The sequence below is a fragment of the Astyanax mexicanus genome, chromosome 13 (genome assembly GCF_023375975.1).
Source record: "Astyanax mexicanus isolate ESR-SI-001 chromosome 13, AstMex3_surface, whole genome shotgun sequence".
Classification (NCBI taxonomy): Eukaryota; Metazoa; Chordata; class Actinopteri; order Characiformes; family Acestrorhamphidae; genus Astyanax; species Astyanax mexicanus.
In genome coordinates, this window is record NC_064420.1 from 23687823 (window position 1) to 23740000 (window position 52178).

The 52178-nt window shown below is 38.1% G+C and overlaps 2 protein-coding genes across 2 annotated transcripts; one reads left to right on the forward strand and one right to left on the reverse strand.

Annotated features, from left to right (window-relative positions):
• Positions 1-2813: 2813 nt before the first annotated feature.
• Positions 2814-19545, forward strand: sh3gl2b (SH3 domain containing GRB2 like 2b, endophilin A1). Its single transcript, XM_007237490.4, has 9 exons — positions 2814-3007; positions 11824-11892; positions 12195-12267; positions 12513-12656; positions 12886-13019; positions 13613-13771; positions 14164-14267; positions 16331-16455; positions 18086-19545. The coding sequence occupies exons 1-9, from the start codon at positions 2963-2965 to the stop codon at positions 18280-18282; spliced, it is 1050 nt and encodes a 349-aa protein (XP_007237552.3). The 5' UTR covers positions 2814-2962; the 3' UTR covers positions 18283-19545.
• A 12175-nt stretch (positions 19546-31720) lies between these two features.
• On the reverse strand, positions 31721-49122 carry LOC125780667 (butyrophilin subfamily 1 member A1-like). The gene is made up of 4 exons (XM_049463225.1): positions 48723-49122; positions 47793-48056; positions 39107-39205; positions 31721-34330 (listed from the first exon to the last, which is right to left on the reverse strand). The coding sequence occupies exons 1-4, from the start codon at positions 48763-48765 to the stop codon at positions 34218-34220; spliced, it is 519 nt and encodes a 172-aa protein (XP_049319182.1). The 5' UTR covers positions 48766-49122; the 3' UTR covers positions 31721-34217.
• Positions 49123-52178: the final 3056 nt, after the last annotated feature.

The following is a 52178-nucleotide window of genomic DNA, read 5'->3' on the forward strand; positions in this document are numbered from 1 at the left end:
GGCGTTTTTTGGGCCTTTTGGCGTTCCATAGTTTTCCCCGCGGTGAAAAACGGGTCCGTCTAAGACGTGCACCAGAGGCAAACGACTCTTAACCTCCATTCTGAGGTAGTTTAAGACACCAGTGCAGGATTGGAGAAGGAGACTGTTGCACAGGCGTCCACACGGAGGAGAGAGGAGAAGCTGAGTTGTGCAGAGAGGTGTTTCAGCTCGTGTTTGACTGCAGAGAGGCACTGGTAGGATCTAACGTGCCACCTAGCACATGTAGAAGTTTAAGTATTGATATAATTTGCAATTGTTAGTGAAATAGTAAATTTATTGTGTGTATTTTGTGTGTATGTTAGGTTATCAACCTGTTAACTAAATCCTGGAAATAATAAAAATCCCTAAGAGGAGGCAAAGTTTCATCTGTTGTGGGGAAATTTACTAAAATATCCAGAGTTTGGGAGTGGATACAAGCGCCCTAATTGTAGTCACAACACAGGCTTTTTCAAGTTAAGCCAAGAACTGAAACGAACCTGAGATAACTTGACACTTAATGTACTAAAACAGACAGAAACACCAAACATCTTATTTTTTCACTGCATAATAAACTTAATCAGAATCAGAATCTACAAACAAATCACTATAACTTACATTACTAACCTGCTGTAAAATCCAGAGAGGTTGGGGAGTAAACAGGGTGGATAAAGAGCTCCAGTAACAGTAAATTATGTATTTTGAGTTTGCTGGTGTAGCTGGTCTGTCAGTATATCCAGGGTGGTATTGGACAAGGATAATTAAAACATACAAGTTTGCTGGTGTTGCGCCGAAAACAGTCCCCTCCGGATCTCTGAACTAATGCGAAACAAAAAGCAGACATGTGCAGACTCACTGTGTGATGTCAGCGTTTTCAGAAAGCTCAGTTTTTCCTGTCCAGGGTCTGAACATTGTGGAAGTTACAGTGGACCACGCAGAGAGATGGTGAGGCTGCTTTCGTCCTATATCCTGATTGGTTCAGTCCTCTGTCTATATTGAAAAATGGCCAATGGGCCACCCTGTCTAAATTGTGGGCTGGTCTCTTAGGAAAAAAAGTGAAGAAGAAAAAATCCAACAGCATCGGCCCCTGAGGACTATTGGCCCACCGGGCAAACTCTCGGTACGCCAGATTACCAGTCCAGCCCTGGGTGCAACTGTGAAGCTCAGACAAAATAGAAAATTACTCAACCATTGCACAAATATATCCAGTACACAAGAAAGTCGTCACTGGTGTACTAAATAACAGATGACGAACAGGTAGACTTGGGAAAACCTTAGCAGCTGATGATGGAAAAGACCCTAAAATAACTGTGAGTGACCTCCAGACGGCAGGATAAAAAAATAGAAAAGCCAGGCGGGAATTATCCATGAAGTAAAAGCCTTTGGACTGATTATGGATTGATGAGACAAAGATGAATGTTCACCAATGTGATGGAATAGCTAATGTATTCAGAAAGAAAGGATCTGCTCATGATCCCAAACATACCAACTCATCTGTGAAACAGTGGCTTGGGCCTGCATGGCTTCTTCTGGGATGAACTCATTAATCTCACTGATGTATAATGAGATGTCTACAGAAACACTGTCAAATTAAAAGAAAGAGAGTTCAAACCAAACTCAAAACACACTGCAAGGAAAAATAACACAAAAGAAGAATACAGAAGCTTATTGATGTCAGTGGGCCAATCCAATCCAATCCAACTGTTTTCAGTCTACTACAAATAAGAAAAAACAGTGCTATCATAAATAGTAGTAATAATAATAATAATCATAATGCCTAAATGATTGCTACTACTTTTCACACCTACTATGGACCCTGGCCTTTGGACAAATCCTCAGCATGCCTCCACCAGTGTCACGTCTCCAGTCTCAACCAATCCTGTCTCATTTTCATGTTCGTCATCATCGGACTTTTACACTGTTTTTAGGTGTTTATATACTCATGTATATAATCCCGTCCGTTTTTTATGTGTGTTTTTAAGTATTTTCCCTGTTAACCAGTAATATACTGAGCATGTACTTGTACATGTACATATATTGTCTGTATTTTTCGTGTATGATCCGTTTTTTTTTTTTTTGCCTGGCCCTTCTGTTCTGTTTGTATTTGTGATTTTCTGGTTTGTTGAGTGCTGCTTCTGGCTTATGGTTTGTGATTCGGCTCTGATGTTTTGGCTCATTCTCTCTCTGGTTTTGACCCAGGCTTGTTATATGATTATGCTCTTTGTTCACGTGCTCTGTGATTAAAGCCTTGTTTTGTTTTTACCGCAAGCGTCTGGCGTCTGTAGCGTTACACTACTATTATTATTTCTTTTACTAAAGTAATACAAAAAATGCACATTTTAATTAATTATTAATTGCATTACTTTTGTAATTATTAGAGCGTGGTACTTATACAACCATCCCTACTACCAATAATAATAATAATAATAATAATAATAATAATAATAATGATAATAATAATAATAATGATATAAAAATAATAATAAAGCATATGTATAGTAAAGTAACAGAATATTAGCAGTAGTAGTAGTATTGCTATTAGAGTTGTATTGTTTTTAACACAGCCACCCATATTACTACTAATAATGAATCATTAAAATGAGTACTGTTCATTCAGATATTTTAGGATAATAAATGTTCTTTATTTTGGGGAATTACATTAATATTCACACATTTTCTCTCATTTAGAGTGGAGTTTGAGAATTATTTTAATCAGATTAATTAAAATAGACGATAGATTGTGGGGGGTCACTGTTACTGGGGGTGATGTGACGTCACGCAGGAGCTGGATGTGCTCGGTGTCCCGGATGGAGCAGAGAGTCTCTCCAGCAGCAGCAGCAGTAGCTCCGCGGCTCCGGATTCAGCGCGAGTCTCTCCGTCCTCTCCGCCTCCCAGCAGCTCCGGCCGATTCTTCCAGCCGCTCCGCAGCGCAGCAGCAGAGCTCAGCATGTCTGTGGCGGGGCTGAAGAAGCAGTTTCACAAAGCCACGCAGGTAAGATCTGCTCTCCGCTCTGCTGAACAGACGGGCTGATCATCACCCCGCAGCCCGGACTCAGGGGCCTCTCCTCCGGCTGCTGATCCGCTTCCGTCCCCCGGGCTGAAGCCCGCTTCTCTCAGACCTCCAGCTCTCTGTCTCTGTGTTCAGTATTATCAGTGTGTTCAGTGAGATATAGAGGGTCAGAGAGCACTTCTTCATCCTTCACCCTGCCTTCATCTTCCTCTATTCTCACACAGCCGCTCCTGCTGTGGCCATACAGCCCTGTTACTGAGTGCAGAGACACACAGAGCCCACAGGGGGCGCTCTGCCTTAAAGAGTCAACGGGGCTTCATTACTCAATAATAAAACAGCCTCCTGATCAAATAACAGGCTTTTATTAACAGAGAACACAGTCCTGCACATCTTTATATTAATCACACCTACTGTTTATTTACTGAGTTTAACACAATAGATAAATAATTAATTTAATATGATTTGATTTAATGTAATAAATTAATACATCAAAAACCTCCTATATATATATATATATATATATATATATATATATATATATATATATATATAAAATCCACCAACCTGTTAAAATCAGTTCCTCAATAGTAATTGTGTTTAAAATGTGCAAAAGAATATTTTTAAATGTGTTTCCTTTAAAGGATTTCTTCACATATTTGCAGTTCAGAATACATGTATATGATACAGATTGTGACACAAAAAAACAGCAGTAATGCTAGTTGAAATGTTCATTACAATAGTTATAACTAGGGGTGTGGCATATCCTATCGTACGCAATAATATTGCCCAAAATTTTGAATATCGTGAACGATATTATTCCCTGAAATATTATGCCATATCTCTCACCCCTAATTATCACATCAGGGTACTACTTTTTACTGTTTTTAACAAAACAAATTTCCCATTATATATCTACTAGAGACATATTATATTTGTCCAGTATCATTTATTTTACTTTAATCCTGGATATATTGAGATATTTGGAGTGCATTATTAGTATCATGACATTCTGGATCATTGACTTCTGTTACAAATCTGATACAATTCTTGTATTTTTTAATATCTAAGTAAGAAGTGTGCCATATCATATCAGATGCAATAATAAAATAAATTTTCATTTTGTTGCAATAGTGTGTTCTTAAAATATTTTTTCTAATTCAGTGTTTTGTCATATTGCCAAGAGTATTGTTATCGCAAAAATACCACTAAATATAGTGCTATTATTTTAGGGCCATATCGCCCACCCCTAGTTATAACTTTATTATACCACTACTGATAGTAAAATAACTGATAGTATAACTGACAATTTTACTATTGCAACTACTAACAAGTATAATAATTACTAGTGTAACATTCCTTTTTTGATGATATATTGTCTTTAAATAAATGAGATAAAATAATATATTTGTGTCATTTTAAGGCCCATTTTATGTTACAGAGAGAATGATAATGCAATTCCACTCTTTTAAGTGCAATGAACATTTAATTATTAAGACACTATATAATAATTGGAATATAAATGAACATAATAATAATAATAAACTAAACAGAACTTAAATAACAAAAATGATTGATGCCTGTATATTGTACAACAAGTTGATAATGTAATTATTGAGACAGGTGTTAGATGAAAGTAAAAACAATAACACTGCTTATAACAATAATACTCCCTGGGTAATACTACTCTAAGAATTATAATATAACCAATACAAATACAACTTTCTTCTACTACTACTACTAATAATAATAATAGAAACAAAAAAATATTTTTTTCTTTATTTGAAGCAGTTTAAATTGACCTTTGGTCTAATAAGACAGACTGAACTACAGGTGTATAACAGTCACAGATAAGGGCTGTGTTTCTTTGTGTCTCTTTGATTGACTGACGTTGGAGCTGGGTTTTTAATAGCTCTGTTCTGTGAACAGTGGTCTGAATAAAACAGCCTGTCTGTCCGTCGTTCCTCTGAAAATAGAAATCTAATCAATAGGAATTCACTCAGTGTGTAGAGTGAACTGCCAAGAAACGATCCATCATCCAGAGGACTGAGGGAACGGTCAGTGTGTGGACAGAAACATCATTACAGACAGAATATATATATATATGTGATATTTGTGACTCTAAAACATGAGACAGGTGGGGTGTTTGGAGTCTGCAGTGGTCAGTAGTCAGTACCTATTAAAAATCTTGCAGAAAAGATAACCGCATCAGCCACAGTGTGATGGGCACCCAAGGATCAATGATGCACATGGATGCCCTCACATGATGCACCTCACAGCTTACAGTACAGTACTTACAGTAAAGTACAACTTACAGAATCTGTTAATAATCTTCGTCTTTGTGCCAGATACCACAGAAAACCACAGGTCTTGTGTAGTCCATGCCTCAATGGGTCAAAGCTGTTTTATGACACAAGTAAAAGACCTAAGTGGTTTTATTTCAATGGCTGCTGTTTATTTTTGAAGTTTAGAGAAGTGTTATTTAGTAGTTGTACTATGTGCTATGTAACTACAGAACTATAAAAAAGAATTAATTACTCTACTCAAAGCCTGAGTAAAATCTGACCTACTCCCAGGTCACAGTGTGTGTGTGTGTGTGTATGTGTGTGTGTGAATTTTTTCTAATATAGACCCTTTTTTTTTTTTACAATACGGGTAGTTTTAGCCAAACAAAGGGTTATCCCACATTACCTGTAACATTTATTTATTCGTTTAGCCTTTTTATTTTATGATACTGAAACAGATTGAGTTGCACTGCAAAAAAGAGGAGATAAAGAGAGGGAGACAGGGATGAGATCCAAATGAATGAATAAATAATACCCAGCAGCAACAAACATATTTAATTTATACTTTCTCCCCTTTTTCTCTTTGTTTTCTTCTTTTCTCAGCCTTTTTATGGTCTCTCTCAGTATTTTTCTGTCTACCTCTTTTTATATATTTTATTCTGTCTTAATTAAAATACTCAGCATTTTATAGCGCTCACCGTTCAGTATTCCAGGCTCTACTGAAACAGTCTAGATTATTCCAGTCTCTGTTGAATCAGTCCAGATTATGCCAGGCTCTGTTGAATCAGTCCAGATTATTCCAGGCTCTAATGAAACAGTCAATCTTATTCCAGGCTCTACTAATTTGTTATACTCCTGTCTCTACTAAAACAGTCTGGAGCATTTCGGCTTTTGCTGAAAGATTTAAGAATATTTCTGTCTGATTTTTTGCCAGAACCAGTTGTTGAACTTGGTGGTGTGAGCCATGGGTTTACGTAACAGGCACCTCTGTAAACCAATCATAGGGCCCGACCTTAGAAATAAGAGATGTGGAGGGACAGGACATCAGAGTGGGGGAGGGTGTGTGTGTGTGTGTGTGTGTGTGTGTGTGTGTGTGAGAGAGAGAGAGAGAGAGAGAGAACAGTAATCCAGAAGTACATAGCTATTGCAGTAGTACAGTAGTAGTGTGTAGTATAATATATAAAGTTATATTATAAATAGTCATCCTGTGTGTGTGTTTCTTTCCTGTCTGTCCTTGTGTCTGTTTACATAGGAACATATTGATCACTCTGCAATGCTGTCAGAACTCTCCCTCTCTCTTTCTCTCTCTCCTCCATCTGTACCTGTTCCAGTGGTCTCTGTAGGGTTAGTAGGGTGGAGGAGGCGTGATGAAGTTATTGATGGGCACAAGGGTGTGATTTGGGGTTGTTTTTTTCAGGATTTAGTTTTGCTAATAGGTTGATTTGGGTTTGTTTTGAGTTCAGATTGTTTTTGCGTTTATTGTGGAGTCAAGAATAAATTTGGGCCTGGGGTTTAGTTAAGGATTTTGTTTGCCCCAGTGTTTATTTAATTTTCGTTTACTGATTTGCTGTGTAGTTGGAATTGTTCAGGGTTAAATTTAGTTTGGTTTAGCGTTTAGTTTTAGTTTGGTTTAGTTTAGGCTGTTTGGGTTAGGGGTTTAGTTTTGGTTTGTTCAGAGTTTATTTAGTTAAGTTTAGGTATTTGGCGGGTTTGGGGGTTAGTTTAAACATGGGGTTTAATTTTGTGTGGGGTTTTTGTTGTTTGTTCAGGGTTTAACTTGCCTTAGGTTGAGGTTTAGCTTGGGTTTGTTTAGTGTTCGATTTAGTCTGGTTTATGATTTAGTTTGGGTTTGCGGCTCTGTTTCGGGTTGGATTTTGTTTGTTCGTTTTTTAAATTTAGTTTGGTTTGAGGTTTGGGGGTTAGTGTTTGTTTGATTAGGGTATAATGTATGTTGATTTGGGGTTAGTTATGTTTTGTATGTAATGTTATATTAGGCTTTGGGGTTTCATTTAATATGGTTTAGGGTTTCGTTTGAGTTTTGTATTTAGGTTTGGTTTCTTTTGGGTTTAATTTATATTGTTTTTGGGTATGATTTTTTTGGTTTTGGTGTTTAGTGTTAGTTCAGATTTGCGGGGTGGTTTGGTTTATGTTGGGGAAGCTGGAGAAAGGCTACTGGAAAGAACATCCAACTCTCTCTTGTGGAAACATGAGGCATGAAGAATCTGATTTAGGGTTTAATGGGCAAAAATATATCATAAAAAATAATCTTCATGCTCCTCCTCATCCTCTTTTTATATTTCAGTGTTTCTATCCTGTGTGTTTGAGTGCTGCACAAAGACAGAGAGCAGATGTAGAGTGTATGCATGGCTGCTTGTGTGTCTAATTGTTATTGGTCGGCTGCAATATATGTGTTATAAAAGTCATGACCCATAATTACAGCAATTACAGCCGTAATTATTGTGTTTTCCTGTGTGTTTGTGTGTGTGTGTGTGTGAATAGACCTTTGTCCAACTGTAAATATGAAGAGCCTGAGTTATAAAGCTTGTGGTCAGTATCTCTCTCTCTCTCTCTCTCTCTCTCTCTCTTTTTCTCTCTTTTTCTGTATGATGTAACAACATATAAAGTGCAGAGGCTGCTCACACACACAGTGATGAGGAATATACATGCTAGAGGAGCAGTGTAGTGTGTGAATGTGTGAAGCCATGTAGAAAAGTCATGTTCTGACAGATCTTTATAACTGGACTATTATGGTATATTATGGCCTCAGTCAGGCCCTGCATATTGGTTCATATCTGTTTAGACTTTCTGTTCTTAAACTCTTTAATGTACTCTAAATTGACTTACAGTTAAATTCCCCTATAATAGTTTGGCATGTCTGCATAATTTAGTCCAAACACACTTGGAGTTGGGTTTAGTGTGAATTATGGTATATTAACCCTTTTACTTCTAGTAAACCTCTTCGTAAAGCACATTTAAGTCTATGTCACTAACTATATCTTATTAAAGGAGCTGTTTATCATACTCAACATACATAACTCAATAACTAGTAAAATTTACTATTTTTTATATTCTGCCTTTTTAGTTCCAGTTCATGCAGATTGATTTTAGTGTTTTTTACATATGTAGACATATAATTTTCCACAAATTAATTAGAGATTTTGATTATTGGAGTTATGTGACTTAATGCAACATACAGCATATTATTATTACTGTGTGTTCATGGTTAGTGTTATAATTTTACCACAATATCTATCTATGTACCAAAATATTTGTTAAAGGTGTACATTAAAAAAATAGCATGTTTAATGCTTTTTACATTGAAGAGGACATTAAAGGGTTAAAACAACCCTGAAAGGTGAATGGAAGCAGGCTTCAGTGGAGATGGCTAAAACATAAATATAGCCATTTTATCTGTTTTGAAAACTAGGGTTAGAGCAGTAACCAGTTCCATGGTATAATATTATATGAAAAAGTAAGATTTTCATACTGTGTGCTTTTGCTTTTTACTAGTAAAAATGACCAGTGAAAAAAAGACAAGCCAACGGAGAACTTCATTCACACATGCATTCCTTATCAGTGAGTAATCCAGCTTTTGAATACAGTTAGCATGGTGGCTAACACGCATCAGGCCAGGCACCTCAAGCTCAAACTGCACCAAAACCTTAGTGGCTTGCTGTTGTGTCTGTTAGTATCATGGCTGTAACTTGGCTAAACGCAGCTGTTAGCATTGTGGCTAACCCACAATTCTAAGCTTCATATAGCACATTCAGGATAAACTCAGGTGTGGGGGATTCTTCAACAGGCTATAATTCTTAAAAAAAATATATTTGAGCACTGGATATTAATCTACACAGATTTCTCTCCTGAAAACTGTATTTTTTGAGTAAAGCAGGTGAGTAAGGCCTAGATTTACAATATTTAAGTGCAATTAGCAGTATCGCTAGCCGCAAATAGCAGCACTTAGCGATAGTAAAAGCTGCCCCAACAGCACTACATTGAGAAACCCTGAGTGTTCCAGTAAGCCAAGGCGCTATCTGTTGCGGTTCGTCCCATTTAGCTTGTTTTAACACTGTAAATGCGCAGGTTACAGTCTGATATGGGCAGCAAAAGAGCTAGCACTGCGGTTAGCGGCTAATACTAATACTGTTCCAGGTTTTTTCTCCACCCTGTATCCCTCCACTATTTAAATTAACACTTTACCAGCCTTAAAGCGTTTTTTTCTATATTTGCAATATTGTTATATAGGTTTTGTTTATACCTATACTTGTAATGTCATTTACTCTTTCCCCCCATCATTATTGCACTTGTCTTGTGTCTTTTGTCTCACGTATGTCTGTCTGTGACCTTATTGTATTGTACATTTAGTGTCTCTCATTCTGTTATATTTTTATAATCTTATTTTGCTGTACTTGCTTTATCTTTTGGAAAAGAGAGTAAAGTAATTTTAATCTTCTGTATTAGGGGTGGGCGATATAGCCCTAAAATATTATCACAATATTTCATGGTATTTTCGCGATAACAATACTCTTGGCAATATGAAAAAAAACACTGAATTTTTACTGAAATTATTTCAAGAATACACTACTGCAACAAAATTACATTTACATTTTATTATTGCATATGATATGATATAGCACACCACTAACTCAGATATTACAAAATACAAAAATTTGATTAGATTTGTAGCAGAGGTCAATGATCCAGAATGTCATGATACTAATAATGCACTCCAAATATTTCCATATATCCAGGATTAAAGTAAAAATAAATGATACTGAACATATATAATCTGTCTGTAGTAGATATATAATGGGAATGAGAACAGGGTGAATTTTTATTTTGCTAAAAATAGCAGAAAAGTAGTACCCTGATGTGATAATTAGGGGTGGGTGATATGGCACAATATCTTAGGGTATAATATCGTTCACGATATTTAAAAATGTTGCCGATATTATTGCGCACGATATATGACACATCCCTATGATGATTTCCTGTGATTTCAAAAAACATGTTTTAGACCTAAAATCTTTTAAGAATCTTATTAGTGTATTTATAGTTATTATGTGTGTTTGAAAGTGTGTAGAGAGAGAGTAGCACCATGTTCACCCCCTGTCGTGAGTGCAGATGGTCTAAACTTCATCAAATAAATATACAGTCATAGGCGAATTAGCTGCTTAGTGTGTGTGTGTGTGTGTGTGTGTGTGTCTGTGTCTGTGTCTGTGTGTGCATATGCATGTCAGCTGCTGCTCGCTAATGGATATAATGACCCATTTATATCTGTAGGAACATCAGAGCAACATAGTGAGGATCAGCTAACAGTGACAGTAAGACAGATATCTGATAGATGGACAGACACACAGACAGAGAGATGAAAGATAGAGACAGGCGAATACATCTCTATTTTCTCACTGATGCTATTGCCAGGTTGCTGTTGCTATGGAAACTAGCCCCACTCTTCTCCTCTATGTTTGTCACATGTAGGCCGCACACACACAGGGATAGCGTGAGGCAGTTCAGAATGCTTCACGTGACATGTCATCTAATAGATGCATGCATGTGTGTTCAATGTGAGAATTTCAAACCTAAACTCTAAATTAAATATATACAATCATTTTAAACATACACTAGGTGACTTTGAAAAAACTCTAAAAAAAAGATTTTGATGAACTAAGATGTCTGACACCCTCTTAATTTTAAAAAGAAGTTACAGACTTTTTTAGTCACAGGCTAAACACCTTATACTGAACGATCGAGATGATGCGACCGCAACTCGATTCTAACAAGACTCGCTTGGTGTAAGGTCGGTATAAGTGTGTATTAAAATGTGTTAAATTATGCCTGTAGAGGATGTGACTTATTTACACCCACACCATAAACTATCCAAGTAATTTTTTATCTGAAGTGCTCCTTATTCCAGTTGGGACCAGCTGTTCTAATGATATCGTTTGTTGTGGCGCCCCCTGTCGGTTGCAAAAAGCTAAGCAGCTGTTTATTACACTTAAAGTACCATTATATATTATTTTATTTTAAAATGTCAGCATTACAAGTATGTTGATGGTACACTGACTGTAATAGGAAGAATAGAATATCTCTTATATCATAGTTCACGTGATTCTTTCACTTTCAGTGACAGAGGTTCTGTGTCTAATCAGTGTTATCTTGCCTGTGATGATTGCTTCCATTACTGTTGTTGCAACCTCCTAACAACCACTTAGCAACACCATAGCAACCGCCATAGGTACCATAGCAACACCTTAGCAACCACCTAGCAACCGCTCAGCAACACCTTAGCAACCACCATGGACACAATAGCAACTACCTAGCAACCGCTTAGCAACACAGTAGCAACCACTGTAGATACCATAGTAACACCACTAATTCAATAATAAGATACAATGTTCTCTTAATCATGATATCGATTTGAGGTCATATTGGGCAGCACTTATGTTGCTTTAAATTTAGTGGGACCATATTATTATTGTTGTCAAACAAATGCATGTGTGTGCTCTCTTGCAGAAAGTAAGTGAGAAAGTAGGAGGAGCGGAAGGCACCAAACTTGACGATGACTTCAAAGAAATGGAAAAGGTAATAATAATAATAATAATAATAATAATAATAATGAGGGTTCTGCAGTGAGGGTTAAGGGCCTTGCCAAAATATTGTGATGTTGCTGTGATGTGGTACCAGAAGCAGCAGAACTACTGTCAGAAATACTATAATTGTAAAAACCCTGTATCTCTGTTGTTGCTGCTTTTCACTTTTTGAAATAATCTCTGGTAGAATTGTGTGCTGAATGGAACAATAGAAATTCCCAAACAATGCTTTCATTGAAATCTTTAAGTGCAAACGTATATCATCCTTGTCTGTGTGTGTTTGTGTGAGTGTAGAAAGTGGACACCACAAGCAGAGCAGTGCTGGACATCATGGCCAGAACTACAGAGTATCTACAACCAAACCCAGGTTAGTTTTGTGTGTGTGTGTGTATGTGTGTGTGTGTGTGAGACTGTGCTGGTTTCTAATACCAAGTTTACAATGGAAATATTGAAAGCTATTAGTACACCCACCTGATTTGAGGAAATCATTGATTTTAAGTTTAAAATGACTTTCTTTATTGTTATTTGTTGTGTCTGTTTTGTTTTTATAAATATATTTCTGAAAATAAAGTGTGTTTTTTATATATATGTGTGTGTGTGTGTGGGGTACAGCATCCAGGGCGAAGCTGACTATGATAAACACGATGTCTAAGATCCGTGGTCAGGAGAAAGGGCCGGGATACCCACAGGCCGAGAGCGTGCTCGGAGAAGCCATGCAGAAATTCGGCCGGGAGCTTGGAGAGGAATCTAGCTTTGGTAACACACATACACATAAACACACACACATAAACACACACACACACACACACACACACGCCTGACCATGAGTGTGGGAACTGTGCAGTGTTGTCTGCACTATATATATATATATATATATATATATATATATATATATATATATATATATATATATTATTATGGTTGTTATGTCCTATTTTCACTTTTGTAACAAGCTGCTATTGGTCTGTCTCTCACTCTCTCTCAGGGCTGGCTCTCATAGATGCGAGCGAGGCGATGAGGGAGCTGGGGGAGGTGAAGGATGCGTTAGATATGGAGGTCAAACAGAACTTCATTGACCCACTTCAGAATCTGCACGACAAAGATATCAAAGAAATCCAGGTAAGTCATCCCACCCATCCACACTCACACACACACACACACACACAATCATAAAGATTTTTATTTAGTTCACACCTACACATCAGTGGTCCTAAAGAAAGTGATCCTGTGGAAAATCTGATTGGCTGTTGGAAAGAGTTCTCTTTCTAGTGATCCTGAGCTCCTTTTTGGGTTTGGATTGGTTCTCCTTGGACTGAAAAAAGGTCACACTTTTGAAATATGGACATTTTTAATTGTAAAGATTTATTTGACCCCTAAACAAAAACTCTAATTTTAATGTACAAATATAAAAAGTTGTCTTGACCAGGGGACCCAAATTTGCTCTGTTCAAAAGAATGCTCTTACTTCACATCAGTTACGTCATTGGTCGGTTTGTTTGCAATGTGAAGAACTGTAAGTTTAACACAGTCAGATTCAGTTTCAAATTAACACCTCCAAAGGCAACTCACAGTATTGACAACATTCTGCAAACCAATCATGGTCAAGTTTGAGGTTCACCCTTAGGTTCTGTTTAGGTCTAATGGGTTTTGACTGAATCTGTGTGTGTGTGTGTGTGTGTGTGTGTGTGTGTGCATTTGTTTTTGTATCTTCAGCACCACCTGAAAAAGATGGAGGGTCGGCGTCTGGATTTTGACTATAAGAAGAAACGTCAGGGCAAAGTGACAGATGACGAGATCAAGCAGGCGTTGGAGAAGTTTGACGAGTCCAAAGAAATTGCAGAGCAGAGCATGTTCAACCTGCTGGAGAGTGATGTAGGACATCCTTATGTTCTCTTTTGTTTATTTTTTTTTCTTACATCTCATTATTTATCATGCAGTTTATCATGCTTTTAATGAAGCAACAGTCCATACTGTCCAGAAAAAGGCTTTCTACTAGATTTTGGTGCATTACTGTGAGTGACAAGAGCTTCCTCAACTCCACAGCTCACCCAAATTGTGTTGGATTGCAGAGAACACAGGTCCACTGCTCCACAGCTCAGTTCTAGAGCTACATGTGCGTGTGAATTTGCACATGCTGAATGCATCCATTAGAAGAGGTCTCCACAAACATTTGGACATATAGTGCATTTACTCCTGTTTTCAGTACCTTTACTCTAAACTACATATATGTGTGTGTGTGTGTGTGTGTGTTTGTGCGTGCGCAGATAGAGCAGGTGAGTCAGCTAGCGGCGTTGGTGAAAGCTCAGCTGGAGTATCACAGGCAGGCCACTGATGTTCTCCAGCAGCTCTCAAGCAAGATGGAGGAGAGGTAAGTGTATGTTCTAACAGGTGGCGCTTCCTTCAGCCCCTGCTGTATCTGCAGTCAGTAAAGTTCTACCATAAAGGTTTAAATAGGGATGTCCTGATTCAGTTCTGTATCTTGGGATCAGGGCCAATCCAGACATAGTTCAATGGATCAGGTATCTGTTATTTGAATCCAAATCCAGTTCTGAGTCTTTGTTTAATCCACAGTGTTCAATGCTTCATATAATGGCGTCAAGGTTTTGTTACCAGAAAATATTAGAATTTCAAACAGTCAGTATGTTTGAAAGAGTTATTGTGGGTGCTTAGTAATGTTCAATAGATGAGCAGAGAAAATATTTTGTAGCCGTCTCTGTTCTCCTGATAGGTGAGCAGGCTCCACACACACAGACACTACAGTTTTACTGCTGCTGTAGTCTTTCACACAGTTTAATCAAGTTGTACACAGACATCTGTAATTCCTGGAAACAGAAACCATTTTCTCTTTAAAGATATTTTCCAAAGGCAGCATTCTAAAATAATAATAAATTAAAAGAATATATTTTATTTTTAAGGCATGTCATCAACATTGTTAGAGTATGAAGACTATGATATAATGTAAGCTCTCCATCTCATCATATCAGTTAGTAGGAAGCAAAAAGATCTAATAAGCCCACAAATAAAGATGGGAAGCAGTGTGTATATAATGTATATTGTATATCCTGTATAATAGTATACAGTGATACACAATGAATAATTCACATGTTCATGGGAGGGCTGTTCACACTCTGTGTACACTCTTTTATTGCTGGCAGGCAGTTAGACACTATAGCCCATCACTAGATGCACAGTGTGTGTTAACAGTCCTCTAGCTCCTTAGATCAAATAGATCCATTCCTGACCTCAGAGCTGCTCTAGTGAAGATATGTTTACTTTGGGGACTCAAATCCAGCGTGTGTCAGAAGTGTGTTTGCCAGCTCTACTAGCACTACACACACACATACACACACTACCACCATGTCAGGGCCACTGCTGTGCTGAGAATGGTCCTCTTCTCAGCGGTGGTCCAGTGTTAGTCCTTCTTCACTGGTGGGAGGAGCAGAGGAGGGTATAAGGGGGTTGCTAAATTATGCAGCAGAGGAGAGGCAGCTGTATGTTCACTGTAAACACGGAAGAAACTATATAGTAGGTGTTTTTGTTAAACTGGCAAATGCATATATGGTCCACAGTAGAGCTGGGCGATTAATTGATTTTATCGATTAATTCGAATTTACAGTTAAGGACGATGTGTTTTTATGAAAGTCTATTTTCTCTGAGTTTTAATTTTCACCACCGACGCTCCCCTGAGCTTAGCCCCGCCCCTCTCCCTCTCTCCCTCTCTCTCTCCCACTCAGCACACACACACACACACACACATCGCTCCACGAACACACTGCGTGCTGACTGACCCCGCCCCGTATTTACAGAGCAGAAATATAAATATAAAAGTGTCTTCAGTGCGACACAAAAAAAACTCACTGAATTGAACTCACACAGTCTCAGTCAGTCACTCGCCTCATTCACCACGTAGCCTGTCACTCACCTCGTCCACAGTGTCTCCCTCTTTGTAAAAAGCTATTCAACAATTTGTATATAATAGGTTTGAAAATAAAGAAAACTTAAGAAAGCTAAAAACAAATTAATAAAATAAAAAAACTGCTCTTATAATAACATTTATCAACACGGTAAAATATGGTTTATGTAATTTACGTAAAAATTAAGTTATTTTGAGACGTGACTGCCTATTTAAAAAGCAACAGAAGTTGTTCATTTGTTGGAGTACATTTGTATCATTTCTAACATATTTATAGTGTTTTTTACTCACTTTTTTCTCTCTTACAATGTTAATCCTTTACAGCTTCAAAAACATGTATTATGCAAATTTGGCGATGACGTCATTTAGCGACTCTTGCGACTTTTAGGAGATTTTAGTAGGGGGGAAAATCGATTTAAAATCTAAAAATCTGATTTTTTTTTTTTGGGCCATATCGCCCACCTCTTGTCCACACTGTGTGTACCTGTTAACACTATGTTTATGTGTTTTTCATGCAGGATAAAGGAGGCCTCCAATAAGCCAAGGAAAGAATACATTCCCAAACCACGCATGGAGCTACAGTTACCCAGCGAGAACCTTAACGGAGGAATACACACTGCTAAATCACCTGCGCGATCTCCAGGTACACACCCATATACATTGCCTTCCATAATGATTGGCACCCCAGGCTAAGAAGTGTTCTTTGGCTTCTAATAAATTATTTTTTTTTAATAATATAATGCAAAAAGAGAAAAATCTAAGCTTTAATGCAAGTCCCTTTATTTGGTGGGAGGAAAATCGCACATTAAGAAGTAATTATTTTATATGAAATCAGTTATTGCCCCCCTGGTGTTAGCACTTTGTACAAACTCCTTTGGCCAACAAGACAGCACTTAATCTTCTCTTTTAACTCTTCACAAGATGGGATGGAATACAGAAGGGGGATCCTTCACCATTCCTCTTTGAACAACCTCTCTAAATCCTGGGTCTTCTCATATGCTCTCTCCTCTTCAGCTCACCCTACAGCTTTTCTAATGGGTTGAGGTCATGTTTAGGGTCATTATCTTGCTGAAAGACTCAGTGACGACCCATCTTCAGCTTTCAGGCAGAAACCAACTGATTCTGATTCAAAATGTCCTGATATTTCAAAGAGTTCATGATCCATGTATCCTTACAAAATTCCCAGGTACTTTGGAAGAGAAACAGGCCCACAGCATCACCGAACCTCCTCCATACTTAACAGTGGACATGAGGTGTTTTTCTGCGTACTCCTGCTTAGTGTTACACCAGACCATCTTATAGTGTTTGTTACCAAAAAGCTTTATCTTGATCTCATTTGACCAAAGAACAAGTTCCCAGACAAAATCCCAGTACCGCTTAGTAAACTCCACCAGTTTATGCGTATAATTATCTTCATTGTATGCCTCCCAAACAGCTTGTTGGCATGTAGATAGCACCTGATGATTGTTTGAGAGACCTCTTAACCCCAAGATGCTTTCATTTGATTTAATTCTCTTACAGTGAGCTTTGGAGAACTTTTTACTTTTCTTCCCTTCCTTCTCACTGTGTGTGGTGGCAAGATACACTTGTGTCCTCTTCCAGGCTTGTTTGTCACTGTTTCAGATGTGTTAAAGTGTTTGTGATAATTGTAGATAAGGGCATCTGCAGATGAGTGGCTATTTTCTTGTAACTGTTGACTGATTTATGAGGGTTATCAAGTGTTACTTAAATAGTGTGTTCTCTTGAGTAGAGAGTAGAGAGTAGAGAAGAGAAATAGGCCTCTGTGTAACGCCATATTTATACCTCTGGGAAACAGGTGATGAATTACTAATTATAGGTTCCTAGATACCTTGTTCCACTTCATAAACTACAGTAGAATTGATATAAAAGTTTCAAATACATTTATTTCCAAGAAATTGTCAAGGGTGCCAAAATTGAGAAACAGGTAATTTTACGAAAATATTATTTTTTGAGTTGAGTTAAAGTTTGTTTAAAAAAAAAAAAGAAAAATCAGAGTGAGATTATGCTTCTGCAATAAAAATAACATTTATTTTTAAACCTTTTAACACATTTTAAGGGGGGGGGGGGGGCAATAATTATGAAGGGCGCTGTACATGCAGGCTCAGGCACTCAATATTGCTAAAAGATAAATCTTGTACTAACAGACTACATTTCTCACTATCTGCCTCTCTCTTTTTTTTTCTATCCCTCACTTTCACTATCTGTCTCTCTCCCTATATCTCTCTCTATCTTTCTCCCTCTCTCTCACGCAGCTCCTCTTGATCAGCCGTCCTGTCGTGCTCTGTATGACTTTGAGCCAGAGAACGAGGGTGAGCTGGGCTTTAAGGAGGGTGACATCATCACCCTGACCAATCAGATCGACGACAACTGGTACGAGGGGATGATCCACGGCCAGTCGGGTTTCTTCCCCATCAACTACGTGGACATCCTAGTGCCTCTGCCCCACTAGGCCCATTTCCCTGCGTCCCGCCCTCCCCTGCTGTTGCCTAGCGACCTGGTTCGCCTTCGCTGTGCATCTGTGCTACTCTTTCACTACCGTTTCTGTTGATCTGTAACTGCGGAGACCGGGCCGGGAGGAGGAGGAAGAAGATTACGACGAAGATGAAGACGATGACAGTGGACGTAGCGTCACACTCTGGAGTGTCTGTGTGCCTGTGCAGTGTTGCGTTTAGAGCAGCTCAGGTGGTCAGTGTGTGTGTCTGCAGTTTCTGGAACTCTGGGTTTTGCTGTAATGCAGAAGTTGTTGCTCCTGTGCTTCTGTCTACATGTCGGCCTGATTACTGGTCTGATTTCTGGTTTTGTGTTTGAAGAGGGGTTCTCTTGGAAAGCTGCATTCAGCTCCAAGACTGCCGGTCAGATTTCCCAGTTAATAGCTTTGACTGCAGTGTGGAAACTGGTCTGTGGAGGGTGTTTCCTCTCAGTTCATGGCTTTGGCTGATCGTCTTCCTGCTTTATTTTATTATGTAAGACTGGACCTGGATGTGCACACACTGTGAACTTGTCTCGTGATGTTTTTGTTTGCGTCCTGCATGTGTCGCTGTGGCAGTTTGTAAATGGGACCATTTGGGACTGTTGTTATGGTGTTTCTGGCTGTTTTTAGCAATCTACATCATGGTAGAAGGGGCTGATGGTCTTAAAGACTGCTTTTAAACAACTTGCAGCTCAAATCTTGTTGATCCGTTACATCTCAGTAATTGCTTATAATTTTGTTGCTAGATAACACTTATGCAGTGTATATACAGTACTGTAGACAATCTGAATTAAATGGTCCTTATTTGGGCAGTAAGTGTATATTTGTTTAGTAAAACACATATATTAGATGAAATATACGAAAAAAAATCATACAAGTAGTAGTAGGTTAATGTCTCCCTAATGGGTTGTTTACAGAACTGCCTGGTGAACTGCCTTGGTGGAAAATTTCAGGGTGGCATGAAGATTTCAGCCCTCATTAGGTGAGCCACTGCTAGTCCTGAATGGCAAACAGCCATTAAAACGCTACAAAGGCTTGTGAGGACAATTCTACTGAAAGCAAAGGGAGAGTTTAGCATCTACATTTAGCTTGTTTTAATGCAGATCCTAATCATAATAACATATGCCATAATTTTTTTTTCAACATCTGTTAATTATTTTAGAGTAACTGAGAGAAATGTTTTTAAACACTCTGCACCGTATTGTATTACCCATTAAGGACTAGAGGCCGACCGATCGATCGGCCAGCCGATTTAATCGGCCGATTTTTGTTATTTTTTTATCAATCGGCATCGGCCGATTTTCTTATTTGGCCGCGCCGATTTTAATCCGGCACATCTGCGGGCAGCTACTTGGAACGCAGCGCAAGGTTTCAAGAGTGAGCAAGACTTTCAACGGGTAAGGCATCCATTTTTACAATCCAGTCTCCCAAAGTCTATATTTTCTCTCATGATTAGTAATCTGTGATGTTGCTTCATTTACTGAAAAAGAATAGAATTTCAACTGCATCGGTGTTGGTAGCATTTCTCTCCAAACGAAACTATGCTTAGCGTTGATGGCAGGAGTGCATTTGGAATGCGCCCTGACTATGCAAGGCAAGCCCTATCTATAAGCTCTAGTATAAAATAACTGACGTCTCTTCTTCAGAAACGAAAATCTAAGTAAATAAAATCAAATTAACACTTGATATTTTCAGTATTTAAATTATTTTTAGACGAAATGAAAAAGGGCAGGACTAAAACTGTTTAAGGATATTCGCAGCATCAGCTGCGCTGAAATAATAATTACTGGTTAGTCAGGATTATTAGAGGACTGTACTTCTCCTTATATATAAATAAGCTTTATTGTAAACGAATTAATAAAACAAATAGTTTCTAAAATAATGGAGTTAAAATAAAACATCTCTTTTTCCTTCACTACAAACAGACATTAAATCATGCCGCCTCCTGCTGTTCTGCTGTAAAACTCACCCGTTTAAAGCGGTTTGCGCTGTTAGATATTAAATGAAACGATGAGCAGAATTTTCTGTTTTGTCGGGTTCTACTTTAGAACCCCCTCCAGACTTTTCTGATAAAAGCTCATTTTATCCTGAACCTATAAAGTCCGCGCTCTTCAGCTTTCTCAACTCATTTTCCGCTCAAGCACCGAACCTCCAGTACAGCTGATGAGACGCGTTTCTCTGGCTAAGGAGCTCATTTGAAGAAGAAAAAAAAAACAGATAAAACTATATTTAAATTACAGCACCTGTCTGTTTTTGCATTATTTACAGTGTTGGGCACGTTACTTTGAAAAAGTAATTAGTTATAGTTACTCGTTACTTCTCCAAAAAAGTAACTGAGTTACTAACGGAGTTACTCCACTATAAAAGTAATTAGTTACCAGTAAAAGTAACTTTTGCGTTACTTTTTATTATTCGCCCGTCAAAAAAAGGAAATCAATTATGCATTTACTATTATTATTAGAAAAATAACAAACGAAAATAAACCCAAAATGTTGACAAAAATATAATCTAACGAATTTCAAAAAAATAAAACGAAATTCTGCACACAACCAAAGAAAATTACTAAAACTTGTAATACTGAAAAAAGCGGAAAAACGCGTCTGGGGATGAAATTAAACAAACCAAGCCACACTCAAAAGAAATATGTATATATAAAACAAAATAATAGACAAAAACAACAATTTAATGCCCGTTAAAATGGTATTAATATAACAGCTTCACCAAAAGGGAATAGAGGTTAGATCGGGCCCAAAAAAACGACCGGACCCAGCCGGAGCCCGTGCACGTTCTGCCCAAGCCCTACCAAACCCGAACCATAAACTGTCATTATGAGCCCGACCCGATCCACCCCATAAACTGTCTGTTTTCGGGCTGATTGAATGAGCGAAATATAATCAGAATTATGTTAATTAACACTGTAACATAGAAGCATACTATTATTTAATTTAAATGATTTTTAAGAACAGCTACACACAATGCTGCAACGCGGAGGCGTTCATGTGCGCCCAGAGCTACGTGATTACATTTTTCATTTTTATTATAGTTTAATTTTATTTTGTTTTTATTTTTTCTGTTCAGTAAGTTTTTGGGTGGGCGCGAGCGCTTTACAGAAGAACTAAAGGACCACGAGGTGCCGCACTCTCGGCACAGCTCCCGCTGTACAACTGCGCTGTACAACAGCGCTTATAAATAAATTAAACACAAAAATGAGGATATTCTATCAGTAATTTCAGTTCGTTTTAGTTGGTTTTATAAACACAAAATACAGTTTGAGATAGTTATGTTTTTTCCTTTTAATTACCGTTTTTATTAGATTCAGTTAACACAAATGTTTTTTCACTTTCAGTTTTCGCTATTTCGTTTGCTTTAGTGAACAATAATAATTGGTTACTTATCACACCAGAGCTTTATATAAAATAAAAATAGGAGCCCGATTTCGGGTTGGTCCTCGGGTCAGGTCGGGTTCAGGTCTAAGCTCTAAAAGAGAAAGCAGCAGCACCACAAAAACCGGAGCAGCTAAAAAGAGTTTAACGTCCTTAATTCGGAACTTGGGCTGTCCACGGCAATCACTGAATTAATTAGAGCACGCAAATCGTCACAATTGTGCCTCATTTCACCACGCCAACCCACAGGCACAGCAGCCAGTAGCTCAAGTTCACCGGACAGAGGAGGGGTTAACCAGGGCAAAGCCAGTAAAAAAAAAAAGCGGCTAAAGTAACGTGCAGTAACGGGTGTCGGAAATGGTAACGCCTTTATAGTTACAGTCAGAGTAATTAGTTAGATTACTCGTTACTGAAAAAAGTAACGGCGTTAGTAACGCCGTTAGTTTTAACGCCGTTACTCCCAACACTGATTATTTATAATTTTATTCTTAATTTAAACGTCACCCATTTTTGTAAAATAATAGCTGCAGCCCTAATGTGAACATTTTATAACATTGTCCTCCCATGTCCATTCGTTTTCAACTGCATGGAGTTGAAGAAGAAATGAGCTTTGCCGTTTTGGAGTAACTATCTAAAGTTGTCACATTATGGAAGTCTTCTTGCACTCTGTTAAACATATTAAAATGAATAATTAATAGACTAACAGACTGCAACAAGTCATACATTTGTTAATTAGTAGGCCCCTACAGTAAATTTTATATAATAGCCAACATAATATTTCTACTATAAACATGAATATATAGTGTATATAGAACATATGTTATATAATGAATAAAATAAAATGTTATGGATAATACAATCTAAATAAAATTAATATTTTTTTATTAACATATAGTGATATAGTAACATTAAAGTCACTATAAAATGCTAACCTTTAATGTTTGTTCTATATTGAATATTTAAGACAGTTGGTTATTTATTTATTTTATATTTAATTCATGTTAAATTTTTTTATTGTTCAATTTTCAATAACTTGTGTGAAGTTTACAACTGTTGTGCCTCCTCTTACTAGTATGATTTTAAGCATGCCAAATAAGTATAATACGATAGCATATCGGCCCTAAAAATCGGCAGGTCACATCGGCCATCGGCTGACTCTGACCACTAATGATCGGTATCGGCATCGGCCTTAGAAAAACCCATATCGGTCGGTCTCTATTAAGGACTACCTAACTCTACAGTGATGTTACATTCTTAAAAAGAGCCAGAAACACTGTGACAAAGTTCTAGTTTCTTATTGTGGCACAAAATGTAAACTCACTAAGATGCCTGCCATTCTTTACCTTACTCTGGTCTGAGATGTGTCTCTGTGTTGATCCTGGTGTGTTTTACTGGTTATGGATCAGTTTAAAATGTGAACGTGGGAAGTATAACTCCAGTTTAGCACCTCAATGTGGTTTATTTGACCACTGTTTGACCAGTAGATGGCAGTGTTCAGTGTACTTGTACATCTTTACTGGTTGGACCTGTTTTACAGCTAATAGGACAAGAAGCACATTATGTTTTTAATGCTGTAGGGGATCAATAATCAATAATGTATTACAGGAAGGTGAGCAGTCACAGTGCAATAATGAGCTGCAGGGTGTGTGTGTATGTATATGTATATATGTGTATGTGTGTGTGGTGAAGGGAGTCAGTATTGAATTGTTATCCAGCTTAGCTTTGACTGACTTGTGTACTTAGGTATGTCATTCGAGAGAACGCTGTGTTTAACCGGCTTCAGATATTCACTTAATGACTTAATACTGCAGAAAATGTATTTGACCAAATATTGAGGGACTCAAGTTGTCTGTTGCAAGTTGCAACAGTGGTTTAACATACATAAACATGAACTGCCATCAGCAAATATGTCACTAAATGCATAATCTATAATTTAAATTAGTAATCCATTTAAAAAAATCAAGCCAAATATTCAGTCATATATAAACAAGCAAAATATTTCACTAGAAAAACATAATCAGAGAATTGGCACAACTCCCAATGCTTCCAAAATTGGCATATATATATATATATATATATATATATATATATATATATATATATATATATATATATATATATATATATATATATATATCCCTTCTAAACCACACCTGGCATTAAACATGTTGCCAATAGGATCATCTGTTCCAGAATAGAGTCCAAGCAGTGTGTGTGCATTTGTACATCTGTGTCAGCAGTAAGTGCAACTTATAGTAGCTGATTATAATGTATTCCTTAGAAGGGTAGTCTCCAAACATTTGGACATATAGTGTATGTATATGTGTGTTTAGCAGGCATTGCTTTATTTTGTTGAAAAAGGGACCAGTAGAAGAATTTTAATAGAATTTTAACGGAGTAATCGTGACGTGAACACTCGCTCTGTCACAGTTGGCTGCTGTAATTTGCCAAATACTGCTAAAGCAAACCGTTGTGCTTCTGCAATGTTAAACCTCAGGTTCCAGCTTTCTGCGTTTTTACCCCGAGTGACCAAAACCAGCTAAACACAGCCCGTAAAATTCCCTCATCCACCCAAACGCCCCAGTTATTTATGCAGCGTGCAGTTCTCACTAATCACACTGGGCTGTAGTGTTTAGGAGGCCCAAGGTTCTACTGTTCTTCTCATACTCTTATCCCAGTTTCCTTTCCTTCTTACACAGCAGCTGTAGCCCAGAAATCTTCTTATTTTTCCAATGAAATGTTTCTATTCTACTGAAGTACCAGATTATGTGAAGAGTACATTCCAATGTATGCACAGTACATGTGTGTGTGTATATATATATATAAAATACATATATATATATATATATATGTGTGTGTGTGTGTATCTATGTGTGTGTGTGTGTGTACAGTATATACAGAGCTAGGTATTTATAGTAAGTGTTAATGAGCCCTCATCTAGATCATATATTCATGATTTATGTGTGTGTTTTGATTATGGGCTGTTAATGACTGTCCGCTATCTGGTACCACAGGGATGTTCTCCCTGTATGTTTTAAGGCATTTTTAGGGTTATGAGCTTGTGAAGTTCTTACAGTCAAGTAAAACGAATTTTCTGAACTTGAAAATGTTTATTTTTGTTTAAGCCTGAAGTCGAGGTCATAGGTTATTTGTGTATTTATTTATTTATGGATTCATTTACTTGTATACTTATTTATTTATTTATTTAGCCTTAATATGCACCTGTGTGTTACGACAGACCAGCAAGTGTTGAATATTTTATGGTTTTACACTGGTAACATTGACTGGCTTGTTGGTTGTGGTGGGATTTTCCCCCAATATGAGATCTTATCTGCCTTTCTGTAGAACACTCACTGTATTTTTACATGATTTCTGTGTTGTTTTGTGCTGTGATGAATATCCACAGTCGCATGTAGTAAGTAAGTAGCCGTTGCCTCTAATAATTATGCTTTAGCAATAGTGATATTGCTAGAACAGCCATTGTAGGATTTGTTGCACTATTAGTTAGAGTGGTTTGGTAAAAAATCAATAACATGATTGATCACCGACCCCCAGATTTAGTTGTTCAGCTTAGACATGTTTGGTATCTGCAGGAGATGCTAAGCTAATGTTGCTAACAAACGCTTGACCTCACTATGTCATCATACTATGTACATTTTACTCTTTATTTGTTTCAAAATATCTAAAGCAGAGCTAAAATTCAGTACTTCATCATGGATAGACCGTATTTACACAGTCAACTTAACATTGGAACTGCATTATCATCCTGAGAGCATCTCATGTTGTAGTGCTATTCCTCTTTTAAACTGGAGTAGGGGAGAGGTGGGTGAGTTGTGCTAGTTTTTACTTAAAGTGGCTTTTTAAATCAAGGCCATGACAGTAATGCTTCCAACTAAAATATGTATGTATATATATATCTCTCAGAATGTGGTGCATTCTTGGGAACAATCACTTTGGAACTGAAATATGATATTTAAGAAATAAAACTAAAGTTGTGCATTTGGAGAGTATACATTAAGGTAAATTTCGGCATTGATTATTGAAGTAAAACAGCTTGTTATGATCTCAGAAACTGTAATGATACATAAAAGCTAGACATTCAGAAATTCAGTACAAAATGACTAAGGTTTATTTCAAGTTTTTTTACAACATCAAAAGCCACTTTTCTGAAAGCCTATTGTGCCACATGAGCTCATCTCAGCCTTTTCTCCATATGCTTGTCAAATACCTGATAGCAAATCCATTTTTTTTTATATCCAGGCTTTTTTTCCTCCTATCTTGTTCATCTCCATATATTGTTTTTATTGACATCCTGCATATGTTCATATGCCTCACCACCTGACAAATTGACTTCCCTTTCTCCACCTCTTCATTCCTTAGATTGCTCTGTCCATGTCCTCTAGAGGAGTGGAAGCACAGCTCGTCTTCCTTTTATAACTCCGTGGCACGATGGTTTATCACTATTTTTGGTCTAAAAATTACATTTATTAATAAAATGTAGGAAAAGAAATGTACCATTACAATAAAATAGCATGTTTAAAATATTCATAAGTGACACTGGCACATATCACCCCAACCCAACTATTTTGAAAAAAATGCACATCTTACCAAAGCATTAAAACGTGTAAAATGTTTTTACAAAATGTTTTAAGTTAAATGTGCTTACTTCTTATGCAAGAAGGCTCTCTTCTTTTCAGGTAAAATGGCTGACTCTTTAAAAAAAGTATGTTCACACAACAAATGTATTAATATTCACCCAACATTTCCCTACAGTGTGTAGTGGGATACTGACAGTGTGCTGAAGTAAAAGTGTGTCTGGTTACTCCAGCATAGAGCTCTGTAGAGATGTTTACGTTAGTGTTAATATATTACAGAAAGAAAGTGTCCTAAACCACAATACAGGCATGTGATTATTGTGTAGTGTAGTGTTAAGCAGAGTTAGCAATGTTAGGCTATTATCCCCTGCTGTAAACTAGCTAGCTAGCTAACAATGGACAGTTAGTTACCAAACATATCTAGTCTCAGTGATTGATCATAAGAGTTTGATTTTTCACCGAATTTCTCCTTTAAGTGACATGAAATGTGTTTATTACTGATGTTCAGAAATAAAATCTGAGCTTTAAGATAATATTAGGAGAACTGGTGTTGTCTCTGTGTGCATGTCATTTCTTCATTTTTTGCTTGTTTGTGTGACAGTGAGTACAATTTTAATGTTTGGGCCAATGGCTGAATGCCATGCTTGTTGTAACTCTTCTAAATTATTAGATTCAACTCTGAATATAATAACATATATTTCACTATTCTAAACATGTACTGATCAAACTCAGGCAGGTTTACTACCTTTTTTTTACAAGGTTTCTAAGCTGAAGATGGTTACATTTTTCTCAGTCCTGTTATCAAAACTCATGTGACATTTTAAAAGGATTTTCTCTCAAGAACGTGTTTATTTGAAAGGAATGATTGACTGCATGTTCAAATAATTTATATTACTGACAAAAAAAAACACTATATGCATGCACGTTTTATTTTTCTAAAAAATGAAAAGGCATTTGATTAAATTTATTATCATGCAATTTATTAAACAAATGGATAAATGATGAACCAAACAGAACAGGAAAAAAAAGATTTATAATAATTAATATGTACATTAAAAAATCAATAAACCAGGGGACAATACTCACTCCTGTTTCTGGAACTCCTGTTCAGAGATATATAGTAACGAAGTAGCACTAATTCACTACTGTACTTCAGTAGTAAAATGCTGTATCTGTACTTAATTGAAACATTTTTTCCTACTTCCTCTTTTACTTGGCTACATATTTTCACTGCTGCATCGTTACTTGTTACCAGGGGCGTCGCCATTCCTTTTTAGGGGCTCAGGAACTGCCAATGATAACCTACGTTCTCGCCGCTAAACCGCACACGCGCGCATAACATTAAACAGCACTCTTTATTGTGTTCCGTCCCACTCCTGATATGTTTTGTGTGTGAGTGCGAGCGCATGTATGACCACAAAAATGTTCTGGCCCGGTGTCCTTTTGCACGGTGAGCCAATACAGGTACAGATTTGGTTTGCAGACATGGGCCCAATCCGGCCCAGCACCGGGCCAGATCTCAACGATTTTTTGCTCATATGGCCCAAATCCGGCCCACATCCGCAGCCTCATTTCACATCTAGATCAGTTCAAACCGGACCTGGACTGTAGCCAGGCCACACCCACTAAACGGATGCGACTGTTATACGGATCTGCCAGAGGAAAAACGGATCCGGATCGGAGTCGCCTGCTGTCTGGGCAGCCATTCAGTCAGTCCTGTATATTGGGTGGATTTTCCAAAATAAAAGGCCATATTGAGGTTCATGTATAAGAATAAGATTAAAAAAAGGTTAAGAATAAACAACATTTCATTGTTCAGTGTGAGCAGATGCCCTGAAAAATCCATACTGACTTTTGAGTAGCTCGACACGTTTTATTATTAACTATTTAAATTAGACCAGATAACGAAACTTCAGGAATATATATTTTTTGATAGAAATACTAAAAAATGTTTTCTCTCTTTATCTTCTAAAAAAAGATGTTTAAGTAAAGTAACTACATTGTATGTCTTCAGATGTGACAAACTTACCCCTCCTGGAAACTCTTCTCAAATTGATTTACAGTCCATATTTTTTTAAAGAAGGGGGTGTGGCTGGGTTTGACCTGTGCTCAACACCCCTAAACCTCTGATTCTAGAATCCCCCCTGCTCATTAAAGTGATAAAAATGTACAAACCCACATCATCACTGAAGCCAGAGCGGCAGATGCTCTTCACTGTTACCAGGTTTAATAAAGATGCTCCTCGTTAAGTGAATCAAGCGATCAAGCTGATCTTATAAGAAGAACACACTGCTCCTGTTCTGCCTTTTGCTCTGCTGCCTGCACTAAGAACACTCAAGCTATGTTAGTTTGTTTTGAGATGGAATAACCAGAAACACTACCTTCATCTTGAAGTGATGGTGGTGGTAAAGGTGAGGAAGAAGATCCCTGGTCCTACATAAGAGTTTGTAGAGGGAAATTATGAATTTCTCAAACAGGTATTTGGATGCCTAATAGATAATATAAACAGATTTAAACTGCACCTAAACCTTATTTCACATCAGTTGCCATTTTGAAAAAATTCCTGCACGAAAAGGAGGCTGTAGTGGGAAGAACTCCGGAAGTTTCATGCGGAGCTGCAGGAGCCAAACAGCGAGTTCAGTCAGGGATGATGGTATGGTTTAATGTTATATGTATTTAAGCTTTAGAAAAATGTTTAAAGAACTAATGTAAAGGTTTCAAGGATATACAGGGCCATCTCAAAAAATTAGAATATCTTTGAGAAGTTATTTTATTTCAGTAATTCAGTTCAAAATGTGAAATATATTATATAGATGTATTACACACAGAGTGATCTATTTTAAGCGTCTATTTCTTTTATTGTTGATGATTTTGGCTTACAGCCAATGAAAACCCAAAAATCAGTGTCTCAGAAAATTAGAATATTATATAAGACCAATTGGTACTTTTGGCAGTGTGGGCAGTTTGCTAAGTCCTGCTGGAAAATGAAATCCGCATCTCCATAAAAGCTGTCAACAGAGGGAAGCATGAAGTGCTGTAAGATTTTGTGGGAAAACAAAACTGCTCTGACTTTAGACTTAATAATAAAACACAGTGGATCAACACCAGCAGATGACATGTCTCTCCAAACCATCACTGATTGTGGAAACTTCACACTAGACCTCAGCAGTTTGGGCTGTGTTTCTCCACTCTTCCTCCAGACTCTGCTTCCTTAATTTACAAATGCAATATGAAATTTACTGATGATCAGTTAGTTGGTCCACTGTGTTTTATCAAGTCTAAAGTCAGTGCAGTTTTGTTTTCCCACAAAATCTTACAGCACTTCATGCTTCCCTCTGCTGACAACTTTTATGGAGATGTGGATTTCATTTTCCAGCAGGACTTGGCACACTGCCCAAACTGCAGAAAGTATCAATTGGTCTCATATAATATTCAAATTTTCTGAGACACTGATTTTTGGGTTTTATTGGCTGTAAGCCAAAATCATCAATAATAAATACAAGTTATACAAGTTAATTATGACTCAACTATCCTTCCACAATCAAAATACTCTTGACAGAACACAAACCAGAATATATCTTTATTAAATAAAGAAAGATTAACATCATGGAAGTGTTCTCTTTACAACTAGGCTAATAGTTCTGTCAATTAAAGATTTTGCCAATCTGCATTAGCGACAAACTAGCTAGCATCAGGCTATTGACATTAACAACAGTGTTGATTGGGTTTGGAGAGTCGGGCTAGGTTCAGGTTCTGGTGACAGTGATTTATCAGTCCACCCAGGATGTAGTCTATGTAAAACTTATATTTTAGTCATTTTTAAAATGCTGAACATCGCTCCTAGTGCTGGGCGGTATACCGGTTCATACAGTGTACCAGAGGGTGATTCTGGTACCGTTAGAGGTGCTGCAGAGCGCGATGTAGGAGTGCAGAAGAAGCACATAGAGCAAAGGGTACAGCTTTACATGATGTTTGTGTTTGAGTACATATGGGACTTATTTAATGGTTTAATTGAAGTAAATAACCCTGCAAAAAAACATTTTATTATTTACTACAATTACATTCATAAAATATATATTGGAACAATATATAAATGTGATTTATGTCATTTCATGTCTGGATGTGATGTGTTTAAATGTACATTTTTAATTATCCATTTGATTACTGGAACCATGGTTAATTGAAATTTTAGAAAATGAATTTGATAAGTACATACATGACATGACAACAACATATTTTAAACTGCTTTCGTTTTGGGACACAGTTTTTTCTCTTTAATGGGTGGCAATTAATATGGTTAAACTGTCCTATTTTTAATGTTTTCTCTGTGCTTTTTAAGCAGATACAACTAAACTAGCTCTCTCACTTAGAGACACAAAAAATCACAACAGCTATTCGGAACTGACAGTAGAATGAACCAATCACTCTTCGATTTCCATTGCGTGGGGCTAGTTTGTGCAGAAAAACTGTTGCTCTACTTCTGAAGGTCCTATATATTTCAATGTAAGTAAAAGTCAGTGGTTATCTTACTACAGGTAAGATGATTAGTTTTTTTAATTACTGCTGTAGTTTATACTTTTGGTCACTAGTTGTCGCTTAGAGCTAACACAGAAATGTCTAATATAACCCCTGGCAAAAATAAAGGAATCACCAGCCTCAAAGGATGTTGATTCAGTTGTTTAATTTTGTAGAAAAAATACAGATCACAGACATGACACAAAACTAAAGTCATTTCAAATAGCAACTTTCTGGCCTTAAGAAACACTATAAGAAATTAAGAAAACAATTGTGGCAGTCAGTAACGGTTAATTATATAGACCAAGAATAGGGGGAAAAAATATGGAATCACTCAATTCTGAGGAAAAAAATATGGAATCATAAAAAACAAACAAACAAAAGAACACATCACTAGTTTTTGTTGCACCACCTCTGGCTTTTATAACAGCTTGCAGTCTCTGAGGCATGAACGTAATGATTGACAAACACTCTTCATCAATCTGCCTCCAACTTCCTCTGAATGATGTTGCCAGATCAGCTTTGAAGGTTGGAGCCTTGTCATGGACCATTTTCTACAACTTCCACCAAAGATTTTTTTTAATTGGATTGAGATCCGGACTATTTGCAGGCCATGACATTGACCTCATGTGTCTTTTTTCAAGGAATGTTTTAACAGTTTTTGCTCTATGGCAAGATGCATTATCAACTAGAAAAATGATTTCATCATCCCCAAACATTTGAAATGACTTTAGTCATTGTTTCATGTCTGTGATCTGCTTTTTTTCTACAAAATTAAACAACTGAATGAACATCCTCCAATGCCGGTAATTCCATAATTTTTGCCAGGGGTTGTATTAGACAATAAAAACACATTTCATTTTTATTTAATAATATTTTCATACCATATTATTGTAGGTCAAAAGAAGCCTCCACATACACAAACACATGCAAAAATTACTTTAATCTGCAGGATTTCAATCAGATGCATTTTTCAAGGCATAGAGAAGTAACAACTGTATACAACAATGCTTGAATCTTAAGAACAACACCTCCTCTGGCTAGAGCTGCACTTATAGCCAGAGATCATAGGAATCATAGGAACAAGTTAAAATCTCATTTCACAATATAACAATATAGACACATTGTATGTAAACATCAGGCATCGTCCATCATAAAACATATACCGTATCTAATCTATTGTGATTTATACAGCTCTGGATAAAAATTAAGAGACCACTGCAAAGTTTTCTAAAAATCAGCATCTCTACAAAAGATTCCATTCCAGTGTTAGTTAAATTCCAACCCAAGTGCACCTCATTCTACTTAATGTGCTTCAGATTAGATAATCACCTGAACCAAATCTTATTTAACGAGGAGAGTATAAAAACATTGCTGTGGTCATCACAATCCTCTTGCAATAGGACAAGCTGGATGACAGAACAAGTGCTGGGAATATCTCTAAAGGAACTGGAATCAGAAAAGGAGTTGAAAAGAAAAGTCTTGAGTGAGGAAAAGAAGGGCTCAATTCTAGCTTTACTGGCAGAGGGATACAGTGAGCAAAATTTCGAAGAGCGAAATCGACTCTCTGCTGACCAGGATGACTGTCATCTTATTTGAATGTCAGTCAGCAACCGCAGAATGACATCCATTGACCTACAAAAGGAATGGCAAATGGCAGCTGGGGTGAAGTGCACAGCAGGAACATTTGGTAACAAGCTCTTAGAGGCAGAGCTCAAGTCATATAAAGGTATATAAAAAGCCTTGAGAAGCAAAGGAGAGCCAGGCTGAAGTTTTCAAAAGACCATAGAGGACTGGAGTAAGGTCATCTTCTCTGATGAGTCCAATTTTCAGCTTTGTCCAACACCAGGGGCTTCATGTACTAAGACTTGCGTGAACTTCCTACTAAAATGTTCCGTACGCTCAGACCTGAAAAGTTCCGTACGCACAAAAACATCTGGATTTATCAAACCGTGCGTAGGCAGAATCCCAAGTACTTTCTCTTAGTACATCGCAATCAACTTGAAATCAAGCGCAAGTGCACGAAAACATCACACCTGCCACGACTCCACCCTCAATTACGCAGAGTATAATGTTATAATAATAATAATTATTATTAATTTTATATACGTGTAGCGTAATAACTAATAATTACCCATGTTTAAATGTATTATTCTAAGATGGATAATAAATGCTTTCATTTAAATGCTTTAAATGAGTTGCTTACCAAGAAGCTACATGTCACGCACTCATCTTGTTTTCTAATCCTCAATGCTCTTGGAAATCTAAAACGGTTTATAATCCAGTCATCATCATCATGGGCCAAAAAAACATAATGGTCACGGAAAATGCGCTCTCAGTGAATTTGGCCATTAGCAATATTTTCTAGTAATGCCAACGCTTTCATCTTCAACAACTCCAGCGCAAACTTTATGCATGTTTATATAATCTAGGCTAAGTGGAAACACGTTGAACGATTATTTCTGTAAGCCAATAAAATTGTCTGATTAATTTACTTTATTTTACCCAATAATGGCTTACTACAATGTGTGCATAAAGGATATCTTAATAGTTGTAATTTCAACGCATCGCCTCTAAGTGTCGCCAAATGACAAAAAACACAATACATATGCACAAAAAAAGGCGTACGGCAGAAATGAAAGTGCCGTGGGGGGACGCACTCTCTCACGTTCAAGTCAAATTTAGTACATCTGACCGTGAGCGTGAAATATGGCGTACGCAATGTCTTTGTGCGTACGCACCTTTAGTACATGAGGCCCCTGGTCATCTAATAGATGAACAGATACCTGGAGAGGCGTACAAGCTACAGTGTTTTGCACCCACTGTGAAATCTGGTGGAGGATCGGTGATGATCTGGGGATGCTTCAGCAAGGCTGAAATTGGGCAGCTTCATCTTAGCAAAGGACGTATGAATCAAGCCACATACAAGGTTATTCTGAGTTTCCAGCAGAAAATGCTGCATGCCACACAGCTAGATCAATTAAGGTGTGGATGAAGGACCAGCAGATCAAGACCCTGTCATGGCCAGCCCTCCATCCCCAGCCCTGAACCCCATTGAAAACCCCTGGAAAATAATCAAGAGGAAGATGGATAGTCACAAGCCACCAAACAAAGCTGAACTGCTTGAATTTTTGCACCTGGAGTGGAATAAGGTCATCCAAAAGCAGTGTGAAAGATTAGTGGAAAGCAAGCCAAGACACATGAAAGCTGTGATTAAAAATCAGGGTTTTTCCACCAAATACTGATTTCTGAACTCTTCCTCAGGTAAAACATTAGTATTGTTGTTTCTACTCAAACATGTACCTATAAAAAAAGTAAAATCCGAAAAATTGATACATTTGCAGTGGTCTCTTGGATGTGTATAATATATTACTTCCTGAAAATACTCAATTAACATTTCTGAAATGTACTGCTTACAAAATTATTCCTTTAACAGTTCGTATGTTCTTAGGTCCAGCTCTTCTTCTGGCAGAGGTGTAAACTCCACCTTTGTCCACTGAGCAGGAGAGAAGACGGATTCTTGGTGACCTTTTTCTGTTTAAAGTTTAAAGACAAGAAAATAACAATTTCAATACTTTACTGGAATTTTTCAAACTTTGCAATGAAAAACTCTGATCACTTACATGTATGTTAAAGTTTAATATAATATACACTTATGAAATATTTCCCACCATATTTGATTATATTAATGGTAAAAAACTATAAAGCACTGCAAGACGTTATTTGAACAATTAACAATTTCAGATCTTAATTATGTTCCAGTAATTAAGAGATATATAAGAATGCTGTTTTCCTTTTATAATGCACTTAAAAACAAGATTACTGCATTACATGTTTAACTGGCTAATAAATGTCTATTCTGCTGGACAATAGGTCTTAATCTGTGACATAAAAAAGAAGAAAACACATGATGTCTATTACAATGTCGTAAACCGTCTCAGGCCATGAACTTAGCAATATATATTTTTTTATTAATCAAGTATTGCAAGCACCAGATATGAACTTATCCCCACAGTGATGTGTAATTATTATACTTTGGGCTAAATAACATGTTTTCTCCAATTTGAATGGCAATAATGTACATATAAATATGCAATATATGCCTTATATGTAAAAAAAAAAACAAATGCCAAACAAATATAAAATATCGGGTTCATAATGGCAATGGGGCGGGTCCAGTCAGGCAGAACGTGAACAAGGTCAGCCGGGTCGGGCTGAATTTTTTGGGCCCAATCTAAGCTCTATTGTAGATTGCATAGACCGTTACATACTGGAGGTTTTTAACCTAATTAACCAGCAGACAAAATCCAAGTCATTGAATACACATATGATTCGACAATGATTCAGAAACTCCTACCCATGTGCACACTGAAGAAGCAGCATACCTCCACATATTTTTTTTTTTTTTTAAGATTATTAAATATGTAGTGTCAAACAATTAGAAGCAGTCCTTTAGAGTTACACAGGAATCCACCCTGGTTTCCTGTGCCTTAATTGAGCAGTTATTTTTAATCAAGTGAGTTTCCTGCCAGTAAGTGGTACAAAACATTTAACCACATAGATCATCAACTACATTAGAAGCCTGCAAAGCATTAAAACCATGTATGGAACTGTTATTTTAACTATTTGAGGAAGTATGACCAGTTTGCATCAATTTTATTGTGTGAGTGTTTTAACAGCATGTACACAGAATGTAATTTTTTTTTCTTATATGGTGAGATAAACCAACTGGGATCACAGACCAGACCAAGGCTTATAAGCGTGGAATTTTGTTCTAAAGAGGCAGAGCATCCTTGGCTGCCTTACTGATTGTATTCTGTCAATTGCCCCAATAAATGTTACTCAAGCAACCTGGGTTGATTCAGTGATTTCTGCAAAATCCCACCATAATAATAAAAACATACTGGGTAGGTAAGACCATATTGTGCTCAACCCAGCTGGCCACCAACTTCAACAGACATGAATTTCAGGATGAATGTTTGGTTGGTTTTACATCTAAAACTGTTACAAGCCTGCAGAGAAGTGTTTCTGGGTGTATTTCAGAGTTCCACTGTGTCACGTCTGGTGCTGTTAGCTCCTCTGTCCCTTCCACACCCAGCTCTAATGGAGGTTCTCAGGTCAACAACTACATTACCCAGATTGCACCACCCGCTGACATCACGCACTCACCTGATCACGTGACACCTCACCTGCTTCCTCCAGGAAGTCCCGAATACTGATTACTGGCACTATAAAATAGCACTCCACACACACCCCCAGGCCGCGTATTGTAGGTTCTCCTCATTACAAAGCGTTCTATTTCTCTTGTCTCAGTTTATCTTGTGTATGACCTTGCTTTTGTTTTCTCGACGCCGATTATTGCCTTTGCCTCTGATACTGGATTGCTTGTGTATTACCTGGACTGTGTTTTCACTACTGCCTCTTGGATTACCTCTGATACTGGATCTCTCGTGTATGAACTCTGGACTGTCTCTCGTTTATGGTATGGTTTTGACTTCATTGCTCTGGTTATTGGTGATTACCCATTTTTCTGTATCGACTATGTCTTACATCTGTTTATTTTATAATAAACACATTTTATCAGTACCATGACACACTGGAGTTAGCAGGGTTTCAACGGTTTCTTCATCTGGCAGCATGACTTACACTGCGTGTTTGTGGGTTGCACATTATTAACCACTGTTTTATTTCTAATGATTCTGATCTTCTCTTTTAGCACTGTCTTATTAGCATGCAAGCCCTTGTAAAAAAGTTGTGTATTTAAATATAATAATAGTGTACTTAAACTATATGTGCAATAATACAAGTATATATTTTTTTACTTATACTTACTTATACATTTTTACCTACTTAATCTGTATTTCAGTATACTTTATTTGGCTGAGCTGATTTTATACTGGTTATATATATATATATATATATATATATATATATATATATATATATATATATATATATATATGCTTATTAAATATATAAGATATATATATAAATATATATAAATATATATATATATATATATATATATATATATATATATATATATATATATATATATATATAAGATATAAATATATGCTTAGTATTATTTTATAAAATATAATAAAATGATAAAATTACACTTTAACTAAATGAGTCTAAAGGAGTCGACGTTTCTGCAATGAAACTCTACTTCAGTTTTACTTCACTTTAATAATTTTGTGTTGACAAATTAAAACTGTGATTAAGAATCTTTTCATGTGTTAAATTTATACCTAAAAGATTTACTTTAGTTTAGTGTCGGTAAAAGAACTTAAAAAAAATTTGTAGCAATGAGATGTATTGCTTTTGTTTTCCCCAGTTTTTTTACACTCCTCAAAATGAATGTGATGTTAAATCTATATTTTAATCACATTTTTAATAGATTTTTAATGTTCAGTCGTACAGCTCACACAAATATACATAAATTATATTAAATAGTGTCGAAAATAACATACGAGTGGCATACTCAATATGAATTTAGTGCATTTATATCATTTTAATTACAAATTAGTAGTAATCAAGTACAAAGTATTGGTTCCAAAATAACTTAACTTAAGTACAGACCTATTTCAGCATAATATAAGTATACTTCTTTTTCACAAGGGAGTGTCCACGTTCCTTTTTTCTAGTGGAACCACAAATAACCACTGAATTCTACTGAAGCTACTTTCACAGCTTTCCTTCTATGCACATTGTGCAACTACTTACCACCCAGATGAGACAAAAGAGCATTTTAGTAATTTTAGCACCAACTTCTTTCTATCAACAATCACTGCAACTACATTCCATTGCCCTGTACTTGTGGCAAGCATTGATGATAAAAAACATGCTCATTCTACCGGAACTCCTTTGACACAGTCAACCATAACTTTCTCCTATCTATACTCTTAAACATGGGTATCTTAGACAATTCACTGTCATGGTTCAAATCATTCTTCACTGGGTGCCCATTCAGGGGGTCATGGCTAGGACAGCTGTCCTCTGCCCACTCATTACTCCTCACCCTTCTCTTTTCCATTTACACCACCCCTCTAGGTCAGGTTATCCGCTCACACGGCTTTTCCTACCTGTCATTTTCACCTGAAGATCCTCCGATCTTTGCATGGATATCACAGTGCCTCTCTGCATGGATGAAGGAGCATCGCCTCCAGCTAAACCTTTCCAAGACTGAACTTGGAAATATACACCAACACTTCACCATAACCATCGACCCTCCCTCACTCTCCCCAACAAAGGCTGCTAGGCACCTTGGTGTTATGGTTGACGCACAATGTAGCTGCTCGATCCTGCTGCTTTGGGTTGTATAACATAAAAAAAAATCTACTATTTCTAACACAACAGGCCAGCCTCACGACTCGACTATTGCAAATCCATACTAACGGGCCTCCCGGCCTGTGTGGTAAAAAAACTACAGATGATCCGGAATGCAGCAGCACGTCTGGTCTTCAACCATACAAAACCAGCATGTGACCCCACTGCTCATTGAGCTCCATTGGCTACCAGTTGATGCTCGTATTAAATTCAAAGCCCTTACAATCGCCTACAAGGTGATGACAGAACAGCTCCTTCCTACCTGTACTCGCTCCTGAAGGCTTACACTACCTCCCGCCCGCTGCGCTCCTCCAGTAAATGTCTCCCTGCTTTGCCAAACATTCACACAAAGCAATCCAGACTGTTCTCATACAGAGTTCCCCAATGGTGGAATAAACTACCTTCCACTACCAGATCAGGAGAATCTCTCACTATCTTTAAGAAACTCCTGAAGACAGAGCTCTGTCTTAATTTTCTTTTACCTTGAACTTCTGTCTCTTCTATTACTAAATTTACATCATTATTGTAAGTCACTTTGGACAAAAGCTTCAGCCAAATGTAATGTAATGTAAAGTTGAATCAATCTATCTGTCCGCCATGCCTAATGCCAGGTGAGGGCTTGTGGGGTATAGAGCACCTGAGTAATGAGCTGTAAAGCAGTGGAACTATGTTGTCTGCAATGATGGCATCTATCAAATACTTCTGGGCCGAGCTGGGAAGTTGGGCATGAGTTGGGGATGAGGTACATGGGGTGGTGATCATCCAACATCCTGACATCACTAATCACTAATGTCAGTAAATGCAATCAGATCCTCACAGCCAATACTCCAACATTTAGTAGAAAGCCAATTAGAGAGATTAGAGACAATTAGTTCAGGATAGACTCAATGAATTATTATGCCTCCAGGTATTTTTGCCAATCTAGTCTAAGTTAACAGTTTATTAACCAGAAGCAATATATACATAAAAAAATCCTACCTGGACAGTTGCAGGCAATGACTCCTATTGTGATGAGCAGGACCAAAAACAGAACTGAAACACCAATGGCAACTGATTTCCACAAATGGGCTTCCAGATCTGTAACATTTAAAAAAAGGATAAAAAAATTAAACAGCTCTGTGAAAGCAAACACTTTCAAAAACAAGAAATTTTATTTTATACGCTTTTTTATACACAATATATTTTGTGTGTGGGTTCAGTAATGTATTGTGCCTTTTGAAATGTATTTTCTGTTGAAAATGTAATTAGTGAACTCATATGTTGTGGACTATAAACAGCTCCCAGAAAACATAAAAAAGGCACCTACTGGACAACATGGAGCATGTACATTCCAGAGGGGGGTGTGGCTATAACTAAAAACATAAATAAATTGAATAGATACAAGTTTAAGAATGGGATTTTCTTCTTTATAAACTTTGTGCCTTCATTGCCAACAATTTATTTTGTCTTGTAGCATCAAATACAGTTGATCACATTCTGTCATCTGTAGGTCATTGCATTTCATTTAATCCCCTGATGGGTGTGCTTCTTTATTATAGGGGCACTTCATCATGTATTTTCACCTGTAGGGGAACCATACACAGCACAGCATGCCATTCTCTCTATTAGAAAGGACACCTATGGGACACAGAGTAGTAGAGGTAGCAGAGAAGGTACTTTAAAATGGCACCCTTTCTACTAGAAGGACAGAAGGGCAACCATAGTTGCGTACACATTAAGACACATTATCAAAATTACATGATCTAGAGGCCACCTCAGAATAATTTTTGGCAAGAATTGGCACCCAGTTGGGAACTTGATCCCTTTTTTCCCTCAGAAAGAGCATCCAATTGAGCACTATATCTCTGAGGGCACCTCTGTCATTTTCACGTGTGACAAACCCTCAGCATAAACATGGGATGGGTATGGAATGGCCCGCAACAGCTCATTTCCATGAAAGTGACAGAGACCTTAAATGGTTCATTCTGAAAGTGACTGATACTGGCATGTATAGAGCTAGTGTATTTATAAGAGAATGATTATATGCAAAAGAACTTCATGAACTTGTTTTGCATAGACTATGGACCTGTTCTAACTAGTGTAAAAAAACGAAAGAAAATTAAAAGTCAGTCCTGATTTTAAAATAAGATATTTAGACAGTTAAGAACTCACAAAAACAACTTTCACTGTTCAACATGTAAGCCACTTTTTTGAGCAAGAGAAACAATGTGTGGGGCTTGATCAATAGTTTAAGAAAGTAATAGCAGAGTTGATAAATGGGAAGAGCAGCCTGCTGTGCATTGTATATGCATAAAATACATATATACAGATTCTGTTTGGTCATATTGATCAGTAAATGTCAAGCATTGTTCGGATTTTGTTTGCTATAATAACGTGGACAAAGCAAAGCATAAAATTTGTGTTTATTAATATTGCTGATATTATCTGCAATGGAACGATTGATACAGAGATATTTAATCACTTTCCACTAATCCCAATTCTTAAAGCACTTAATAAAACCAACTATATAAAAATCTTAATAAAGTCAAATATAATTACTTAATAAGTAGCACACCGTGGAAAATAAGGTGGCAGGTAAAATAATATAGCCACAAGCTGTGATTCTAATGTCCAAGCAACATAAACAGACAGAAGCCACATTGTGTTATTTGTGCAGAGTTTAAAACTTTGGGCCCTGATATTCTATCAATCAGTGTGGAGATGGGGGGGAGAATAGGGCACCATTAGAGCTTTTCTGTAACAGGAATGTGAAGATCCATGGAGCTATAAAAATTTCCAAATGTTTGTTTCTTATCTATCATTACCAATACAATATAAGAAGATATACAGGAAGCTTTCAGTGGCAAGTTTAAAAGCAGTTGTGTTTAAAGCAGCAGCACTGTGCTGTGAAGCAGTGAAAATGTGTTCTGTACAATCTGGAGCTCCAGAGCTGGGTTGTGTTGGTGTCTATTGCTGATCTTTAACATTGGTAGTGTTTGTGAGAGTGGAAGTGTTTGAGTTTGTATGTGTGCATGAGGAATAGTGTGTGTGTGTGTGTCTACTGGTGAACTTGGTCGTGAACTTGTTTGTAAGAGGTCATTTGGATATAAGAGATTAGTTAGAGCCACGGGTAAGCACTTACAATAATAAACGAGGAAGAGGTGCAAGCAAAAGGAAGATAAAAGTCAGTGATTATTGGTGTGGACAGTTAAAGGTAGTAATTTAAACGTGTTAGGGATTTAAAGCACTTTTGACAGTAGAGATCATGATTGAGTATAACTGAAAATCAGGACACTTGAAGAAGGTAAGACAACAAAAAATGGGCTAAAATCTGTGCACAGACAAAATTTAAATAAGAAATACTTCATAAATTGGAGCTTCAGTCAATTGTGATACATGTATTTTAACCAACTTTAATTGCAGGAAGAAGACTCTGAGGATCCCTTAAAAGACTTTCAAAAGGAATAGAGAACCTGAAACATGTTTTTAACAAATATAAAAGTCTAGTTTCAGATATTTAAAATATTTTAGTAGAGGTAATTCAGTACACACGGGGCTGCATACAAAACAAAGAGCAGATGCTTGTACCAAAAGCAATAAACACAAATAAATTAAATAAATAACAGAAAAAGCTTAAAGCTGCAGGCCTTTATTAAGTCACTGAAAGAAAATTTGAATTTGAATCTTGGGTTACACAAGGTACAATGCCAGCATGACATTAAACTGAATTATTAACATTTTTATAAGTAAGTAATATAATACAGGAAATTGACAAATCCTGCACCTAACAGCTGGGGTTATACATAGAGCTCAGCCAGGATCTACTACTCACTCAACTAACAACAATATCCAACACCACCACAATCTGATACTGGCTCGACAAGAATCCAGAAGCACAGCCTAACACTATGTTCATGGTCCATTGCCTCAACTGCCAAGTATCCAGACCTACCGAGAAATAACCAATGAACAAACAGAATCACTCTTTAATCTATGCTCACTTCCTTAAACTATGGCAACAACACACTAACCACAGCACCCTACCAAAGCACAATCACACACAATAAATGACATTATAAGTTGCGTGAGCAGAACACAGCAACCACTACCATCTGATACTGGCTCGACAAGAATCCAGAAGCATAGCGAACTATGTTCATGGTCCGTGCCTCAACTGCCAAGTACTCAGACGTCTACAAAAATTCATAAGACAAATTACTACAAGAACAGCAGGACCACACCAATCCCCTTCATCCAAACTCTAACACAAACTTTAGTGCAAGCTCTTCTCAGGGGTCATCAGGTAGGCACCTTCCTTTGTCAGTGTTTCGCTGAATTAAGGCCACGACACCTCCAGAAGGCTCAACAGTGAAGTCTGGCGTCCCAGATTAAAATTAAGCCGAACCCTGAATTTTCTTTATGCTGAACAATTTTTCAATATAACACCCAACCTCACAATATTAGCAGATGACTTAAAAGGATAGTGACCTCGGTTTATCAACAGCTCTCAACCAAAAGCCAAAATGTTATATTACTCCTAACACACACAAACAAAAAATAATTTGGGGTTGGTGGGGATAGTTGTTGTACTTTCATTCCAAACAGCATTGACCCTGACGGGTCAGTCTCTAGAGCATTAGAGGGTCTGAGAATCCTTTCAAATGAAATGCATGAAGCCTAGATTATCTGTTAGAAGATAGATGGTGAACATGTTTGGCCAATGGAAAATCTGATTATGTCACTTGCTGTTTTTTGTTGCAATTTTAGTTATCTGTGGTTGTTGTTTGTTAGGCCCTAAAGGACCTAAAAAGGGGAATTGTGAAAAAATGGTACTGGTGCTTATGCTAACAATTGCTAAATTATTACTATATCAATGACAATTTCTAAATAACCAATGTTTCAATAACAATTTGCTAAATAATGACTTAATCAATGTTTAGTTAAATCTTAATTGCTAAATTATTACTTAATCAGTATTTAGTTAACTCTCAGAATACTCAGAATAATGTGTGTGCATTGATGCTTAGCAGTTACTTACAAAACAGCCCCTGCCAGTAAAACTCTTTGCAACATTGTCGTGTGTAATGGAACGTTCTGTACTTGTGAAGTGAGGGGGGCAGTCGAGGGTATAACATTGATAGCTTTAATAAAATGTGTGCTCAATGTTTTATAATAACTATCAGAGATATACTGTGACTTAAAGTAGAAGTAGCAGAAGTTTTATAACGTTCCAGTTTGCTAAGTGCGGACCACGCCTAAAGAAGTAGAGAAAGAAGAAGGAAAAAGGGGAGGGAAATTTGGGCTGGAGTTCTGAACTGCGTGCTGAAGAAGCGTGCAGTTATACCCCCCCCCCCCCCTTTTTATTTAATTTATTTTTTATTTTTTTATTTTTTATTTAAGAAGTGGAAGAGTAGAAAAAGGGGGTTGTTGGGGAGGAGGTGGGTTGCGAACTTTCGTCACGAGAGATAGTTAGGGGAGGTATTTATAGGACGGTTGATTGATACGGGGTGGAGTTAGAACGTAGAGTTCGGGCGTGGTCCTTCTCCCAAACTTTTGTTATTACATAACATCATTTTGCTAAGTGCGGACCACGCCTAAAGAAGTAGAGAAAGAAGAAGGAAAAAGGGGAGGGAACTCAGGGAAATTTGGGCTGGAGTTCTGAACTGCGTGCTTGAAGAAGCGTGCAGTTATATCCCCAAAATTGGAGCTTGTGTGGAAGCTAGTTTGGAATGAGCCTGTCTCAAGCCGTCTGGTTGGGAACGGATGTATAGGTTATAAGCTTGGGAAGACCACTGGCCGGGGAGCTTGATCGTGTGCTCGGAGATTCCTTGTCTGGAGGCGTTGGATGCTGCACAACGTGAACTGAGTGGGCGGAGAATTGATCTGGTGAGTAACTACTGGGAGAAAGGATGCGACGGAGATGTGTTGGAACCAGTGCTTTGAGATTATACTACTAGATTCCGTTGTGAACAGAGAATCTAAAGGTGATGCTTGTTGAAAGAGTCGGAGATTAAGTGGTGGACGAGTGGTTCGTACGGGCTGAGGGGTGAGTCAAGTTTGAATAGATGGAGGATCGTGTTTTTTGCCAATTTGGTCCGTTTGCTTCATTCTTGAAGGTAAGGGTATCTGAGTCAAGGATGATGAGATCTGAAATTAGGGGCTGAGAAGGAGTTGTGGGAGATTTTAAGGGAAGTAAATTCTGAGCATCTGAGGAATCTAAGTAGAAGGACGGCTGAAAGGATGGTTTGTTGAGCTTGGAAGTTCGTTTACACGGGGGTTAGGTGAAGTGTAGTTAGTGAAAATGAAGGTACCGAGGTTGGGTTGCATTTGCATGCGGAGCCAAGGATCTGAATTTCTGTAACTGAAAACGAAAAAGAATAGAATTAAATTCTATCAGCGATAGAATTAAATGGACCTGAGGTGTGAACAGCTTTAGTGGTGAACTGATGCTTAATGGAGTGCCAAGTGAGACGACGGATAAAAGGCAAGATTTCTAGCGATTTGGAGCAACTTTTTTTTATGTGGATTGCGGCGAGATTGATCAGAGTGGAGTAGAATAGATTTTTGACCATTCATGTCCCCAAAGGAGGGCAGCGACGAGGACCGCATATGTGTCCAGAGAGCGCAGAAGAATCGCGCGGCGGAGCAGATGAAGTTCTCCGGCCAAGCAGAAGCGACCAGAGGAAGGAGCGGCATCTGTGAATAGCTTAATATCAAAAGAGCTGGAAGCTGCGTTGGTGTAGAAGAAAAACCCGTTCGATTGCAGAGGAGGCACAGCCAGAAATGGAGCTCTGACGTGCAGTATTAGTTGAGCATAACGAATGGTGGAGGGCTCGGACGAAAAAGCCAAGCGGAGGAGGCGGGAAATGAAAGAACGACCCTGGGTTCGATTTGGGTTGTGAATAAAGTGGCCGAGGGGGGAAAGACGGTGCTAGGTATGGGCGGGGAGACTTGAAAGGAGGCGGAGTCCAGAAAGATCCCAAGAAACTCGAGAGATGTGGAGGGACCAACGGAGTTCTCCGACAGCGGGGCACGGAGGCGAGTGAAAGCGCTGGTCATGGCTTCAAGACCCATCGAGAGGGGCGAGGAAGGAGGATCGATGACGAAGTTACCCAGGAGGTGGAGCACGAACTGGGGCCCGTGTTAAGCAAATCCAGCAGAGCGTCTTAGCAAAGGAGCCGAAGCTTGGGGTTACTTTTGCACCCGAAAGCAAGGTGAACTGAAAAACGGACTCTGAAAAGGTGCCAGGAGTCAGGATGGAGAGGGAGGATTTTGAAAGCCGAAACCACGTCAGCCTTAGACAGCCAGGCCCATCGCGGGATGGGGAGCTTCGTCCCGCAAACACACGTCAATGAAGTTCCAGATCCGGGGCGTCTTGGAATGTAGCAGGGTTCCAGTGTTGGAGATGAGCCGCAGCGCGAGCTGAGAGGGGGCGGCGCTGTAGATGGAGAATGAAGGTCATGAAGCTCCAGCAAGGAGCTGAGCGGGTGCTGCAGCCCGGTGAGAAGCGGCGAGAGAGGAGGCGGGGAGAGAATTGACAGAGTAAAGGAAGGAGAAAGGCTGGCTGGAAGGGACGGGTTGGAGAATAGTGTTGCCAACTGCTCAGTAAGGAAAGTAGCCATTGGCTGCAATTTGTGATTAAAAACCCCTTAAAATGTTAGAAATGTTACAAATGAACTCTAACAAATGAACTACGTCTGTTGCTTTTATAAATAGGCAGAGACTTCTGAAAATAACTCCATTTTAACGTAAATTACATGATTACGTTTTTTTTTTTTTTTTTTTTGACAGTCAGCGGCGGCTTTAGGTATGCGCAGGTCGTTGCAGCGTGTCTGAGGAGTGGCGTGAGTGTGTGGTCCGACTGAGACTGCACTGTGAGTGTCGTGGGCGGGGCCCGCGGCAGCACCCGCTGCCCGCCGAGGAGAAACCGAAGAGCATGTGTGTTCATTTAAACTCTCAATAACAAACAAAAACTAAGTTGGCAAGTTGGCAACACTGTTGGAGAACAGCAGGAGGAACGCAGAAATGGAGAAGGAGGATGACTGAGAGAGGGGGGTTGAACGACTGAGGGGAAGAGGGAAACGAGAGAGACGAGGCGCTGAGGCGAAGTTGGTGCCAGTGCAGCGGCGGCGAGTTGAGCGGGTGACGTCATCAGGCCGCGACGCCGGTGCGGCTCATGTGCGCTGTTCAGAGGTTCAGTGAAAAGTTCCGCTTTTGGAGCAGAACGGGGGAAAGGAACGCCATGGTCCTTCAAATCCCGCTGCAGCTTGACAATGGTCCAATCGGGCATGTGAGAAGGCTGGGATTTACTAGATGATTGGCGCTCAGCTGGGGAAAGGGCCGGCGAGGCTGGCCGAGGAAGTAGAGCGTCAGGAGCGGCGAGCTCGACCAGGAGGAGTGGGGGGGAAGAGCAGCGGGAGTACCGAGATCTGGGGGTGCGCTGTGAGGACGACCGACCCGGGAGGAAAAATTAGTAGAAGCCGGAGTAGAACCCGGAGTAGCAGGAATGGAGATAACTGACTTCGGGCGATGAGCCCGGCGAGGCGGAGCAGGAGCAGAGACAGGCTGGCTATGAGGGAAGAGGTCCTCGTCAGAGGCAGTGAGTGAGGTCCACGGTCGGAGGCAAGCAAGATGCGAGCAGGTGAGTGCAGCAGATTCGACTGATGCGAACTTTCGTCACGAGAGATAGTTAGTTAGGGGAGGTATTTATAGGACGGTTGATTGATACGGGGTGGAGTTAGAACGTAGAGTTCGGGCGTGGTCCTTCTCCCAAACTTTTGTTATTACATAACATCATTTAAAACACTCATTGTGTTTGTGTAAGGGGTACTGAGTGTTCTACAAATGTAACAGGTGAGAAGGCAGCCAGACGGAGCCACCAAGCTGATAACTCCTCTATTCAATTCTCAAAGTAACATTTGGGCTGCAGCTGTGTGAGTAGATAATCATATTGCCATGGCAACGACAATTTTACATACACAAGTATTGGTAATGAATCACTTGATCCGACCTTAATTATTATAAAGGGTTTTTTTTTAAGAAAAAAGAGGTAATCCTGTGCGCTGCGCCAAGCTCCGCTACACGTGCCTGCGACATTTTAGAGCGCTGGACCAGATTTTAATTAATATATTTAATATTTTAATACATTTGCCCTGGTGATTGCTAACATATATCTTTATATTTCTGTGTATTTCAATTGTTTTTATATAATTGACAGGCAGTACCAGACTTACTGACCAGAAATGGTGTCTGTAATGTATACAATAAAACAACAATGTTCATTTTATTCAAACATAAACCTATAAATAGCAAAATCTGAGAGACTGATTCAGAAACTGAAGTCGTCTCTTAATTTTGTTCCAGAGCTGTATATCCGGATGACTCATATCACAGTATAATTTCTACACAAATATACACAGAATAATATCAAACAAATTTCATATATATGTGATATAATATTATATATCATATGGTATATTATAAATTAGAAATGCAGTTCTACTGCATCTCAAATTACAGCACCACTTCTGTGACTGTTATGGTAACACTACACTAATAGATTGTATAAAAATAATGAACTTTCTAATACATTTACAAACAGACAAAAACAAACATTTGCAATTAGTCAAAATGTACATTTACTAACACTATTTGAGCGAGTGTGTAGGAGTGTGGAGTAACTCACCAAACAGGGTGTGAGCACCCTCCTTCTCATGATCTCTCAGTGTCAATTTGCAGAAGTATAAGTCGATTTTCTCTACCGTGATTCTGCTTTTCACATTAAAGAGATCAGCGACTGGCTGAGTTTCTGTTTCTGCAGTCAGCTTAACTCCTTTACAGTTCCTCCACTGAAGCTCAGGTTCAGGATACCAGCCTTTAGATTCACACAGTAAACTGAACTTTCCTGATTCATATTTCTCCACAGTGATCACTGGTTCACTTCCCACAGCTGTGGAGAAAATCATCAAAACATCCAAGAGTGTGGTATTAATTACTTTTATATAAATATTTATTAAAACTGTAATAAGTACTTCAAGCCTTGTTCACACATATCTGTATATTTCTGAAAATGTAGATCTTTGCCAGATTTTTAAAATGCCTTTTATCCACAAGATTACAATTCAAATGAGTAACAGTTTAATTTCAAATTCATCAAATAAAATCATCCAACCCAAAAGAGAATTGAACAAAAAACAAATATTTAGTTTCTGCAAAGGTTTTCTTGTTGTGTTTAAACAACTAATCTGGACACCTCAATCACACACATAGACTATATAGACTTTTGCTATGTTACTGTTGAAAACACCAGAGTGTCTGCATCGACCAGACACTTCTGATTACACAGAAAAGTGGAATTATGCTAGAAAATTCAGTGTTTTCTATTTGTGCTGAAAACAATTATTGCATTACATCTCAAAGCTTGCACATGTGTAACATTCAGTGTGTTTTTTAAAAAACTGTATTTTGCACGTTCACATGAGAATCATGCTCTCCCCTCATTTTCAGTGACTTATAACATTGTATTTGTGTAATCAGGAAGCTGAAACACAGAGAAAGACTGATATTCAGAAATGTGTGAACACGACCTGAAACACATCTCAACTGAAATGTTTACCTTCAACTGAGAGTTTAATAGTTTTATAACTCTCCCAGATCATAGAGTCAACTCTGCATCTGTATTCTCCTTCATCAGTAATCCGAACGTTGGAGAGTTTCAGTGAGACGTCTCCATTCTTCAGCTCCTCTTTAAACACAGCGGTTCTTCCTCTGTATGAAGGAATCTGATCTGTGTTTAGATCTTTATGATTCCCATAGAGATGAACCAGTGAATCTCTCAGGTCTGATCTGGACCAAGTAACGTTCAGATCCACAGCGTTCTTCCTGATGTTCTGATCATTATGCTCTCGTACAGAACACGGCAGAACAACATCAGAACCATAAACACTGGAAACAGGAGCTTCTGGAACCACCACCCTGAACCTGCCATCAGACTCTGTAAACAAAACCAACAGAACCTTTAATTAAAACACACACACACACACACACACACACACACACACATAGTCTATACACACACACACACACCACATATAATCTACACACACACATATAATCTACACACACACACCACATATAATCTACACACACACCACATATAATCTACACACACATCACATATAATATGCACACACCCCACATATAATCCACACACACACACACACACCACATATAATCTACACACACCACATATAATCTACACACACCACATATAATCCACACACACCACATATAATCCACACACACACACCACATATAATCCACACACACACCACATATAATCCACACACACACACACACCACATATAATACACACTCCACACCACATATAATCCACACACACGCCACATATAATCTACACACACACCACATCTAATCTACACACACACCACATATAATCTACACACACCACATCTAATCTACACACACCACATATGATCTACACACACACCACATATAATCCACACACACACACACACCACATCTAATCTACACACACACCACATATAATCCACACACACACACACACCACATCTAATCTACACACACACCACATATAATCCACACACACCACATATAAACTACACACACCACATATAAACTACACACACGCCACATATAATCTACACACACACCACATATACTCCACACACACACCACATCTAATCTACACACACACCACATCTAATCTACACACACACCACATATAAACTACACACACACCACATATAATCCACACACACACACACACACCACATCTAATCTACACACACACCACATCTAATCTACACACACACCACATATAATCTACACACACACCACATATAATCCACACACACACACACACACCACATCTAATCTACACACACACCACATCTAATCTACACACACACCACATCTAATCCACACACACACCACATATAATCCACACACACCACATATAAACTACACACACGCCACATATAATCTAAACACACACCACATATAATCCACACACACACACACACACACACACACCACATCTAATCTACACACACACCACATATAGTCCACACACACACCACATATAATCTACACACGCCACATATAATCTACACACACACCACATATAATCCACACACACACACACACACACCACATATAATCTAAACACACACCACATATAATCCACACACACACACACACACACCACATCTAATCTACACACACACCACATCTAATCTACACACACACCACATCTAATCTACACACACACCACATATAATCCACACACACACACTACATATAATCTACACACACCACATATACAGTTTTTTCACCTTGTATACACACAAAATGTGGAACTATGCACACAAATCCAAAAACATGAAGCTCATGTGTCAACATTGTGACTCCAAACTGCTAAACTCTAAGCACAAGTCTACATGTTCTCACTTAAATATCATTATAAATCACAGCTTTGCAAATCGCTAAACACAAATTGCATCATGTAGTACAGCTTGCTCACCTAAGAATCAGTAACCTTCAAATAAATAAATAATAAATACATTTTTGTTACCTCTTTGTATGTGAACTGATTTTCCTTGTCATGTTTCTCATTGTCTTTACAGTTTTGCAACCTTACTACATACAGTAAAAATGGCTTACATTTGTGTTGCATATACATGTAGTACTGTAAATGCTATATGGAGGAGTCCTACACCACACCAAATAAATATAAAGAACAGAAAGCCAACATATTTTCATGGACTAGTATGAATTTGAATTTGTACAGTGGCCTCGTGAAGTCAAAAACATAATTCTTCTGATAATAGTGCTTTGAATTTATCTTGTCAGTGTGTATTTGATGCTCTGTAAGAGATAAGCATATAAATATCTGTGTGTGTTGTTTTGGTGGAAGGAATCAGTTTTGCTGGAGATTATATATATATATATATATATATATATATATATAAAATCCACACACACCGCATATAATCCACACACACACCACATATAATCCACACACACACACCACATATAATCCACACACACCCTGTGGTCTTCCATTTCCTTCCATGTCCATCAGTTTTTAGATATATCAAACTGAAATGGCTGTTGCAAACACCCAAATATTTAGAACTAAAAATGATTAAGATTAATAGGGGTGCCCAAACTTTTTCATATGACTGTGTAATCCACACTCACACACCACATATAATCTTCACACACACCACATAGAATCCACACACACACCACATATAATCTATACTAGGGTTGCAGCGGTAACCGGTTTCACGGTATACCATGGTATTAAAATGCACGGTTATCATACCGTGTGTGTTTGCTTATTACCGGTAAAACGCAAGCCAGCGGAGAAACTCACCCGCGCATGCGCAACTCTGCTCTGCTTCAGCTGCTCAGCACACAGCGGTGAGAACAGCAGAAAGTGCATCAGACTAAACAAATCTCCGTCCGCCTAAAAAAAGGCTAAACTAAAATCAGCAGTGTGGGACTATTTCAGAGACCCGCCGAACCCCCCCGAGGATGGGTATCCGATTTATAATCAATGTGGCCGTAAAGTCACAGCTAAAGGTGGACATACGTCAAACCTGTTCTCCCATCTCCAAGAACACCACCCCGCCGTGCAGCGCAAAGTATGTGTTTAGTTTATAATTTTAATCTGAACATAAATAAAACCTCTTTGTAGTCGTGCACAACCCATGCGGTAAGCGCCCGCAAAAGCGCTGAGTTATCCGAAATTTGGGCACGCAGGTACAAGCGTGAAGTGCGTGCTACGATGGATTCACGTGTCCGTGTAAAGGTCCTGGCCGGATTGGATGTAAAAGACGCCATTCATTTACATGCGTTCATTTTCAAATTCTGACGTGCCTGTTTTTCATGTGTTAAAACCAGACTTGGTGTGAAAGCCTTAAAATAGAAATCTCTATTGTGAGGATCATGTCAGAAATAAATCCCCTCTTTCTGCAGTATCTGGTTATATACCAACTTGGCAGTAAAACGGACGTTTACA

Bases quoted from the DNA above. Each gene is read 5' to 3' on its own strand.
- sh3gl2b (XM_007237490.4), top strand. From the start codon at position 2,963: ATGTCTGTGGCGGGGCTGAAGAAGCAGTTTCACAAAGCCACGCAG. The intron at 11,893-12,194 runs GTAATAATAATA...GTGTGAGTGTAG, and splicing joins ACTTCAAAGAAATGGAAAAG to AAAGTGGACACCACAAGCAG. The intron at 12,657-12,885 runs GTAACACACATA...ACTCTCTCTCAG, and splicing joins TGGAGAGGAATCTAGCTTTG to GGCTGGCTCTCATAGATGCG.
- LOC125780667 (XM_049463225.1), bottom strand. From the start codon at position 48,765: ATGATCTGGGAGAGTTATAAAACTATTAAACTCTCAGTTGAAG. The intron at 39,206-47,792 runs GTGAGTTACTCC...TAAATGTTACAG, and splicing joins GGGTGCTCACACCCTGTTTG to ATCTGGAAGCCCATTTGTGG. The intron at 34,331-39,106 runs GTAGGATTTTTT...AACTTTAAACAG, and splicing joins CATTGCCTGCAACTGTCCAG to AAAAAGGTCACCAAGAATCC.